Below are 72089 nucleotides of genomic sequence, written 5' to 3'. Positions count from 1 at the left end.
TTAAGACAAGACCCACGAATACTTGTTACTGTGCTCATGCCCCAGGTTGTCCATGGATACCTCCAGGAAACACATCCGTGCAGTCTGAGGTATCTGTTGCAATAGGGTCAAACCCAGTATTTACACAAAACACAAGAATGGGTGTTGGGGCTCTCAAGTAAAGGGGATTGGGCTCTACCTCTAAAACATCATAGGATCATAGAATCAGCCCAGTTGGAAAAGACCTTTAAGAACATCAAGTCCAACCGTTCCTCAGCACTGCCAAGGCCACCACTGCCCTGGGCAGCCTGTTCCAATGCCTGACCACCCTTTCAGGGAAGGAACTGTGCATAGTATTCAATCTAAAACTCTCCTGGCACAGCTCGAGGCCATGTCCTCTTGTCCCATCCCTTGTTCCTTGGGAAAAGAGACCAGCCACCTCCTTTCTCCATCCCCCTTTCAAGTAGTTGGCCTCCTTTCAAGTAGGGGCTCGTTGAACACTTCCAGGGATGGTGACTCCATTACTCCCCTTTTTGATTTAGAAATGACCGGTGTTGATCAAAACTGACCATAAAACAGATTCTGTCATTGCTAAAGAGGATCTCACAAGCATCCCCCTGAGAGCATAGGGTGGGTTTCTTCCCCCACCTCCACACAGGTTATTTGCAGCGTGAACGCAAGCCTGTGAGAGGCTGTGAGAGCAGGCGTTTCCCAGAGCATGTCACAAAACACGAGGAGCAAAGTTCAGAGCCTGCTTATGTACATGTTCATCTGATAACAGCAAAACCTGTGTCCTGTCAACAAACCCGGAGCGTCACTGCCAGAGGGGCAGACTGGGAGGTATCCGGGCCACGCAGTGCAGGTCAGGAGGAATACGTTGTGAAGGGCACACACTGAAAGCTCCCAGCCTAGGCCAGGAGTGCGTTTGAGGGGTTCAGCTCCTCTCTGAAGGACTGTAATGAGGTTGCCTCTAAGTCTTTTGGGAACTAATAAAAGTATCTTGCAGAGGAGGAGCAGTGATACACACACATCACTGTTACAAAGATAGGATAAAGCCTTGATGAAGTCAGTTCCATAATTAGGAAAACTTTCAACAACAAAGAACATTAGAGAAATCAAACACAAGAATTTCCCTGGAAACACCACAAAACTGCATCCTGAAGCACCACAGGCAGATCATGGCGGGGGGTTCATCCAACTGAAGAAAGCCTCTGTGCTTGCTTCAGATAGCTGTTCTCACCTCTCTGAAATAACCTCCACAAGCACGGCGTGACCACGTGACAGCCTCTAAACTCACAAGACACAGGACCCTGCCACAGACACTAACAACAGGTTAATGGTACAAGCTGAAGCAGTTTGCAGTGATATATGGAGATGTTATCTCCACTAGAGTCCAACAGGCTGAAGGGAAAGAATGGTAAGGCAATAAGTGCACAACACCCATCCATCACTCACTGCTGGCCTCACTACTTGCTCAGCACAGCCCTCACCGTTTGTTGCATCTGAATACCACCATAAGTACCTCTGAAATGGCAGAGCCCATCCTCTCAGTCAAATGGGAACCTGAGCCTTTACAGGCGGCAAAACCAGTCTTGGGGCTCTTCTGTGAATGGACATAAGGCCCTTTGGAATGCCACTCATTAGTGCTGGGGCTGGCAGGAGCTGTTCTATGCCCCAGCTGATGAACACCAGCACTGCTGCAAGTCTGCTGATAAATGAAAAAGGTTAGGAAAAGCCTGATGGCTTTTGAAAGAGGCAACAGAAACTCAGCACTCAAGGCAGCAAACACCATTTGCAGTAACAAAGAGACTTATGCTCAAGAGCAGCTCAGTGGTGGTATTCAACCCAGTTTTCCTCTCCAGCATCTGCTTTTAACAGCAGAGAAATCGATAGCACTAAAGGCAACTACGATCAAGCTGATGGGGAATGTGCAAACTGCTCCAAACAGCTCTTCTCATTCACGTAGTTTATCACCAACAGCGCTCAGCTCTTCCAGCTTGTCCTGGGTTCAGCAGTAGCAGTCAGTTTTTCTCCTTCTTAGTAGCTGGTGCAGCACTGTGGTTTTGACTTTCAGCCTGGGAACAGAGCTGATAACACCGATGTTTAAACTGACCAAGGACTTTGTGAGTCTCATGCTCTGCCAGGGAGGAGGAGAAGCCGGGAGGAAGCAGGGACAGGACACCTGACCCAAACAAGCTAAAGAGGTATTCCATACCACAGCACGTCATGCCCAGGATGTAGAACTGAGAGTTGCCCGGAAGGGTGAGAATGCTGCGGGGTGGGGGCAAGGTACCGGTTGGTGAGCGGTTGTATTCTCTTCCTTGTTATTTCCTTTATCATTATTATTATTGGTGGTAGCAGTAGTGATTTGTGTTATACCTTAGTTATTAAACTGTTCTTATCTCAACCCGTGGGAGTTGCATTCTTTTGATTCTCCTCCCCGTCCCTCCAGGAGTGGAGGGAAGAAAGGTGGGGGGGAAGTGGACTGCGTGGTTCTGATTTACGGCCTGGGCTTAAACCACGACACAGCTCCAGGCATGCTCCCCTCCACCTCGGCTCTCCAAGTGGGAATGACGTTTGTCAGAGGCAAGGCAGGAGACTAATTACAGTACACATTTCATCAGTGAAGGGACCCCAGGGAGAGGACAAGAGGGGGAATATAGATCATGGCTCTGCCACCTAAACAGCTTGTGTTTGTTAGTGTGGAAGTAAGTATGATGGCAAACTGATGCCTATGGAGCGATTCACCCATTAACCTCACATCCGCCACAGTTTACACCCACCACCATTACTATGCACCATTAATATTTATAAGGGTGATGTGTCTCTGACAGGAACTTGTGCCTCCAATGACAACAGATGTTATATCGCTTATGAAAGAAACTACTCAAGCATCCCCAATGGACCTTGTCCATGCTCATCATGTCTTTATCCCGTGCTCTGATTGTACTATCCGTGGAGAGACTCTGTTAACTGCTACTGACTCAGGCCCAAGAACGTAGATGGCAGCACACTTGCCTGTGGAGTCCTTAAAGCTTCTCAGAGTCATATTATGTCTTTGGGGATGATCTTCTAGTAGCTGGAGACCTTTCAAATGCACCCAGTAGCTGTAACAGAAGCATGTAAGGCTTTCCTTGGCAGACTCTCCCATCTCATGAGGATTTGCCGCTTACCTGGACCTCCAAAGCACATGCAAGCAGTTGAGGCTGCAGGATGTTGCCTTTGCCACTGTCACTACAGCTGCATTACTGATCATACATGATCAATACAGATTTAAACCCTGTCATTATATGCTGCATTATACTGCTCCATGCATGGACTTGCAGCACCAATGCAGCAAGGCACCAGTTCCATTACCTCTGCTAAAACTGAGCTGCTCCTTGGCTAAATTGCAATCTAAACCTAGTGGGGGAGCACCAGTCTCTGGCAGGACAGAGCTCCCTGCTCTAGCAAGGGTTAAACTCCTGCCCTCCACTGAGGAAAAAGCAGTGCCCATACACCTCCCCATCAGCAGACAGCGGGGTGGGTTAAACTGGAAAGAATGATACAGGTAAGTCAATGAGTTGCCAAAATCTCCTTCAGGAACCACCATGCATGGACAAGCACGGAGGTTTTAGACAAGGTATCTAAGGAACGTTTTCTTTTTCGAGGTCACAGTTGACATTTCCATTAAAATGCATGAGGTTACCACCACTTGCTTCACCTGATGAGGTGGAACTTGTTTAAAGTAGCACCAAAATGTCACATTATCCCTGTGGGCTAGAGCAGACAGCCCTCATTGACTCCCTTCTCCAGAACAGCAGCTCTTGTAATGCCCTGATACTTATGGCACGTCCATTTTTCATACCCAGCACAAATGGCTCCAGCATTTGTCAACACACTTTACCTGGAGCTTTCCAAAGGAAATACAGAAAGAGATGCTGCAGAGTCCTGACACATCTGACTCATGCCTGAGATGAATTCAGGAGCTTCTTTCCTAGGTTAACACTGCAGCAGCTCCAACCTAAGCTAGACTTGAAACACAACCAACACACACAACTGCAGTAAAGAGACCTGACAGGTTTGGGGACTGCATCTGCAGCCACAGCGGTGCAATGTTTCTGCTGTAAATCAGCAGTTCACACCAGTGTGAAACCCACTGTTTGAGCAACCCTGACTACACATGCTAGGAAAGGGTAAGGTTTCTCTGCAGCGAGCAAGCTCCCACTTCTTGGAGTTCACCTGTTACTATGTGGTCACACACATTCAGTGTGTAACTGACACTTTATAAACATACCTGTGTTTGTACGTGTCTGCTGACCTTTCGTGCCTGGTTCTGGTTCAGAACAAAGCTGGCCCCTTCGGAATCGTGACACCCATTACTTCGTTGTCGTTTGCACCCATACAATTATCTTCCTTCTTCCCATTTAGGTTAACTATGAAGAAACTGTACACAAAATGCAATCACAGGTGTGTCTACTTGCTTAAAGACACAACTGTTATGCACCTGGCTTGGCTTAAACAGCATTTCTGCTTAGTGGGTGTTAATAGTATTAATGAAAAGGAAAAGCCAGTTTCCACATTGCATTACACTGAGTGCTGGCTGCATCAGAAGCAGAAGGGCAGATTTAGTCATCCAGCCTCAGGTACATCCCATTCTGCTCCTGCCTGGTGCAAGGAAACATCATCTACAGAGCAAACTCTCTGCCAAAATCCAAGAATTGTTGTTTAAAATAAAAGGAAGAAACATAACAGAAGCACCTTTCTGAAAATAAAGTCTCCCATACATGGTAATCCAAGAAGCAGAGCAGCCTGAGCTGAGGTCTCCAGCCAAGATATCCCATGTGCTGGCTTTACTATAGAATGCTTTAGAGGACCTTAAAGCTCATCCAGTTCCAACTCCTGCCATGGGCAGGGACACCTTCCACTTGAGCAGGTTGCTCCAAGCCCCTGTGTCCAACCTGGCCTTGAACACTGCCAGGGATGGGGCAGCCACAGCTTCTCTGGGCACCCTGTGCCAGCGCCTCAGCACCCTCACAGGGAAGAATTTCTTCCTAATGTCTCATCTCAATCTCCCCTCTGTCAGGTTAAAGCCATTCCCCCTTCTCCTGTCACTACAGGCCCTTGCCCAAAGCCTCTCTTCAGGTTTCTTATAGCCCCTTTAGACAATGGAGCTGCTCTAAGCAGCTCTAACTAAGCGCAGGCTGAACTCTGGAGCTCTCTCAGCCTGTCTCTGTAGCAGAGAAAAAGCAGCATTAAGTTATAGCGGGACTAAAGAGTCACCCCGACCTGTCCCAGCACACATGCCATTACCCGCTGGACCACGCGGTACGAGTCAGACACCGACCGACACACATGGACCAATAAAGCAATAGGGATGAGGATCCCGGGCTCCCTGCACCGCTGCGGGTGCACCCAGACCCCCCTGCAAGGAAAACCTCAGCACCACAAAACCCAGGGGAGTTCCTGTGCTTTGGAACGGAGCATTAGAGCTGAAGCGAGAGGGGAGCTATGCCGGACACGTACAGCGGAGCACAGCGCGCAGACCCGAGCCGGCGATGCCGATTGAAGCGGGGGGGACTCGTCTCCCGTTTCCTCGGGCGGTAAAAATATGACCTGCATTAGCGAGGAGAATAAAGGGAGGGAAACAAAGGAGCGGGAGCCAACACCTGTCGCTCTCCTCGGGGATGAGCCCTAACGCTTTTATGTGCCTCAGCCTGCTGGGGAACCGCAGCTGCCAACTGCCATCAGCATCAAGTTACCCGCACAAAGCTGCCTGCACGCCGCTTTCAGCCGCACGGGAGGCGGGGGGCTGCGAGCCGACGTGGGGCGGCACCGATCGCTCAGCCAGGGTGCTGCACGGCCCTGCCGTAGGGCCTGAAATGAGCGCCCAAACCGCACCCCGCCACTTGTGAAGCCTCCCATCCACTGGGATGGGGACAGGGCAAGACCGGACCCACCATCAGCTCAGGGCTCAATCCGGTCTCTCTCAGCCCTAAGCTGTTGCTGACACCCGGCCATCCCCGCCTGCAGCCATAACCGCTGCCGGCAGCGAGGGGTACCGGCGGCCGCGGCTGATGGACGGACAGAAGCATGCTCACGCCTCCCCCCCGCTCTGAGCCCGTCAATGGCGGAGAGCTGGGGTGTTGCGGGAGAAGGGAAGGCGCTGCCATGCCCCAGTGCTTTGAGAAACCTGCCCCGTTAGAGGAGTAACGTCCCCTCCCCAATGCCTTCGGGGGCCGAACCGCACCCGGGCCCGACTCCATAGTGCCGGCGGGGCCGGCGGGCAGCGCGCACGGCAGCCCCTAGCCCGGAGAAGACAAAGCGGCCTGCTGCCATTGGCCCGTTCGGCCCACGCTGCGGCAGCGGCAGCGCGGCTCGGCCAATGGGCGCTCTGAGCAACAGCACGTAGGGTATAAGTAAGGCGGCGCGGTGGGGCGGGGAGCGCAGCGGGGCAGAGCATCGCGGGTCCGCCGGTCCGCGCCATGGCGCCCTCGTTCCGGCACGGCAAGGGCCGCCCGCCTCAGGACAGGGCCGATAGGAAGGTGAGCGGCGGCGCCGGGCGGGCGGTGGGGGCTGGAGGGCGGGCGGGCTGACGGCGCTGTTGTCCCCGCAGACAAGGAAGCCGCTGGTGGAGAAGAAGCGCCGGGCGCGGATCAACGAGAGCCTGCAGGAGCTGCGGTCGCTGCTGGCCGACAGCGAGGTGAGGCGGGGCGGCGGGGCGGGCCGGGCCAGTGCGGGGCGGCGGGGCCGTGCTGACGGCCGCGGCGCCCCGGCGCAGTTTCAGACGAAGCTGGAGAACGCGGAGGTGCTGGAGCTGACGGTGCGGCGGGTGCAGGCCGTGCTGGAGCGCCGCTCGCTCGGTGAGTGCCGGCGGGGTGGCGGTGGGGCCCGGCGCGGCCCGGCCCCGGCCTCACACTGCTCCCTTCTCTGTCTCCCGCTGCGCGCAGAGGGCGGGCGGCTGCACCGTGAAGCCAACGAGCGGTTCGCTGCCGGGTACATCCAGTGCATGCATGAGGTGCACACCTTCGTGTCCAGCTGCCCCGGCATCGATGCCACCACGGCGGCCGAGCTGCTGAACCACCTGCTGGAGTCCATGCCTCTCAGCGACGGCGGCTGCCCGGACTCGGTCACGGACCTTGGGGCAGATCCCACCGTGCTCAGCCCCTGGCTCGGCAGCGAGGCCCTGGCCCCGGCCCTCCCTGCCTTGGCGCCCTCGCCCTCTCCCAGCGAAGAGACCTGCTCCGACTCGGACGAGGCGGAAGCCGAGCCGGGCCAGACCTCCACTGATGGACTGGATGCTTCCCAGACGCGTGGCCTGCCTTCGCCTAGCTTACCCAAATCCATGTGGAGACCTTGGTAACGGAGGGGCACCAGGAATCGGCGCAGACCTACCTAGCGGGGAGAGCAGCCAGGCACCGTGCTGCCCTGTGGCACTCGGAGCAGCGCGGGGGACTGCCGGCGCGCATCGCTGCACTTCGGGACTGCATCAGCGGCACTCTTACACTGTCAGGCCCTGACAGGCTAATACGCGTTAACATTTCATCCGTGTGCGTGTGTGGCGTTTTGTAACTTTAGGGGTTGTTTTTATGAGGTTGGGGGAGGGGCGGGGGAAGGGGGTCGGTCTTTAGTAGCAAAGCTCTTTGGTGGATACACAGCAGTTATTTTATAACCCTGTTTCTTGGCCCTTATAAGTGGCCCTGATATCACTGCCTTTTTCTTCTTCAGAAAAAGCCCTTGTGCATCTTAAATCATGATGGTTAACTCCATGAGAAGCTTGGGTCTGCATGCACAGTTTTAAGTGTTCTAGTGATAGCAAAGACCCCTGAAAGGGGTCGGTGTGGTTAGCATCTGTCCTTGGTAGCAGCTTAGAGTCCCACCTTCAGTGAAGGAGGAGGAAAAGCTTAGAGACCGGGTGGAATTAGGCAAATATAAAAGATACTGGTGGCAGGGTGCCATTTAGAGATGAGTGTCTTTATGCACATTTTGCTTTTAGCACAATTGAGTTTATTGTGACTTTTTGTATATTAGGGTGTCAAATGCTTTTTATTTTTAATCTTTAATAAAAAATACTGAATTCACAACTGATGGCAGGTGTTCTGCGGTCTGATACACTTCTAACTGGCTTAAAAGTACAGTTTCCTATTGCCTACTAACAAATGTGTGTATTATGGAAACAATGCTGGCAATTAAGCACTTAATTCCTGTACTAAGCATTGTTAGCTCAACTGTTGGAATTGAAATGTTGCTTTTGTTTAATCCTCGAAGACACTTAAGTTACTGCAATGAGCAAGGTCACACTGAAGGTGGATTTAAGGCCATGGGGTTTTCTGGGCTAGTTTATCTGGATGCCAGTCTCAAACCTACTGTACTTGATCTTCCATCTGAAACTGTTGCTCATGCCTTTACACAGCCCTAACTTCAGAAGTGCCAGGCACATCCTGCCCTGGGGCATGGCTTCACAGAGCTTGGGGGGTTATTTTGATTGGTAGGAGTTTGGTTGGGTATTTCTGGTTGGTTTTGTTTTGTCTTTTGAATACTAAGTGGAATAGAGTGTGCAGTGGATTTGCAAAGTGTTGAAAACTATGGTTCTAGGGGGCTAGGCGGGGGGGACCCTCAACATTTTTGTATGTGGAGTTTGACGTTTCCCCTGTTCCTACATTTTGGGGGTGCTAGGTTATTTATGCTGTGATAATACCTCGCACAGAGCTGACATTGTAAAGAAAAAAAAGGATTGTAAAGTTGCTTAATACATGGAAGTTCCCAAACACAGGACAAGCACGAAAGGAAGCAACCCAACTACCAAGGGACTAGACCTGTAACTCTGTTTTGTTAACAACCCTATGGAACAATAAAAATGGAAACCAAGATATTGTTAAGACCTCTCCTTTGTAGTTTTCTTTAAAGTGTTCTAATTCAGAGATGGCCATCAGATATGTTGGTTCTTCTCATCCCCTTTTCTGCTAAATTCCCTTTGAACTGGGGGAAGAACGGCAAAACCCAGCCGAGCAGGGGGAGGCCAGAGCTTCTGTAGTGACCTTTCTGGTTTAGGGAAGAAGGTTAGGAGTTCGAAGTGTAAATGAAGGAGGAGCCTGGGACACTTGCCCTGAAAGTAACACCCTACACAATAAGATGACCTCTTCTTGGACCTCTCTAGCCCCAGTACAAGACCAGGTTTCTGTTTTTAAAGCTACTTGCCCATGTATCCCATATTGCTTGATACTTCCCTCTCCACAATTAGCCCAGATAGCAATACCTCACTGTAATCACCAAGGGAATCACACATTCCCATGTGTCACACTGCTACACTAACAGTCTTTTGCTTTTTCACAGCTAGAAAATGCCCCCTTGTATATAAGGTGCTCTCAAGAGGGAGGTAAAACCAGAGCCTGTTTCCTTAACACAACAGCAGCATCCACAGCCTTGCCTGTGGCTCACAACTGCACCCATGCACAGCAGCATTGGGCTACACACAGTTGTCTGAGCTGGCTGGCTTTGCGTGTGATGTGCAGGGTTGATCCTGGGCTGGTGCAGCCACTCCAGCCCTTCTGCTCCTGCAGGAACACCAGGCAGCTTGGCTTAATATCCATGAAATGAAAGACCCCGTGGGTTAGGGCTCTTCTGTGGCACTCCTGTGGAGGCCAAGTGCAAATCCTGACACTTCAGCGACAGAAACACAGCCAAGAGTCAACATAGACATGCCAGCTTTGGTTCAGCAGTGAATGTGGGGTGGGCTGGCAACAAAGCCTCCTCTGCTAAGCAGTACTGCAGATGTGTTGCTTAACTTCTGTATTTGCCCTTGAGAACCAGCACTGAAGTTTGCCTTCTCCCTTTCCCATTCCTGTGTGTATTGCTGATGGTGCTGTTCTTATCACACCTGGGGTAATCCCCACAGCTCCCTCCACATCTCATCCCCACTGCTGCAGAAAGAAGTGGGCAGAGGGGCTGTGAACATGTGTGGCCCTGGCTACCTTTGTCCTCGCAAAGCCTGGATGGTTAGGAAAAGCCACAGCAGAGGGATAACAGGCCCTTCCCCTGAGCCCTTCTCAGTCGTGTATTAACTGGAAAGAAACAGCCCAGTCAAAGCTGAAATATTAAGAGGGTTTTTTAAAGTGTCAAAATAAAGCACTTTAGAAATGTGTTAGCAATTGGCTAACACAATACGGCTGCTTGGTTTTGGGGGTTTTTAATCCACAAAATTAGGTTCACAGAAAGTTTACATTCCCTGATGAGGTGTTGCTGCATTTCTCCATTTGCATTTCTGTACCTTACTGCAAAGGTGTCAAATCTGACACCTCCCTGACAAAGGAAGACGTGAGCATTCTGGAGGTGGGACTGGGGAAGGAGCAATGAGGAGAAAAAGGAAGGTTTCCAGCAGCTCTGATGAAAAAGCGGAGAAGCCTTTTCAAGTCCTCCTTTATAGAAACTGCCTTTATACTTTTCCATTCCAAAGTAATACAAACAGACTATCTGATCTGACAGTGCACCACCTTGTAAAAGAGGAGAGGAACAGCATGCTAACAGGAGGACTCATTTGATATGCAGCAGCAGAATAATAGAAAGAAGGGCTGTCTTTCCCCTCTCTGTGCATGTCACTCACCCACCTGTTGCAGGAGAAAACTGCTCCTTGTTATACGAGGTCACCTGGTAGTATTTATGGTCCAAACCTTCTCCTAACCTCTTGCCAACACATACCAAGTGTTTTGTTGAAGCCCTCAGGCCAGGAGGCAACAATCAAGCTTTCAGACTGTCCAAATCAACTTAAGTCTTCATCTCCCACTAGCAAGTATCACATACTCTACATCTACTCTACTCCAATATCATCTACTCTACTCAAGTATCATGCTCTCTACAGAGCTTTCCTCTCCAAAAAAATACATTTTTCAGTCTTTATTCAAATGAAACCAATAGAAGAATAAAAAACCAAATCAGGCCATCCCTCAGCAGCAGGGTTAGGGGATGCACAGACAGGATGAGGGGTATTTCTGCTACAGAAGGTATGGATATGATCTGGCAGAACATCATCTTGCTCCACAGATGGGCACAATGGTTTGAAGAAGCACATGCAAAACTCAAGGATCCAAACCACCTACTAATACATGTGTCTTAACCAGAAGCCTATCCTCCTTCTGCTTCCTGAGACAGGTTTTCAATTTTCTGGCATAAGACGCCTGGTTCCAAGTTGCATTTATACTTCTCCTTACGGAGACTTCCTGACTCCACAGTTATCTGAATGGACAGGGTCACTAAACTGTGCTCTTTAGGCCTCTCAGGCTTCTGAATGAACTAAGCTAAAGAAGAGTGGAAAAAACAGCCTCCCTCCTTGCATGGGATTTTTAGCTTCCTATACAACATTAGCGTTTCATTGCACTGCATTGTAAGAAGGTTAAGAAAAATTACAAACCCAAAGCTAGTGCAGAAAGCATGCAAACATGAAAATACACCTTGCAGCAAGATACTTGAAGCTTAATTTAGTTTAACAACATGATGAGTGAGGGTGATTTGATTCGTTATAGTGCATCTGTTATATTATACATGTGTGATATTGCTCACTTACCAGCTGAGGAAGTCATGGGTTCAAAAAGTCTTTTAATCCAATAGAAGAGAACCGTAAATGCCAAGAGCTGTGTAGCAGGTCCAAGCTGTTTGAAATGAGAAGGAAAAAGATGGAAATTAGATACTGGAAGAAGCCAAGAATTTCCTTTCTCTTAATGTCACCAGGTCAAGAAAGACAGTGCAAATACAAGTTGCTTTGGCTACAAAAAAGCTCTACTTAGTAAAACAACAACATACAAGCAATTATATCAGCTGATCTCTTCTGGCCTTCAGTGTAAAATAACCTCAATTTGGGTTTCTTTTTTTGGCTTTTACATTGATCTCAAGCTAAAATATAAGTTGAAAGCAAGGTGAGTCATTTTCTTTGCATCTGAGACCTAGGGCATCTGCAAACGTGTCTGCAGATAGCTTCAGGAAATGCCCAGGTTCATTCACTCTCAGCTGAACTCTGTAAAGCTCCAAGACTATTTAAGCACAAACTAAAGCAGCCTAACCTAAAATCACCATCAAAGAGGCATATTTTCAAGCATCCTTAGACTGCTGTGCCCATTGAGAGGAAAGGGAAATTACTGGGCAACACCCAGAGCCAGCATATCCACTCAGATGTTTTTTTCCAAATGGGATTCAGCTTCTAGTGGCTGCCTGGGGAAGTCCTGCTGCGTTCTGAGGTTTGGACCATCCATGGCAGAGACACACACTAGGAAAACTTCACAATTTCATTCTTCTTAACCTAAACTGAGTTCACCAGAACCAACCTGTGCTAAGCCAAGTCACTATAAAACACTTTCCACTACCACCATGTAACGGCCTTAGCAATCTGTGTTCCACAGATGGAGAAGAGGAAGAAAAAAAACGCCTAGAAGAGACATCAACTGCATTATCAGCCCCATCAAACTTTTCCAACCATATACTTCACCAAGGCCCGAATCACCCAAGTTTCTAGTGAATTTGCCTCCTTTGACCTGCAAATGCTACTTGGTGCTTATGATCAGCCTTCATAAAACAAGGATGTCTTCATTACTCACAGTAGATCCCTAACATGGGTGGTACATAAAACAACATATACAGACTCCTTTCCCACTCAACAGACTCCTAGCAGACACCTGCAGAGCACCAGAAGTCCAAGACCATATTATACACATCTGGGCCTGTTCCAGGTTCTATCCATCCTTCACAGCAGTGGACCAACTTGTCAGAGAACGAATGTAAATGAATGCCCTCATCCAAAGGGAGTGCACAGCTTCTTACCCAATCTAGGATTCTGGAGCAAGTCTCTGCTGAGTAGCTGCTACTCTCAAGCCTCCCACTCGCTCACCCCTCCACTGAACCAGCAGTTTCTTCATAAGCCAGCACAGGTTCTCAGTGAAGTCTGTGACAGCAACCTACAAGTAAGAATGGTGTGCTTCTCAGGAGCTCTGAGATGCCTGTACAGAGTGACCAGAATGGCCCCTAGCTCATGGAAAGCTTTATCTGAAGTGACACATAATTTGTAAAGGTCCTCAATGTGCCTGGTCTCAAAAAGAGGGTTAAGACCAGAGGGCACAACTATTCCCACATCGTACCTTATGTGCCCCATGCAGATTACAGAATCACAGAATTGTTTGGGTAGGAAGGGACCTTAAAGCTCATCCAGTTCCAGCCCCCTGCCACAGGCAGGGACACCTTCCACTAGAGCAGGTTGCTCCAAGCCCCTGTGTCCAACCTGGCCTTGAACACTGCCAGGGATGGGGCAGCCACAGCTTCTCTGGGCACCCTGTGCCAGCGCCTCAGCACCCTCACAGGGAAGAATTTCTGCCTAATGTCTGATCTAAATCTCCTTCTCATCATTCTAAACAGGGGCAGATCCAGGTGCAGAACCTTGCACTCAGCATTGTTGAACTTGAGTAGGTTCACACGGCCCCACCTCTCCAGCCTGCCCAGGCCCCTCTGTATCCAATCCCTTCCCTCCAGCATGTTGACCACACCACACAGCCTGGTGTCATCAGCAAACTTGCTGAGGGTGCATTGATCCCATTGTCCATGTCATTGACAAACATGTTGAATGGCACCAGTCCCAATAACATCCCCTAGGAACAGCACTCATCACCTGTCTCTACTTGGACCTTGAGCCATTGACCACAACTCTTTGATTTGTCAGCCAAATACCTTATCTACTGAGCGGTACATCCATCAAACCCATGCCTCTCCAGTTCAGAGACAATGCACAGGAGCAGCTGCCCAGAGCACCACTGTCATGCAGACAACAGGGACAACCAAGCCAAACAAGTCTTTGCAGCTGCTTTTCTGCTGCGGTGCGTTACCAGCAGCACTGAGCTGCCCAGTGGTGCCCATGCTGGCTGCCATGGAGCAGAGCCAGTCAGGGTGACTCAGTTAGCAGCAGGGCAGACTGCCCTTTCAATTGCTGCAGGAAGCAGGAACAATGATTCACATCCTTTCAGCCAACGCTGAACCAGAGCATCGCTTCAAGGCTACAAAACTCCAGTGACAAAAAGGTAGTCTTCCAAATACAATGCAAAACTCCAAGATCCTGATGCTCCATGCCTACTGAAGAGTCTGTTCCCGCTCTGTTCCATTCCAGAAGCAGTGCTCCTCTATTTGCAAAATCATCATCTACTCCTTGAGCCCCTTTTAAAAACAGAGAACTAACAACAATAAAGACAACCCCAAACCACACCAACCAGACTCTTACCTCTCTGCTTTTCGCATTTCCAGGGAGGACCAAGTAGTAATACCTGCCTATCTGCCGCTTTAACACCTTGGGAATGACTTTATTTGTTGAAGTTTAAAAGATGCAACAAAACCAATATTATACTGGCTCAAGGTAGAGATTTTATTGCCTAACTGGCCAATTCAGCTAAACCTCCACCACCTGCTTAAAATTTATGTTCTGAAGTCTATGACTAGAATATTATGAGACTCAGGTACTGGGTGAAACACTAAGGTTTTGCATAAATTGCAAGTGTTGATGGATCTAGGGTGAATGACAGATACATGTGCTCTATCTTCTTGCTTTATTTGGTCACCCAAATCGGTTTTGTAAGTCCCATCTGACTCTGAACACTTCAGAGATGAGTCCTCCTTGGCCAGTCTAGCATGGCCACACGTGCACGTAAAGGTTAACAGATGTAGATGACATAGGCCAGATGGCAAATGAAATATGCAAACAAACAAACAGCGTCATGTAAAATAAGTAGATCAGGAAAGAAAAAAATGCATTCAGGCATGGTTTGGTTGTGGGCTTCTTGTTCTTCCCCTTTTCCTCCCAACTAGCATGCTTCCGTGCTGCCTGCTTTGGGGTAATGGAGCACCACAGTGCTGGCAACACCAAGTGAATTCTCAAGTTCTACCTCCCTCCCTGAATGCACTAGATGCCATGCCCATTACTTTTACATCTTGTACACTTTAGACTCTTTAGTCTGGCAAGCCTTCTGTTAGTTGTTTTTACAATACAGTATATACAGGCAGTCACTACATAAGTCATTCAACACACTGGATCGCCTGTAACAAGCAGGTCCTTGAAACAAGAAAACCAGGGATGGTTGGCCAAGCAAGAAGTAAGGCATTGAACTGTGGATCCAAGTTCGTTTTGCCACTTCCGGGAAAGCCTATCAGTTGGTGGGGAATTCTCCAGCTAAGTGTGTGGCATTCATCTTTCCTCCATTTCTTGCTTATGAGGAACCAAAGCAAAAATGGTTGCTTACCATACATTCCCTCCTAGAAATGCAGCAGAACCCTACAATGTAATTGGAATGATTCATCTTTCTGGCCCAAATTAGAAGATTTTGAGAGTTTCTATTGCTGAAACATACCACTGTGTTCAGCCTCACTCCATTTCCTGTTACATTCCCACTAATGGGCAGAAAATCAGGACTGCTGGGAAGTAGCAAGGGAGTCTACCTGCTACCACTGGTTTGTTTGCTGTAGTGCTTGTAACCATGGCATCTGAGCAGCAAGAAATACAAACCACACACTTTCAGAAGCGGAAGGGCTTCCACTTCCCCTGTCCTTCCCCTGAAACAAGAGAGTATCGTATTTTACATGCTTTGTTCTTACTGGGTTTGTGTTTAGAGAACACTGAACTTTCAGACAAAGTTATTTCATACTTTGCTCTGAATAAAGCCATAAACAGATGCAAGTGGCCCAGTTATTACTTTGGGGTTTGCTTTTCAGAAGACACCAAAATCTGGTATCTGGACACATCATTTTGGTTTGACTCCGTTTCTAAACATTACTGCTAGAGTCCAGAGACATACAGAGACTCTGTGATTTCAGGAACACAGCTTAGCAGAGAACCCGGGGAAACAAAGACCCCATGGGATTGGGCTCCGCAAACAAAAGCTCCAAGCATCACTTTTTCCTCTGTCCCCCTACATTTTTTTCCTCTTTGTTCTTTTTCCCTGGATTTAAGGCAATTCCAACCTTTCCTGTTTTGATAACTTTCTTGTCTGTTATGGCCACAGCTCACAGAGGCAGATTTAACCCTGTGCCTTCCTTTAGTGTCTGTATTTTAACAACTCCCCAACTCCATTCAACTGAACTGTTCCTAAAGGTCCAAATATTCACATGTCGCAATAGATACTCATTTTCATCTCTTTCTCAAGTTCGCCCTTTCATGAGGAACTGCTACAGCTCACCTAGAGAAAGAGAAAACACTGTTTTGCTGTCGATAAAGCTATTTTTAAGACATAGTGTTAAGCAATATCAAAAAAGAGGCAGTGCCCTTTGGAATTGCGTTGTTACCCTCTTCCTCCAGTTCTTTCAGGAAAGTCACAAACTAAGAGTGCAACAACCCAAATGTTTCCAGAGCAGCAAACTGGCACCTGCTATATACAGCCCAGGTATCTCAGCTCAGCCCCAGTCTTATCTAACAGGCTTAGAGGTATGGCAACACACGATGCTTGGAAGGCTGTGGATACCTTTCATTACAGCAATTCATTCTTAATAACGTTTGGCAATCAGCTTCTAGTCATTACTATAAAGTCCGCGAGGCTTGGAGAAGGCTGTTAGCATCCATACTCCTGGTTACAGCCCTGAAGAACAAATAATACAGATATTTCTCTCACCTCCAATCAAAACCTCCCCAAATTTTATATCTTGCAGTTTTAAAAGTCCTCTTTGGAACTTCCTGAATGAGCAAGTTAGACTGTATAAACCAGCCAGGTGATAAATACCACTTCCATTTACAGACCCTTCTTAAAACATATTAGAGGCAGTTCTGGACTTCCTGACCTAATTTACTGCAGGCTCATCAGACTCATAAAGGATTTACATTACAGTGGCCAAGGTATCTTGACCCTCCTCTGCATTACTTGAATTTGTCCCCTCAGAAGACCCTATGGGCAGCACCACTCTTCAACAACTTCCTGAGCATTTGAGCCCTTTGATCCTGTCAAATACGTTCAAAAAGACTCTTACCTGTGAAGCTGCTGTTGTCAGCCTAATGAGCAAAAGTTAACACCAGAAACTTCACAGGCCTACGAATGTTAAATTAGGTGACAAAGGCAGTTGTAAATCACTTCATCAAACTAATTCTGTCACTAAGTGCAATCGGCAAAGCCGTTTACAGTATGCAGTCCAGTTTCATTTGTACCATTCTGCTGTGAAATGGATTCAAGACTATAAAGGGTGCAATCACATTAGGATACAGACACCTTTATTTTGCTAATCTGTTAGCTAATAGAGTATCAAACTGTTTTTAAAAAAACAGATTTTCCTTAAAAATCCAAACCAGAAATCCCAGAAATTTCCATTCTTTGCATTTAAGACTTCAGCATCACTCATCATGGCAGAGTACATACAGGGAAGGAATTTTAGGTGGACTGATAGGACCAATAAAACAAACTTCTTTCTAAGTGCTTTCATAATCAGGCTTTTATAGTTGATCTCATTTAAATTCACTGCTCATGCAAAGCAAAGTAATTATGAAAAGAATATTAAATACCCTGCTTGACTACATCCAAAGCTGTAGGAGCCTTCAAAGAAGTTTGGTAACCATCTTCTTATATACACACAGCTAAAGATACAGGCAGAGCTTCCTGGTTCTTTACATGCTATAGGAATCCTTGGTTGTTGCGACGTGATTTCAGCAGTTGAAAACTTCACGTTAAATAGACTGAAAGCTGATGCTTTTCAGCAATCCATTTCCCTTTTCCAAGCAGAAAGTTTACACTTGCATTCCCTGTCATCGGGCCAATGGCTCTTCATTACAAATGTTATCATCCTTATTTGAAATTCAAGCCACAGTTCCTTACATCAAGCAACATCATAGCAAACTCAACAGCCTCAAAATACAACAAGCTGAATAGAGAAAAAAAAGAGGTGGCAAACTTGCCAAATATGACTGCAGGACACCAGTGACACCTAGGGGATACCGAGGTGGGAGAAACCCGGTGACAAAGCCTGCTCCCAACAGGAGGGAGTGCTGGGGTGCTGACAGAAGGCACGTCACACCAAGGAGGAGCACATGAATACGTGAAGCCACATTTACCTCTTATTTACAATTGCAAAAATAACCAGAACCAACTGTGAGACATTACCTGGTAATTTAATGTAGCAGCAGCACTGCAGTTCTCCCAACATTATAGATCCATTGTCAAAACTTGCACCCAAATGCTAGCCCAATGCCTTCTCTGAGCTGCAGGCACCTTGTGTATGTGCACAGCGCTGAGGTGTAGTTCTGTAAACCGCTTCATCAACCCATCTCTCCTCTGCATGTTTAGCTAAGCAAGGAACAAAGCTGCTATTAAGATGCAAGTGTTTTCAGGCTTCACATACTCACATATTTAGGGTCAATCAGAAGACTTCAGAAGGACCTGGATGATGTGTTGAACCAGCATGCTTTAAAATTGCATGTCTCTGCAACAGAGTACACAACACGACAATTCTATGCTTGGCGTGAAGGTAATTCACCTGTGTGGAGAACTGCTTTGTGGTACAGAAACATCTTCATTTTGCTGCTCACAGAAACATCTGGGTTCCTCATGACAAAACTAGGGTTTGCATTACTTGTTCTGGTTTACAGAACCAGAAACCACTCATGGCATGGAAAAACAGACCTAATAAGGGTCTCAACCTGAGTACATCCTACACACCGGAGGGGTGCTCCAACACAGCAGCACTGATATAACTACATTACTACTCAAGTGAGAAAACAGAAACCTTCAAGCCACTCACCTTCTCCACTCTTCAAAGTAGTAAACCTGTACATGTTTTCAAAACAACTAGTCAATGTAAGGATTCAGTCTTCCATCTGACCACTGAACTTACAGGTCAGACAAGCTGGCAGCAATTTTACTTCAGGACAAGGCACCACAACTAACTCAGCAGCTTGCAAGTTCTTCAGTTTGAACACTTCATATACTACCAGTCATGTTTATATTTTTGCTTCTTACATGGAGTAGAGACCTCAAGAAACAAAAAGGCAACTAAAAATATATCTGTTTTATTTACCAGTTTTCTAAAAAGCAAAGTCATAAAAATTAGTCACAAGTGGCAAAACCAAAATATATTGCACAGTGTACAGAAAAACATTGTTGACATTGACAAAGTGTCATCACAAATAAATCATCTTACAACAGTTTGGAAAAATTACAGCTTCAGAATCTTATCTATAAATGGAGGCATGTAGATTTAAAGTTACAGGAAAATATTTTAATACCACCCTGTAAATGCAAACACTTTAAGGATGCGAGATTAAGTCCTTAAGTAAGCACATCCACAAAATGCTCTAAATATACTTTTCTCTTCCTTCCACTAAGTTATGGTTAAAAGATGGTCATTGAAAAAGAAAAAAACCCCAAACAATCAAAAAAACCTCAAAAAAAAAGAAAAAAAAGAGAAATGAGAACAAATTGAAAGTAACCAAAACAAAGCCAGAAAAAAGCATGCTAAAGCAAACAGGTTCAAAGTGGTTGAGAAGTCCCTGAAAGTAATTGGTATAATTATGATGCGCTTCTTATATAAAGCTTTCATTTTTCTCAAACCCTGGTCCAATTCAAACTATTTGTGTTTACATGTAAAAACAGAATATGGTTACTATGTTGGTATAGCTGCACTGTTCCATTTAAGATTAAAACATTTAATACATTGGACTTGAACACCAACATCTGAAACTTTCTCATTCACTTTATATTTACAGATATTTAAATTTGACCTGGCTAAGCTATTACAGACAGGAATCAGATCTTGCTGCGTAGTGTTTCACACTACATTTGAGATACTTATGTTTTCAGCTGTAATTCTACTTGTTTCGTCACAAGCTCACACTATCTGCAGAACCTGATCCCAAAGCAGATTTCCTCATGACACTGTCCAATTAATAACTAATCACTTTGCACAAATTATTTCTCCCTCTAAGCGAATACCAGTCGCTTCTGCGTGGTTTGGTGGTGTCAGATCTATCACTACATCCTTTTTGTATGCGAAGAGAAATATTCTTATACAATGAAAATAACCTCAAATTTCAGCAAAAAGAAATGTTATCTGAATAAAAAAGGAAAAGTTTTCCATGAAAAACATTTTAAGACAAACATATCAAAGTTAAGTGAATTTCTCCATGTCGTTCACTCCCAGACCTACAGCTGACATTTAGCAGTAATGCAACTGAATGTCCACCAACCAATGTATAGTTGTTCTTTTGTGTTCTCTTCCCACATCCAACAAGTACAAACAGCACAAGAACATGAAGTACACATATTCAAGTCAATACAATCTCAGAGGCATTAAAATGAAATCCTTGACAGCAAAGGATTCCAGCCACACTAAGTTTCAGATTATGCAATTCAAATATTGTGAAAGTCAATGCTATTCTCAAAATCACTTATTTTTTATAAGAACTACCTCCAAATGACAAGAAACGTCTAATCCTCTCTTGCCACTTATAAGTCTGATGTTGGTTTAGCCACACACGGAAAACTGATGGCCAACCTCCTGACACAACAAATCAGAAATACAGGTTAAAGTCATACCAAGCTTTGTCTACCAGTCACTGGAGCACACACGCTCATCCTCTGTGGTCTTAGTTATTAAAATCTTTAAGCATAAAGATGTCTTGTGTATAAATTCTCAAAATGATGCTTCAAGGTAATAAACAGTTCATAGTATTGCAGCGTCCATTTAAATAAAAGGCTATGAAGTTGCCAGCACTCATCTGTACTTACACGTTCACATAACTATTTTAACCCAAGACCATCTTACAAATTTATTTCAACATTTCTGAGACAGAAAAGGTTCCTACATTCAAAACTATAGGAAACAGAGGATGGGATCAACTGGTATGAGAAGAGCAAGTGTGAATTAATTTGCTTGAATGGTATTTCTTCTACGATGCTAGACCACTTCAAGTATTAAGAACAATGCTAAAGAGCCACTAAGCAAAATTGCTAGAATAACTTTTAGCGCTGAATCATTACCAAAAAGAGATTTGAAGACCTGTATGTATGTAAGGGGATTTTCAGTACTCATCAACCCACTCTACAAAAAACAGTAGGCATCAATGAAGGTTTCCATAGTTTGTAAAGAAATACTTGAGGCATGTAAGTGCAAAATACCAGTCAGTCTTTTTTAAAGAAAAGCTATACCATCTTCAACGATGTCCTTACTGGGAAGAGATTGCCACCATTTAAAAAGAGATTCGTTGACAAATGACTCTTCTAGAGCATGAAAAACACATTTGTTTTTATGAACTGGATTCATCTTGCTGGATACAAGATTAAAACCACTATGGATCATCACCGTAGTTTTGAAGCAGCTTTGAAAACAACAGGGTCAAAGGCTATGTTTGTTCTTCACTGACTTGACTCAGGGAAACCAAGTTGTTTTCCCCACTGTCTTCAATCATTTCATTGAGGTCCATTTCATGGATTTCTTCATCATACGATGTATAAAAATTGCTCTGTATATTGTCCTCACAAAAAATACATTCCTATGAAAGAAAAAGTTACAGAAACATCCATAAATCACAAAGAAAAAAAACCCAAAACTTTTCCAAACAACTGTTCATTTACATTTGATCCCTGATTCCAAGGGAACATTTACATCCACGCTATAATTATCCGATATATTCCTCTTTCCAGCTTTCCCACACACAGTCATTTTATAACATAGAGCAATCAATACAAGTACTTGAGAGCTCTACTGGAAGCAGTTATGTCATAGATCACTTACAATGCTGGCATTTTCCATGCATTTCCAGTCACCTTTTCCACCATCTGATTGCTTAACCCTGCAGTAATATGTTCATGTCAGTTGCAGTGCGTAAGAGACTGAAGCAACTGTATGCTTACACAAGTAACATCCTGAAGTATTAATGTTGCAGTAACATTAACATCAGGATTAGGATTCCACTGCCAACTGTTACACTGACTTTTGAAATAGTCATGTGCAATGAGAGCCTCTGCATTTGATAATGTAAGTCCAAAAAAGCTACAAGTCACGGAAAGCTTAGGGAGAAGAGAATGCAACCAGGTATTGGTGTGTGACTAAGTAAAATACACAGACAACAAACAAAAGTGCAAGGATGCTTTGGGTTTTTGTTTTGTTGGGGCTTTTTCCTTTGTTGCTTTTTCAAGCCATTAATCCACTTAGGGAATCAAGGCAACAGATGATCCTGTGTGAGAGGAAAGCCTGATGGAAAAAAGGAACAGTGTACTCCCATTAATTTTGGGCTTTCTAGAAAGCAATGGGCATCAATTTCTGCACACAAAATAGAGATTTTTACATTGTGAAGTTTCGGGCTGTGTTGGCAAAGGATTTCAAATAGAGACAAGGAAATTGAGAAACAGGACGGAAATTTCTTATACTCTATTCATCTCTGCTTGTAACTTCCCATTGGAAAGGTGTCTTATGGTAAATTGAATCAAGTCAGGAACCACTGCATGGAAGTCTGGATGAATTTTTTAATCTAATTGACCAAGCTTTTACAGCAACTGGAATGGAAAAGTTTAACATAGGCAGTTGATAACTTAAGCACTATCGTACGCGCAAAAGTAACTAACTCATTTAAACTTACAGAATTAGCAACAGTTTTTGGCAGTCCACCTTGCTGGATCCATGGATGAACTTCAATCAGCTCTCTTTTTTGTTCTTCAGTAAACTTTGGCTGTAGTTTCTGCATTTGCTTTAATTTCTGCTTATCTTCTTTTAAAACTGTTTCCAAATCTCTAAAATAAAACGTACTTAGAAATTGAGCTTCAGTTTCTGGGGTTTATGTCTATATAAGGCTACATAGTCAAATACTAACATTTTTAAGACTATTTTTGTTCTGGATTGTTAAGGTTACAAATCTTATAAAGAAAGAAAAATAAGCATGGTTATTTCTGCAGCTTCCTGCATTTGCAGACATCTTAATGCATTTCTGCTGGCTCATTGTCTTCTCAAATACCATTAGGAAAATCAGTTTCCTTAGAGCTATTCAGGGAGTACCACTGGTGAAAGCACCAAGAACTCCAGTTTCCCTCTGCTGCACCAAGTTCCAAGTTCCTCTTCACTGGGCAGAGAACCCAAAACAGACCATAGATGCACATACAAGATAGTTAAGCAGAAGTAGTAAGTCATGATTAAGAAGGCTACAAAGAATGGATTAAACTTCAGGACTGAGAGGAAAAGGCTTAGAAAAATACTGCTCTATTTCAGCAGCCCAAGTTCTCTCTCACCTCAGTGCCCTCCTTGATTCAGAAACGTAAAAGCCCACACCACTCCTAACACTTACCAGCTGTACACCTCTATAAAGGATGACAACAGAAAGATAACAAGTTCTAAGAAACCCAGTAGTATTTCTGTTCCTTACAGCATCCTTCAGAATAGCTGGCTTTACACTTGGACATTACTCTCTGACAGCAAGCTTACTTCTTTTTATCACAATACCCTGGTTTATATCATGTTCTCTTTGGCAGGCTTTGCTACTCTTACAGCCTGCTGGAATTCCCATCTATAGCTGTCAACACTTGAAGTTACAAAAACTAAAAAACACCAAGGTATTTTTAAATTTAGGGAAAAATTCTAAAGTTCCATATTCTCTTGTATTTTTTTTCCCCCATCACCTCCCTGATTCTGTATTTTCAAAGTTTGTTTTCCTCCCCTTTCAAAGGACTTGTCTTTATTTCCTATTATTTTCAAAATACCATTCACTGCTCCCCAAAAATGCAATCAAGATGTAAAAACACCTGCAGACTTGTCACCCTCCCTCTTTGCCTGTATCTGCTCTTTCCTACTGAAGCAGGGAACATTTTTTAATAAACATTTCCACCTTCTATTTCCTTGTCTTGTTAGAATGGGAATTTATGGAAAAGAACAAACATGTGGAAATTAGCAACCTGGAAACAAAGGGTAGAGATAGCAGCATGTCACTGAACACGGCATCATAGGGACAGGGATTACAGAGTTTCCACGCTACAGACCATCATTAGATCTAAGCACACTTGCCAGGATCTAATGCCTACAAGAATTTATAGGCAAGTAGTTACAAAACACTAACATAGAATAGCTTCAAAACATACACACAGTTAACTTCAACTGAACTGATTGATCTAAAAATACAGGTAAGCCCAAGCAAATAATTTTTACTTTTTGAGAAAACGATAAAAAGGAAGCAAGAATTCTTCATGACCCTGATCTAAACATAAAAACCTATTTACTTCTACTGAAACAGAGATTCATATATATCTTGCCTTCTGAACACCCTGCTCACCCCAACACATATACAGTTCATGAAGGACTACAATATAGGAATTACCGTGAAGGTATCTGGTAAGTCATCATAACAGTGTCATCCGTGTTTGCCATCAAAAGCCATATAGGATCCTGAAGGACATACTTAATGAAGTGCTCACTTTCATCTATCTCTGCCTTCATCTTGGTTTTATGATGGTTTTCTGAGGAATCAATACTTCCGAAGTATTTGCTGGTATGACTAGTTTCACTACTACCTTTAGAAAGAAATTTAAGTTTACATTATAAATTGTCAAGTACATAGATCATTTGAATGCTTTTCAAAACAGAAAAGATTAAAAAAAGAACTGAAAGTGTAAGTACAACCACTACTTTATTTCATTTATTTTTTAACAGAGGGAACTTCCACCCCTAGGTAACTGCATCAATATTTTTAAGTCAAATTCTCCAGTTAAGTCTCCATTAAATTTCAGCAGAATAACTGGCTTACATTAAAAACCTGAAATCAAACATGGAGTACAGTATTTTCGTTTTTCTGTCAACCTACAGATCATCTTCATTTCTATTTTACGCAAACTTTAAAAAGATTCTATACCGTAAATCAAGTATAATAGAAAAACTTTCATATTGTGTAATAAAAAAGAAATCAAGAATAACCTATGCAATGAAGATTAAAGACAATAAAGATTTTTACATAAAGCACTTCATGTTCTAGTGGTGCTTGCAACATTCAACCTCCCCTAAAAATCACACAATCATAGAATTACAGACTGGTTTGGGTCGGAACGCACGTTAAAGCTCATCTAGTTCCAACCCCTGCTGCCACGTGAACACCTTCCACCAGATCAAGTTGCTCCAAGCCCTCATCCAAGACCAGCTCTCTCAGTCTGTCTCCATAGCAAAGATGCTCCAGCCCTCAGAGCATCTCCGTGGCCTCTTCTTTGCTCCACATCCTTCTTCTTTTGTTGCTCCCAGAGCTGGGAGCAGGACTGCAGGGGTGCCTCACCAGAGCAGGGTAGAGAGGCAGAACCCCTGTCCTCAACCTGCTGCTCACTAAGACCTGCTGGTCAAAATGCTAAGAGTATTCACTGCCAGTGTTACCTGTTCTGCTCCCTGACATGCCACAGCCATTGGATCCAGACCCCAGAGACTCAGCAGCTGCAGATACAGCACTCCCTGAAGAAGCTGAGCCAGTGCCTGAACATGCATCTTCTTGAAGTAAAATGTCAAGCAGGACACTAGACATGGAGAGTTCATCGCTATTTTGAGCATCCATTGGAGACTCAGCCTAAGGATAAGAAGGAGAGGGAGGAAAAAAGTTAAAAAAACCCCACAAACCCCACAACAAAAAGCCCGCAACCTGGCCCCCCCCCCAAAAAAAACCCTCCAAAACGAAACCCAAACCACAAGGCTATTTCATTACTAGCCATTTACATTTATTATTAATCCATTTCACTTTATATTCTACCATGTTTATGCAGTTACTCAAAGAAAGGCAACCAACACCAACAACATATGCCAAGACCAACTAGGAATAACGAAGTAAACTGATAGGTAGACAGTGGTAGTTTCGTTAGATTTTTGAGATTTTAAGTCCATTTCTCTTACAAATAATATATATATATGTTCATATATATATATATCTATAGTTTAGCAAGGAAGTAAGGAAGGTATTTGTTATTCAGTTTTTACAGCCCCTTCTGTTCTAGACAACTCACATTTTACCCAAGCCATCTAAAATATACTAGCAGTTGCTCCTATTATAATCTACCTCAAGGAGATTTGTATCAACAGTCCATTACTGTTACTCCTCTTAATGCAGGATCAAAAATGAAGGTATTCTCAAATGCAAGCTTGCTTAGCAAGATTATTTATTCATATGCTTTTAAGGGAAAGAGCATTAACTACACTGATTTCTAACATAAGTAAGCAAAACATCACTGCAATTCAGTTTGAAGTATTAGAAACGAAGGTTGACAGAACAAAGCACATAATAATGGAAAGAACTAACTTAAACCTTAACACAGTCCTAATAAAACGCCCATTGTCCAGCAAGTGATAAGGAAGATACAGGAAGTCACATTTCGCACATTTTCAAATAGGAACTAACAGTTTGAGGAAAATTCAGAAGAATTTGCCAGCAAAATCGTTACTATTAAGTTTTGTTACCGAGCTTCTTTTAATCCAGCAGAGGCATCTCAGAGCATGCTGCAAGTTACAGACTGTCACAGATGCACTGTTATACCACAGCACAAGTCAGAAGTCCTTTTAGAGATAAGATTTCAGAGATGTTATGTTGCATGCAGAATACATCAGTCCAAACATGGCGCTGCATGCATATATCCCTCAAAATTTCTCCTAAGTGGCATCATGTAATACCAGAGTGTGACAAGTTTTTGCACTGTATCAAGTTTGGAAGCTTTTTTAGACAAACGTAGATACAACAGCATCAGTTATTCACTATTCTCCCCTCATTTGTCCCTCTTAGGAGTCAATATCAATTAAATAAGTAACCTGGAAACTAACCAGGGAGAAAAGTTTAACAATGCATTTTACCAATTACTTACACTAGAACTCAGACATGTCTAAATTATAAGCCGCCCCTTCCAGTGCCTGTTTTCCTTTTATCAGCAGTGAACCCAACTTCTGCTTTGTAACTGCACCATTAGATGCAGAGACCAGCTACAAACCAGAGCACAAGAAAAGCAGGAGGAAGGAGCCAGTCTAAGAGGTTAAGGTTGCAACTCCATCCCTTTGGTGACCTTAATGGTTACAAAGAGGGTGTCTTTAGAAAGCACTAATATTAGCCTATATATTTCTGTCATAGAAACCTTTATGTACGTATTACTCCATAGGAAGTTTTGAAAGTTTATTTGTTAAACTGATACACCAAAAATTTGAATGAGACAGAAAATAAAACTAAATTAAAAAATTAAAACTCTGAAGTTACCAAATAGCTTTGCATAGTTCCAGTGCACCAAACAAAACAGAAATAAAGCAAGTAATAGTTAATTCGACCTTTACTTGGGTTGCTTGTTTGTAAGCAAATATGTGATGTTATTTTAAATAATACCAGCTTCTTTCAGACCACTTAGAGACTGTTTGCCCCCATCCAGACAAATTCACTAGCACAAAACTTTCTGCTAAAAATAATGTGATCATGTTACTTTAAATCTATGTCAGTACTTTCCAATGCGCTAATACATATTCATGCTTAATAAAAGAGAGGAACAAAACTGTTTCAGGATGTATTTCCAAGCTTTGTAGTGTAACTTTAGAACAACAACAACAACAACAACAACAACAACAACAACAACGTGGTTTTATGACTACTTCAATGATTGGATTTCATGTTTTATTCAGTCTGCTTAAGTCTGAATTTACTAACCATAACCGTGAGTCCATCTCCCGGAATTACATCGACTGATTACTGTCTATCATTACAAAATAGGTCCCACAACTGAAAGGATTGAAAAGAACATGGCAGAAATGGAAAATTTGTGAGGAAACCCATTTTAGGCATCTGTACATATTAACAATTTTGGGTATGTACAAGAACATGAAGACTTGAAAAAATAACCCACAACCCATCAGCGCACTTACTGGTAAGGATCCCTTTCCACTACAGTTATCAGTTGTCATGATTTTGCCTCTGGCTCCTTTCTCACTTAAAGCTCCATGTAAACCTGCAGGAGGTCCACTTTCAGCAGTTTTTGTGGTTTCTTCTAACTGTAGAAGATTCAGAGGAGAACTGCACCTTGACTGGAACAGAGGTGGCGAAGCCTGGTCTTGAGGACCCATAGACTGTGGAGTGCAGGAACGGGATGGCTCATTTCGTGGCTCTGTGACAGGAGCCTTTTCATTCTCTGCTGGTGGATTATAATGGAATGGCTGTGTTGGGAAAAATGACTGCTGTGGGAAAGAGCTGGGTGTAGCAAATGGTGGCTGTGTTGGAAATACTGTCTGTGAAGAGAAGGTGGAATGGGCAGGGAAGTTGGGTTGGCTGTGGTAAAGTGTCTGAGGTAAGTTATTGTTCATCTCTGGGTAGACATAGTTGGGGAGCACAAGAGCTACAACAGGCGTCATGAGGGGTGCAGAGAACTGGGATGGTTGTGTAGGGCAAGTATTTCCAGAGTCTGGCAACTGATTAAGACCAGAGAGTGAAGTCTCAGGAGCTGGTGGCACAGTCCCTGCTGCTGGAAAAACAGGAAGTGGATATGCAGGCATAACAGTGGGAAAAGACATGGCTGAATAGCTCGCTTGTGAAGTGTCTGATGGTGACCAAGCAGTAGTATTTAAACCTTGAAGAGGGAACCGATGGGGGAATTTAGTTCCAGAGGTTGTACTGTCAGAAGACTCCTGTGGTTTAATGCGCTTTGATTTCCTGTTCTTTCCACTTTTCTTCCAAGTCTGATCAATTCCAGAAGTGGTACTTCTTTGTCCACGGCCACCTGCAAAAAAAACCCCAAAAAGTCAGGAAGAATCCTATTTGCTATCTGATGGATTCTCTTCAGATTTCTTACCCCTAGAAGTTGCTCAAAACTGCAGTTCTGGACTTAGCCTACCCAAATGGAAGCATTTGTGAAGGGGTCAGGTTCACTTTTAACCTCCAGCACATGAGCCGAGCTAACTGGGCAATGAAAACCATGCTGACACACCACAGAAGAAGAAAGCAGCAGTTGATCAATTCAGGCTCTAATGTGTGTCACTCAAACAGCACAAAGCTGCAAAACAGTGGCTCCCAAAGAGGCAAACTTCTAATTACTCCAGCAATTACAATGAAAGCAATATGGGACTCCATTGTAAGCATTTTTAGAGACTTAGGGTCATGCAGGTCTGTAATTGAAGAGGTGAGGGGGAAATAAGGCAGAAGGAGAGAAAGTACACAAAGTAATTGCCTGAGGGGAAAGAAAAGCATGCTATTTTTATAACCTTAGTTTAGGCGAAGTCTGCACCAACCGACTCTTCCCTAGGTGAGGGCTGTCAGATCATCTGATTACAGACATGAGGAAATCCGTAACATACCTCTGGCACTAAAAGCTGCTCCAACTTTTATTTTGTCTAAAGCTTATTTGAATAGGCTGAAAGTTTCTCAAGTATAAAGAACACAAAGGGCCTAACGTGTTCCAGAACAGGTTTCCTTAATCAAGGACTTGCCTAACTATTTAAATAAAAAATGAGAGATAAGAACCTGCACAAAAACACTTAGCAGTGTCTGACTGCTGTTCAAAGTCAAGTCAGGACTGAAATGGAAACAAAGTCAGATCAGTATCAAGCACTTCTGAAAATGCCATGCAGAGTTCCTGGTCCTAACAAGCAAAACAACTTCACTAGTAGAGCTAGCCTGTACCATTTCCATCCCACTGGTCACATTATTGACTTAAAGGCAATCAAACAATTATTGGATTGTTTCACCAATTACACAAGAGTGGAATGTGGGAAACTGCATATACAGCAAAGGGGCTGAAAACAAAACCATGAGCCTGAAAAAAACACAGAAAGAAAAGAAAATAAAGGAATATAAGCATAGATGAAGTAAATAAACATGCTTTTAAACATGGTTTTTTTGTCCCTTGAAAGTAGATGCACAACAGTATAAGCAACAGTATAGCGAACAGATAAAAATCAAAACCTTAGTTACCAAAGTCTCAGGTATTACATCAAAAGCAATAATCCACTCTCAGTCTTCAAGCAAGACTTACCAGAAAGAATTTAAAAATAGCATGCAACTGTCACTATTCACAGTGCCCCCACTGTGCACCTAAAAATGGAAATGCCCTCTCAACAGGATTTGCTTCCTATATAAATACAGGTTTTATCATGGAAACGACACTGCCGTACCCCGTTCACCAGGTCGTCCTTTCGGTTTATCATGTAAGTAGTAGCTGCAGTGGGACTGGAATATATTAAATCTCTTGATTTCTTTAAATTTATTCAAGAAGCTCTGCTCTTCTTTTTGTGTATGCACTGCAAGAACTTCCTTTGTAAGTCCCAGCTTTTTAAATTGCTCCTTTTCTTGATTTACATGCGCAGAAGTGGATGGAGGGGCAAGAAGCTGGCCATCTACAAGTTCTGCTCCACTTGGACCATCTTCTATCATTTCTACAGCAATAAGAGAAAAACATCAACTAATGTGAAGTAATCAAAGCTGTGCATATGCATTTTTAAGCTATTGCAATTCTGATATAATTTTGCTATAAGTTAAGGATACAAATTCTCTTCCCACTTATTCCATTTCCATTGGAACATTTTAACAGTAAGAAAATACAAGGCACAAGCAGATACTAGCTGTTCACATGCCTGAACTTTCAACTTGCTAGCAACCATCATTTTGAAGAAACTGAATTAGCAAAAATCATACCTAATTCAGGTTGTGGTTTTTTATCTCCAACATGAACAATGGTGCTACTGTAGCTGCATTGACTTGTGAGAGACACAACACTTTCAGGCTTGCCAGGTAAAGCCAAAGATGTTAAGTGAGCACCCACCACTGGGGGACCACTTGATTTACCAGATGCCTTCAACACAGCAGGATCTATTAAAAGAAATAAAGATGTCATGGTTGCAATGAAATAGCTGCCAGGCTCTTCGGCTGGTTGTTATTATAAGCAACCCAACTGTGGAACCTACTTTTTACATTTGATAAAGATTTAAGTACTAAAACTCAAATCCTGCTGTATTTTGCACAGTATAAAATAAGCTTTTGCATCTACAAACCTGATGTTCAATCAGCTATTTGCTATTTTGACTGTAGTGAAAACTTGTGTGATACAAGTTAGGACACCAACATCTAACGCTAAGGAAGTGGCTACGAGGTCATGCCTAAGCTACACTTGTAATTATTTTGCAATGAAGTAACATCCAACTGGCTGCTAACAAAAACGTATCAGGAAAATCCTGTGATATAGATACCTCCCAAGGGCTGTATAGCAGCTGGTTTTTGTTCATGAACTCCAGAATTCAGTGAGGCAACACTTGATGAAGGTTCAGATTTTCTTTTTGCTGTACCAGGCACATTACAACTTTCCAAGTACCTAAAATAAAATGATTTAACAATATTGGATATGCAAGTCTAAAGTCTACAGGTCAAGAATAATTTACACATTGTCTGCTTACCTGATGACACTGTCCAAACAGCTAATCTGCTGGTAAGAATATACAGGTTGTTCTTTCCAAGCCAACTCTTCAGTAGTTGCATTTTTAGGAGCAGCTATTACTGCAGTATCCTTTCCCACTACATCCTTCACCTGACTGCCAGGACTATTTTGTTTTTCTGTGAAAAGATACATTGCCATTATGCAATTATGGCATTTAAATCCTTACAAATTCCCCTCAAAGCAGCAGTGAAAGTTCTCATTTATGTGTATTTCTTACCAGGTCACAAGTTAACAACTGTAAAGCAAGTAGAGGTTTGTGCACCAACAGAGCTAAGATGAGCTACAATCAAGGTACTTCATAACAACAGCTTTAGGACACGCCTTAACTGTGGTTATACCATTATCAGACATACACCGTATACACCATATTCAGACATAGCTGAACACCATGTCCTGAAGACAGTGAAGAGACAGAGGATGATATAATTTTAATTCATAAAAATTCTCTATTTACACATTGATTAGAACTAAACCAGAGAACCCCCCTACTGTCGTATTATACAAGGCACCAGTGCAATAGACTAATAATTAACTTGCTAATATCTTACCTGGAAAAGGCTCTCTCTTATATTCCAGTTTTGCTTTACTGTCAGTGAAAATATGTTGTCCTTTATTTTTGACCTTACGGGCATCTTGACAAACCTCCTGAAAGCAGATCATTAAAAACAGTTACTACTAAAGTCTGATATAAAATATCACGCGTAGCGATTCCTCAGTAGACAGTATGTAACCCTAGTTAATCTCTATCTTACAATCACTCTGATCACAGGAGAGGTCCCAGTGTATACAATTTTATTGTGCAACAGCAGAACTTTGGATAAAAGAAATGTATAGGGCTTGTGCACCATTATTCTGGATTTGAAAATATGAAGATACGTTGCAAAGAAGACTGCAGAAAAAAAACACTGTATCACTTGGCAAACAAAATACGGCTGCTAAGACTGAGAAAACTTATTGTGCTAAAAGTTCAACCAAGCACTGACAAGATCTTATAGAATAATGCTATAATAGTCTTCACTATCTGTGGATCTAGTGAGGGAGAGGTATCTGTTTTCCTCAAAACCAAGATCTCCTTAAACATTCTTATTCTGCACAGCTCTGAAATACAGTAAGGTATCTGTTAAAGAAATCCAGAGAATTCCTTTGCTTAAGCCATTAATGTTTAAGGACTGAAGGGTAGGAAAAGTGACCACCTTGGTAAGAGTAGTCTGCCATGGCTTATCACAGCAGCAGAAATACTGGCCTATAAGCAGTATAATGAAGTAAAGGAAAACTTTGGCTTTCCGAATTAAATACAACTCAGTGAGCTACAACAGATTTGGGAAGAACAATAGGAAAGCCAAAGTGATTAGAGATGTTCATGTTGATGCAGGAACTGAAAAGAAACTGCACCTTTTAAGTACGTTACTGTTTGATTTACCTTGCCTATGAAATAGTTAAGTATAGGCATAAATTTAACACTGCTGTTTTGCTCAGACTAATGGAATTTTAAAAGCTGCATCTCACTATCAGATAGGCATAACAATGGCCCAACACACGGTAAAGTTTAAAGTTCAAAAAGAAGGATTTTATTTCATTACATTTCTTACTTTCCATATTATATAGTGTATTTTTGCAACATGAAAAGTGGTCAACGTCAAGCTATCACTTGGTTATGCAGGTATTACTGCATTTCTTAGTTTCATTTATTAATTAGTTCATTATATTAATTAGTTATTATTACTGCATTCTTAGTTTCATTTGGAAAACAGTAATAATAGGCTTCCCTTCCCAAAAGAAACTGCTTTCAAATACCTAGCTGGTTTTTCCAGAAACACAGCATACAACGTAACAGACATTAGAATAACTTAACACACTGTACAGGTTTAAGTTCCTTATACACACCCACTTTCACAGGTATAACTGTGCTTCAGGACCCTGAGACTTCATCAATACCAGAAATGCTTATGCAGAAAGTTTTTTTCCAAGTTAAACATAAAAAGATGACCTTTTCTTCATACTTTCTTCCATCCCTAATTTGAAGGAGTTATGCTAAAAGTAAAAAACCCACCACTTTTACTGTAATGTAAGAGCCAACTATTTGCATAAGAAAAACCAAACCTACTGGTTTATCCTTATGAGTCTCTTCATTATTATTTCCTGTACTGTCACTGGAGGATGCCACACTCATTAAGTGTTCATGTGAACCGTTGCTACCTAGACTTCCATAGCCACTGGATCCACTGTTGTGTACAGGCTGTTAACAACAACAACAAAAAAAATATATATAGACACATACACACACACACACCTCAGTACACTAGCTTTATACAAAACTGACATTGTCAGCAGTAATACTATGTGAGGAGAAAATCATTTACTTGAGATTTGGGTTGGTTTTTTTTCGGGGGGGTTGGTTGTTTCATTTGGTTTTTTGTTCTTTTGTGGGGTTTTTCTTTTTGTGAGGACTCCATAGCTCCATAACTAACTTACAATACCAACTGGAACTTTAACATACTTGAAGTCTTGTGTGGTATTCATGAGTGTAGGTAATTTCCAGGATTGCGGCCAGAAATTCCAGTACAGTAGCAGACAGCTAAACAAACATCTCACAGATAAATGCCCTTTCTTCAGAGGGAAGTGAAAACACTAATGTTAAAGCACATGGTGTACCTGCAATAACAGCCGATATATTTGCTCAGTGATTTCCTGAACACTGGGATGAAGGATTCTATCCTCTGTATAGTTGGGAGCAGCAAAGACGTCTTCATTTAAAGGACCCCTGCATAAATCAAATATATCCCAGCTTGTTACACATGCATGTACTTGAATAAGAGACACCACAACTTCAATTTATCATCTATATAAACAAAATCTGATGCTTATTCCATTGCATCTATAACCTTTGAATCTGATAAAATACATACCTTTCATCCCTTTGAGCATCACTTTCCTCTTCTGAAAAAATTTTTGACAGTATTGGCAGAGTATGAAGGACTTCAAATTTCTTTTTTAAACAGTTACTATATCTCAACCCCAAATTTAAAAAGGAAGCAATTTGTACGTGTGATTCCACCCCCTTTCCCGAAAATCCCTTATGTCTTCCTTAAGGATCACTATGTAAACCCAAAGGGAGGGAAACTACTAAGATTAAACAACCTTGAAGCTTCAACAGTTTGTTGACTTACGTCCTAACTTTGTGTCTTCCAATAATAAATGAAACTTTTCGACTCCAAGGGTTGATGAAACTGGACCAGCTCGTGTCCATGGTTATGTAGTCTCCATTTCTAGTGCAAAACCTGATAGGTGAGTAGTCAAAAGGCTGTCCTCCATACTGAAGTACTGTAATGAAGGATTAAAAAGAAATTTCAGATTTAATATTTGCACAGATTCAGCAATTTACAATGAATTGCAAGGAGGAAGCTGATATTTGAAGGAAAAAGCACCAGATCGGTCTATACATTTAGAAATACTGGGCTATGAGAATAAGCAGACCTTCAAAATTAAGGGACTATGTCAAGAAAATCACCTTCAGAACACAAGAAGCTAAAGATGACTGAAGAAACAGCTTTACATTTCCCAAGTTTATCAAATCAGCATTGCCAGAACAGCTCTTATTTTCTAATCTATGAAATAAGAAAGACTATAATTTAAAGCATGATAACTTCTATCATTACATTCTGAAGAAAATTTTCTTTATGAAATACTCATTTACAGTAAATGCAGACACGTGTTTCATATCAAACAAAATCAAGTGGCTTCTCATTTTCATCTATTTGCATTAAGCATCAAGTTGTAAAGAATTCAGGCTTTTCTTGCAAAAAAAATAATGATAGCAAGAATTAGTTTTCATCTCCTAACTGCTGAGGTCTTTGTAGTCATTATTTTATAGCTTTTAGACTGAAAAAACCTGCCACAGTAAGGGTTTACATACTTTTTTTGTGAATTGCTAGCATTAAGGGTCTGTCATTTGGGTGAAGATGCACCAAGACTGGTGTTCCTATTAAGTCCTGAGGTAGGTATCCCAACAGAGGTACTGCTCTGGGGAAAGAAAAACAAAGAAAAACATAAACAATCAAGTGGAATAAATGTATATTTAAATCATTCAGATGATTCCATTTTAAGGGGTTTTATGCTCTTTTTCTTATTAAGGGAACAAATAATTTTCAGTTTAAATTGGTAAAACAGCAGTGCCAACTTAACAGCAGTAGTACTCTTAGAACAAGCGATGTTTGGTTTGTTTGTGGGGTGGGTTTTTTCGTAACTTAACATAATGTAGTAAGACCAAACCAAGGAGTCTGCTACAGCAATTGTGTCCTTCCGATGCTGCCTAGCTCTAGAGGATAAGTACCCTATTTTAAAAGAGCATTAATAAAGTTCAATCTCATAAAGCTCTCATGAAGGTAAACAGTACTCCAATCAATGGGTTGCAAGCCAAGGCTAAGGACCATAGGACTGGTATAGCTGAACTAGCAACGGGGTCTTTTTCTTGAGTCCTAAGTCAGCTTTCTCACAGGTGGGTTGAGAATCCAACTCATAAAGGAGCTGCAAGGAAGCAAACTTCCTAATTAGAGAATTAAAAGTATTCCTGCATATTACCAAAGGCCAATTATAATGATGTGAAGGGCTAATTTATGTGATTAAATAATTTTCACTGATCACTTAAACCATTCATATGAAGGAGAAAGAGTGAAAGTTCATGAAACCTCTGTTTGCACCTTACTCTGAAAGCTAGCTGCCAAAAATGTGCTTTGGAACAAAGATAATGGGTTAAGTCAATACTACTCAGTAATGTCTGGGAATTTGCTAGATTCCAACAAGTAATCTTGTAAACCCAAAACACTGTCTACCTTTCCCCCAGTCCCATTCACTGACAAAGGCCTAGGAGCAGAAAGACACTCAGGTATCTCAATACCTTGAAAGAAGAACTCAGATCCTGTGTCTGTGGTACACTGCAGCTGTGTTGTACTGCAACTCTAAAGCATCAGAGGACAAAGGCCTTCCATGTTGACCTAGATCAGTTCCCCAAAACATTAAACATACCCTTCCGGCAAAGAGGCAGAGATACTCAGGGAAAAATGAGGATATAGCAACTAATGCCTTATTATTGAAGCAGTTAGTTAAATAATGACTCTTTAAGTCTTGTGGATCACCTCACGTAGCAACTTTACAAAGCTGAAACTGGCATGAAAATCACCAAAACTTTCATTTAAATATACTGCCAAGTTCGAAACACGTAAGAAAAGCTGTGCCACTAGAGGAGTTTAAAACACCAGTCAACTCTGAATGACTTCAGTTAGGACTTCACCACCAAATTTTGTAAGAAGCAGAAGAAAACAGAAGGTTTTGTTTGACACTGTTCCTATTCTTTGCCAGCTGCTTTATGACAGCCTGGCAAGCTCTGCATTTGTTTGCAACAGAACACTTATCCTAAAAAGGGTCAAATTTTAAACTAATACTTATTAGCCTGGTTATAAAGAACTATGCAAATTCAGTCATTTCTATGGGGAAAACCCACCCTATACATTTTTAAATTTCTATGGAAATCACTGGAAGAGTCAGTGATCTCAAATAGAAGACCCATGAGTAGAGATTGAGCTGGGTTCACCTGTTCCAATGAAGAGGAGACACTAAGGGATGACCCAGGAGCTTCCCACAACTACTGGAAACCAAGAGATTCAAAGAAGGCTTTAAATTATCCTGGTGGTGCCACACAATAAAACCATGGGCAACGGCCCCAGACTGCAGCCTGGAAAGCTTATGCTGGATGTCAGGAAAAGTTTCTTAACTGAGTAGTGCAACTTAGGAACAGTTTCCCATACAGATGGTGCAATCCTTGGAGATTTCCAAGCATTACTCAGATAAGGTCACAGCTGACCTAACCTTAAACTGGGCAACAGCTTCATTTCAAGCAAAAGAATGGCACAGACACCTCCAGCAGTCCCTTCCAACCAGTATTTCTGTGATTGTATAATGTGGTAATGAAGAATAGTTAAATTTTTATCTACCAGAGGTATTCAGCATCATTGCTTCCTCATAATGAGTAATTAAAAATAATTCAGAGTTTAGGCTAATGAACTCATTTTATGACTGCAAATGCACATATGGCATACGAATTGCTGATGAGGACAGGCAGCAATTTTAGTTTACGTTTTATAGTATGTTTAAATGATACTTCAAGTGTCAAAACAACATGAATAAGAAGTCTCTCTATATGTTTATTACAAGTTAAATGGGAAGCTGCTTTAAATTCATTTACCAAGATCACTCCATTGTGAACTACACAGAACTTCTTATACACATCTAGTGTTAAACACATTTAAATAACAAATATATATAGGAAAGTTCTGTTTAACTTCAAGAAAGGATTTATTTTTGCTTAACATATTCTGTGCAGAAATCCACTTGCTGAGTTAGGACAAACAGGCATTTTTTCAACCTATGAGCACATATTGATTACAAAATTAACTTGATTTTATGCAACTCAGGCAACAGTTTCAGTGCTGTATTATGAACAAATCTCACTCAACAGCAGGTGTTCAGTCATATTTTTAAATATTAAACTCTGCTTTCTCTAAGAATCTATTGTTTTGTCTATTCCACACAGCCCTGGAGAGCTCATGAATAAACTGCATATGCATATCTTGGTAAACATTTATCTGGCTGCCAATGCTCTCAGGAGTTAAATAATTAAAAGCAACATCAACTACAGAGCAATAAATGAAGCAAAGTCCTAATATGAGACCAATATTTAATTGACCCTCACGGTGAGTGTTCAAAAACAGCATTTGAGAAAAGACGCTAACACCAGACTAACAGTAAAGAAGCTTCCATAGTAGTCATTAAGAAGGGATTTACCATATTTGCTCCACCAAAGGCCAAGAATAAGGGCAAAGCTCTCCATTGAGTCATCTTGCCACTTCTCTTAAGTGAGTACTGGAAATAAATGAGCTGGGGGTGCATGGAGGAAGGGAAGCTTTACATTGTGCCATTAGCCTATTTGAAAATATACATCCATCCTGCAAAGTCACAGTTGGCTTGGAGTATGTGTGGCAATGAGGGAGAGAGAAAAGAATGTGAAGAGGACAAAACTATACAGGAATAAGTAGTTCTTTTGTCAATTTAAGCTGTTTAGAGACTGTATAAATCATATCATGGAGAAACAGCTTGTCAGCATTGCATTGGCTTCTATACTCCAGGAACTGCTCATACTAAGCCATAATGCCTGTGCACATTAGCCAAAAATAGCTGTACCTTAAAGTCCAAACTTATCCTCACTGATCAGCCGTTGGAGATTACTAATGAAGACAAAAATAGCTACCTTTTCCAATTCTTGTTCAATAAAACACACGCCCACTGCAGTAATACTGATGTACCTAACCTCCCTGCAGATAAACTGTCTCAGAAGCCAGAGTAATCTTGTTTACCTTATTGATTGCAGCTAGCCAAACTTCCCAATAACCTCCTTTCTCCCAACCCTTCTCTCTTTCGCTGCAGTTAAAGATTTTGCCAAGAACAGCACTTATCTTCAGAACAAGATTCCACCTCAAAAGATACCACAGAAATCCATACTGTCCATTCTACTGCTACTCTGTTTGCAGGCATCCTTCCCATCTAGACCTACAAATAAAATGTTAGCATTCTTAGAATGCTTATAAACAAGCGGAGTGGGGGAAATCTCAGAAGTCAGATGTTACTATTGCAGCCAACTTAGTTTTCACTAAGGATTTAAAAAATCAAAATTACTTCTCACAGTACAACAGGAATGATCATAAAGAAAATCTCAAGTAAAACAAGGGAAGACAAAGAAAGGGGGAAAAGGAAGACAAAGAAAGGGGGAAAAGGAAGACAAAGAAAGGGGGAAAAGGAAGACAAAGAAAGGGGGAAAAGGAAGACAAAGAAAGGGGGAAAAGGAAGACAAAGAAAGGGGGAAAAGGAAGACAAAGAAAGGGGGAAAAGGAAGACAAAGAAAGGGGGAAAAGGAAGACAAAGAAAGGGGGAAAAGGAAGACAAAGAAAGGGGGAAAAGGAAGACAAAGAAAGGGGGAAAAGGAAGACAAAGAAAGGGGGAAAAGGAAGACAAAGAAAGGGGGAAAAGGAAGACAAAGAAAGGGGGAAAAGGAAGACAAAGAAAGGGGGAAAAGGAAGACAAAGAAAGGGGGAAAAGGAAGACAAAGAAAGGGGGAAAAGGAAGACAAAGAAAGGGGGAAAAGGAAGACAAAGAAAGGGGGAAAAGGAAGACAAAGAAAGGGGGAAAAGGAAGACAAAGAAAGGGGGAAAAGGAAGACAAAGAAAGGGGGAAAAGGAAGACAAAGAAAGGGGGAAAAGGAAGACAAAGAAAGGGGGAAAAGGAAGACAAAGAAAGGGGGAAAAGGAAGACAAAGAAAGGGGGAAAAGGAAGACAAAGAAAGGGGGAAAAGGAAGACAAAGAAAGGGGGAAAAGGAAGACAAAGAAAGGGGGAAAAGGAAGACAAAGAAAGGGGGAAAAGGAAGACAAAGAAAGGGGGAAAAGGAAGACAAAGAAAGGGGGAAAAGGAAGACAAAGAAAGGGGGAAAAGGAAGACAAAGAAAGGGGGAAAAGGAAGACAAAGAAAGGGGGAAAAGGAAGACAAAGAAAGGGGGAAAAGGAAGACAAAGAAAGGGGGAAAAGGAAGACAAAGAAAGGGGGAAAAGGAAGACAAAGAAAGGGGGAAAAGGAAGACAAAGAAAGGGGGAAAAGGAAGACAAAGAAAGGGGGAAAAGGAAGACAAAGAAAGGGGGAAAAGGAAGACAAAGAAAGGGGGAAAAGGAAGACAAAGAAAGGGGGAAAAGGAAGACAAAGAAAGGGGGAAAAGGAAGACAAAGAAAGGGGGAAAAGGAAGACAAAGAAAGGGAAGAGGTAGCTTGGGTTTTCAACTCAGGAACAAGTGAATTCTTGTCAAGTCTTCAAACACTACAATATTCCAAGTACACCCCTGTCCTTAAAAGCTTGTTGAGATTATTGTCTCCTCCTCAGACAAGTACATTACGAGCTCTGAAGGAGTATCTTCCGTCCTTTCCATAAACCTCATTTCTGTCACCTAAATATCCTCTGATAAGCCCCAGCCAAAAGCAATCCAGAAGACTAAAGGAAAGCTTGCTTTACAACTTAAGTTTCCTGAGCCTCTCTGTATGCCTTATGATCCCAGGCAGCATATTTGGTGCTACTCTGAAATGTGAACACTTACCCTAAGCAGCTCCCCTGATTGTCAAAGCAATGTGAAGCCTTCAGTCAGCAGAATTTGAACAGGTTTTGCATACAGACAACAGCAAGAACTATGAAGACGGCAGTCTGAACTGAGAACACAGAATCTCTCTTTTTTTAATTATTATTATTTTTATTTAAGATCTGATATTTCATTTGAAAGACGCTGGTGGCTGCATCTGGGGTAGCAGAAAGTGACAGCAGCATATTGTTTTTAATTATTAATTGGATCAAACTTGAAAAGAAAACAAAGTAAGAGCCACACAGGTAATGACTGTTAGCATGTGAACTTCCCTGACCATAGGTTTCAGTCATTAAATTTATGTCCCAGACGGAAAGACAACACAACCAGTTGTTAGCAGGCAAAGCGTTTTCCACTTAAATACCACAGAGTAATGTGTTTTCATGCTTAGTGAAAAAATGAAGGATCTACTTTTCTTGAGTTAAACACTCTCCAGTAGTCACAACTTTTTAACCCCATACAGACGTCTACATTAAATCCTAAAAATACCCGTAAAGATGCTGGATAACTTACTTATTGGTAAATGGAAAGAGAGTATTTTTTCTAAGTTACCTTTCATCTACATCCTGGAACAAACAGGTCGGGGTGTGTGTAGTTGTAAAAATTCTTTTGTCAGGAGGAATTCTGGGTGCTGAGAGAAAAATAAAAGCAGATTAACAAGTAGGGTTCTTTTTTTTTTCCAATACATAAAATACTTCAAGCTACATATTTCTATCAAATATTGAATAAAGCATACAAGTCAGTCTAAAAGCATATAGGAAAGCAGCTTGTTAGCTCACCACCTCTCAGCTAGGGCACAGAACAGAACCAGCTATCTTTCACTTTAATAACACTTGCGATCACTGAGAAAAACTCATACACTTGGCTTTCATAGGCTGAAATTCAGTTGTGGAAATTCCTGTAGCAGAACACAGAACAATTCTTACTATCAGGAAACCAAACTAGTCTTTGTGCATTTAAAGGATTACCTTCATAACCAGAATGTACTTTTTCTGCAAGCAACACACAGCAAAGCTGCTCCTCTGCTATTTCTGGATCTTGCACTTTGATAAGGTAAGGAGTCATCCGAAATGGGTGATAGCATATCTCATTTTCACGCTCCTTTCCTGCACTAAGAATTAAACAGAGTTAATTATTTCAACAGATTCATATTATGTGAAACAAAGTTTTTATTTATCTATTGTAATTCCCTTATGACACAAGGACTACATGATAGCTCCTAAAATAGCACCCAAGCTCTTAACTTCCCAACTTAGCTTTTCGGTAGAAGACAACCTAAGTCTGATGGCATCCTTTGCATACCAACTGCCATAAAGCATACACTGTCCTCTCTACTACCGGAAAGAACAAGATGAACAACTGTTTTATATGGATATTTGATGGAAAAATAAAAACCCACCTCCTGTGATAGACTTGTTTTGTTGATCCAATACTCTTAATTGGTGACATTATACCCTTCAGAGGGATGAATGTGTAGTTGGATTTTATGAATACTGCTATATCCCATCAAGTAAAGACCTTTTACTCAATATTTATCCCAATTTAAAAGGAATGAAGCCTCAGAAATTCTTACATATAACAACAGTTTTTTACTTAAGAATCCCAGGCATAGTAATGAACATGACAATCATTTACACAGTGACAAAGAAAACTCAGTTGCAAGAAGTTTATAACAGCAGAACTTCATAAAACGAAAGCTTCTGGAACCAGTGTTAGCTGGACAACGAATAAAGTCTGCAAAAACACCAGCAGCACTTTTATAGTATACCCAATCCAATGCTCTGGAGCACTGCATTCTCTCTCAATTTGTTTAAAGTTGACTCACACCTCAGTGCCAAGTATTTATTTACTTTACCAGAAGTGATTAAGTGATAGGATCCACAATTTGTTTTTGGAAATGCTACCAGAAAGGCAATAAACAGCAGGAAATCAAATTGCACAAAGAAAACCAAAACAAAACACTGAGTAAGTTGCCAGCATTTGCTAAATAAAAGCAACTAGAGGGTAGTGAGGGCAGGAGAGGAAGGAAGAAAAGCAAACCCAAAGGAACTGTATGATCTAGTAACTGCAAAAGAGACAAGTTACTCTCACCTATCTTTATCTACAGGACACTGAAGATAAATGTATGATTAGACATCAGTCTTCTAGAATGAAAGAGCCTCTGTAGCAGAACAGTTCTATTAACATCAACTGAAGACTTCCCACAGTGGTAGGAGATAACCTATCACCTTTCTTTACGGTGCAAAGGTCAATAGTCATACTGATTAACTTCTAAAATGCAACTTCCTGAAATCATGTTGCAGTTTTCCCTGCTGCTTTGAGGAGTTAATCAACTAAAGCACATGCATATGTTCTGCCTTATGTTCACATTATGTAATAGTAAGAAACTTACATAAAATACTGTTCTTACAAAAGCCAAATACTCTTGTAATGCATGGTTTCATAGTGTAACACTAAGCTTGAGAGTATTGTTGTCTTACCTGATGCGACAGAAAAAAGATTTCTCTTCCATGCAATCCTGGGTGGAAGATTCTAGAAATATTAAACATATTTCATAGCAAGTTAAAAATTATTATGAAGTTATGATATTTAAAACAAGAATGAATACAGACTGAATTCTTCAAAAAGTTTATGTTTCCTGAAGTCTCTGTGTGTATCTGCTAAACAATGTTCTTTGTAAGCAGCTAAATCAGAACACCATTCAGATTCTGAGGCTGGTGTGTGAATCACAGCTGCCTGCTTATATTTTTGGCAAAAGGCTTAACATCTAAGCAGTTCTCCAGTTTGACTTGTTCACTCTAATCAGCTTTTTTGTTGTTGTTTGTTTATGATGTTGACCAAAAACATCTGATTATCTGGGACCCTCAAATTTTACCTTCTTCCTAGAAAGGCACTAGGACAGACATCATCAAATTCATTCATCAAATCTCCTTACCACTTCCTATCCCCCCCAAATAAAGCATTTTTCACAAAGACTTCCCTCTCACCTTTTAAGCCTATAACCCTTCTTTTCCAGACTAGCCACAGATGATTTGGCAAAGCAAGCTCCAGTCTTCAAAGGCCTCAGTGTGGAATACTTTCAGTATCATATTCTATGGCAGCTGACACATGCGATAGTGTGTACAATTCCACTTATTGCAGAGTTTTGAAATTTGAAGCTATACGCAAGCATAACAGAACTACAGAAAATGTTTCAAAATATGATTTGCGTAACTGAATAGCATCTGTAATTAGGATTACATGGCCAGAATTCACCACTGACCACAAGTCAGAGGTTGGACCAGAGATCTCACAAGGTCCCTTTCAACATACTTTATGCATGTATTATCTAGTTTATTATTATTTAGTTTATATTCATTGCTAACTGCTTTTTCTGCTTAAATATGGTTCACAATCTGACTTCACTTAATGGATGCAGCATACAATGGATTGGGATTTCAAACGTTTAGAGCAGACCTTAAATTTCAAGTGGTTGGTTAAAACAGCTGGCAGCTACTTCTCAACTCAAGAGCTGTATCTATACTAGTAAACCAATCCTCTCACAGACAAACATCAAATGCTCTAATATATCTGATCCTTGACGATTAATATTTTTCTAAGGCTAAAGTAATGAAGAAATGACTACACTCAGTGAATGCACAGTGATGGTAGCTAAAGACATCTTTGTACACTGTAATCGAGATGTCCAATATTCAGATTATAACCATTTGAAAAAGAAGGAGGCAGAGTATTATACCCACTATGTTTGAAAAAAAGATACTTTAAAGAAAAACTGTGGTCATTGGATTGCTAAGTGGAAAGCAAACCCACTATCCAGCATGAATGTCTACTTTGGCTTCATTCATCATTTGGACGAAAGCGGCATGAGAACCAAGAAACAGTGACATTCAGAGGACTTTTAGCCAATGGTCCAGCCTTACTTATTTAAAGTATATTATACATCTAGTATTGCTCAGAAATGTTCCCATTAATATCTGTGTTATACCCTCATAAAGTGATGGAGGAGGATGGAAGGATTGAAAATCTGTTCAAGTATTGGCATTTGCACAACAAAGATGGTCAGAGAAATATCTGCTGTTGAGACCACTCACCAGCTCTGTTACAAATGTTCCATGATGGCAATCTGTATGGGGTAGTAGAAGTATAGAACACGCTGACATCCTGAGGTGCCAGGAACTCCACAAATTTGGCATTTTTAAAATAACCCCTCTTACAGCGGAGAATAGAAGCAGCTTGATCTGAGATGTACAAAATTTTCCCAGTAATCAAAGAAACAGCTACAGCAAACATATCCTAAAACCAAAAAATGTATCAAATTAGACAGTGTAAAAAAATTCATTAATCCAGTATGTATTTCTTAGGAAAACACTTAAGATAGAAAAGCGTTAATAAATTTAAAATTAAAATTAAGGAAATAGTGTTAAACCACATCTGTTTAGGGAGCAATAAAATTCATCTGCTTATGAAGTAGACACAGACCATCTGCTTTTTGAACTACACATTATGTCACTAGCATCGTAACAGGTTACAAATATTACTGCCTAAAGTTTACTGATGTAGATTCAATTTACATATTAAGAACTGAAGAGTCTCCAGCTATAAAACTGCACATTCCCTTTGTGCCTGTCACAGGCATATTTTTACATTGATAAAATTCAACTGGTTTGTGCAAGGCTGTTTCTGATTGTCCATCACTGCAAAATGAAACAAAGCGCTCTAAGCCACTTGATAAAATAATGAGTAGTCAGGTGGGGGGAAAAAATAAAACAGAAAAAGTCCCACACAACCACACATAATCCATTTGTCTCATTTCACATTGTTTCTCTTCTTGACGCAAGAAGAGCTTCCTGCGTCATAACCATTAGTGCTCCATCCACTAACACTACACACAAGCTCAAGAGCTGTCATTAGGATACTGGTTTCACAACTCAGATGCTTTAGATCAATTGAGCAATGATAATTTAGCTCAAGTTTGCAGTTGCACTTTAGATTTCCTATTTATTTTACCTTGTGGGCAGCCTTTACTATTCATAGTTACAACAAAACCCACCTATTTTAAGCTAGGGAACATCCCCCACCATGCCATTATTTTACCTATTTTAGAATTTCATATATAAAGGCAGAGGCTTCCCTGAAACAATGGGAAGGTGGAAAATAAATAATAACTACAAAAAAACCCCAATCAGACTATCATTTTACTGCTAAAAACTATATTGATCATCATAGCACAAACATACACAGGACGCAAACACACATAGGAGAAAACGCTTAGATCAAGGTGCTACTGGGAAAGCCTCCAAAGGCTCAGTTTCAGACAGCAAAAGCTGCCTTCTTCAGCTCACTGGCCTAGCTACCAATTCTTACCTTGTAAAAAGATGACATGCCTGAGAATTCCAATTCTAGAAAACATATTCAGTATAAATGATAGACTTGTGTCACCATACTCACCGCATTTTTCATGATGTATTCTGAGGTTATAGTCTCAACTTCTTCCACTGTGTAAGATGACACATTGAGTCCAGCAGGCTGGGATTCATTAATCATCAACAATTGGTAATACTCCTCATTGGCTACATGAGAACATGGAACAACTTATATTCAGAACTTAGAATCTCATCAATAAACATCCAGCCTGGAAGTGTTACAGCCCCAGAATCCTTTTTAGCATAAGCCCAAACAAATAGTTGGGAAATCTAGGTACTACTCCAAGTAAGTTTTATCACATAGATCTTCTTCATCAGTAACCCAAATAAATTTACCCATCTCAATTTACCCATATGTGCATGATCACGTATATCGGTCTGTGACAGTTCAAATAGTATGAACTTCTCAATCATTTTCAAATTAATTTTATAAACAGAGCAAAATATCAAGCTTTAACTCCCAAAGGAACACAGGTTAACAGAGCCAACAAATGAGAACACCAGGAAAACATTTATTTACAAGGTTTTCAAACATAATAAACTTAGCTTTACAGACAACCACATTTAAATTCCTATTTTAAATGTTTAATTTTATCCAGGTTGGTATTATCTAGGTAGTATCATAATTGTTTACCTTTAACTTGTTTAATGCTTTTAAGGGCGTATTTCAATGTCATCAGGACACTAGATTTGCCTTTAATTCTCTTTTCAGAAGGAAGGTGAGCTTTCAGCTCCTGTAATGTTTTCAGCAATTCCTTCTGTGTTTTGGCTTTAGTGGACTGCTCACTACTGTAAAATTGAAGAAAACAATAAAATGTCATTTGAATGCTTGAAGAGACACACTATCCTCACAGATGCCCAAACATGCATGTATGATACTTGTCATACACCTAAATTTGTACAGATAGCCACATAAAATTTTACAGTAATTAGTTTTGACATTCAGAACTTAACATAACTCCTAAATCAGCCGGAATCAATTAAAATTAAATGATTTACCACCACCTGAAGTGTTATTGTAAAATGTACTCTTTGTATTACATATATCCAAACACAGATAATTTAACTTTTCTTAATTTTCTTTTTCAGTTATATTAATTCATTTCAAACTCAAACTCATAGAAATGTTTATGGACTTTAAAGGAGAGAAACAGGAGGTTTGTTCAAGTCTTCACCGCCTGTTCAAGCAGGTTCTAGTAAGAAAGTTCCCTGAAAAGGGAATGGCAATGGGAGAACATCAAGTTAACAGAACAAATGGAGAAATTCTTGTAACAATGTATCCCAGTTAGACATGGCAATAGATTCAAAATACATGAAGAAACTTGACTAAATATACAACAGGGCAAAGAATCAGGAGGCTGGAGACAGCAATTACATTCACATTTCTCAGGTGCATATTTGGAAGTGCTGTCTCAATGCAAAAGGCCAAACTACAGAGATTATCAGTTCCAACATCACGAAATTATCACCTTCCTTCATATCTTGATTATCTCTCTCCATTAAGAGATGCTGGCAAAACCAAAAAGGAAGAGAAAATGAGCAAAGAGAAGGGAAAGGAAGGATGACAAAAGATGGCAGGTGGCAATGTTTGGTAACAAAGCAGTTAAAAGGAAAAAAGGAAAAAAAAAAACCCAACTTTGACTTTCTCTTTTTAATACATTTTAAAAGCTAATCAGTCACAATTATTAGGAGCATTCTAGAACTTTTCTTAAACCTTTGTGAAAATAAATTTTTTGCCATCAAAAGCAAGGCCTTTCTTACCACCTGCTTCTCACGGCTGGTAGCACTTAAGAAGTTACTCTAAGAAACCCTGTAGAAACAATAGACTCGGCAACTGCACTGCAAGTGCTCAACAAAGTGGTTTCAGCTCCCAGGTAATTTTCAGGAGGATTTCTGAACACTGTCCTGGAAGCTTGCTAAAGTTCTTCAGGTACATCAATCATTTGACTAAAAAAGCTTGGAGAGCTGGCTGGTACTAGAGAACACACATTGTTCTTGCTTACATCGCAACGTACTATGAGAAGCCTACCATTCATTTAAGCAGTGGTCATTTTGTACTGACAAATAATAGTAAAGAATAAGACAAAAGAGTACAGTACTCCCTTGGGAAACATTGTGTTTGTGCTGTATATTAAAATCACATCTACAACGTGGCTTGACAGTTGGGACTGATGCAATCAAACAGGTCCTTGTTAACAGAAGAACCCTCTATGCTGGCAGTAGAGAAGAAAAGAGAGGGAAAAGATTACGAAACAACTCAGCATGCTGCTGGTTTTGTGCTCGCTGAGTATGCTTTATGAGAGTGGTCAGACTTATTTTTACAGGAAAAGAAACCTTTGTAAATTCGCCTACAGCAGCAGCAAATAGAGAGGGCAGGCCTCCTTGGACAATAAGTTATACAACACAGAAATGTTTTATCAAAGATCAATGCTGTCAGGCACAGTAGCCAAAGAAACGTAAGGCAAGACTTGCAAAGGACAGAATAAGTTCTGCAAAACAAAATGGGAAGCTCCTATCTTTATGTTGACAGCAAACTGGAGAAGTACCTACAGATACTAGTTTAAGTAGTTGGTTGGTGCCAATATCTAATCCAAAGCCCTGTAGCCTTGGAATCAAAGACTAAACCTATAGCTTATCAGCCTATTTTAGTCTTTTCTTTAAAGATCATTCTCTAGATATCCTCAGTCTCACATTCCCAAAAGATGATTTGCTCTGTAACCCTCTAGCACTGTGCCAAACAGCAGGGGAAAACACTGCACCATCTAGATTTGTATTTATTTCTGAGTGGAAAGCTATTATCAACTTTAAAACAAAGAGACATCAGAAAACCTGTAATAAGTAGCTCCCCACCCCCCCACCCAAAACCTTGCCATGAAGAAAACGGAATCAATGGCAAAGAAAGATTAAGAAATGTCTTTGGTTCACACTGTTTCTCACACTAAGCAGCATGAACTCTAGAATACAATTTCCAATTGAAAATACAGCCTGGAACAAGATCTCCAGGTGCCTGCAGGGCAGACAAAGAAACTAAGCTCATCAAGCACCAAATGGAGCAAAGGGGTAATTTCAATTTACTACTTCTCCATGAACTGCATCAGATAGAAACACTTTCAGGTAGGCACACGTAGGTAGGGGTCTTAACATCAGTATGCTATACATAGCTAGATATCCTTGATCTACTCAGGATTAGGTTTTGTTCTCCTGACCACGAGCTGACTTAAAAAACCCAACAAGTACAGTAGGGCCTTCTGAAGTGTTCAGATTTGAGCCTTCAATGCTACCAAGTTTCTCAAGGATATCAGGGTCAGAAGCACAATTCATACAGAAGGATTCCTGTAGCTGATGTTGGTTTGTCCTTACAGACTTGAGGCTTGAATCCTGGCGAATGGAACACAGGAGAGGCTCGTGATATGGCTGCTGGACATCAGAACACATCCAACTCTCTGGATGAATTCTGGTGCTGAAACACTTCTAGATTGTCCCCAGGCAAGGGCTTCAGACTAAATTCCGATTAGCAGAAAATTCAAAGAAAAGCTTCAAAAAACCTCACTACAGTTGTAGCAAGCGAACCATAAAACTGAAATTTCAGAGTTAAGCTACCAAATCAAAAGTAAGATGTAAGCTATCAAACACAAAGTAAGCTACCAAAACACAAAGTAAGATGACTTGAAAGATGCACGACTTGCATGGAACAGCAACAAAAAGCTCTAATTCAATCAAGGGGTTATTAGGACCTGCTATTGATTATGGACAGGAAAAGAATCAAGGATAGGACATTATTTCTTGTGTACTCCTCCAGTTTCAGCCAAAACAAAAAACCAAAACACAAAGCTATTATATACATGCAAATTACTGAAAAATACATGCACACTAATTTACCTGCATCCACTGCTAGACTGATTGTGTTCAGAGTTTGCAATCATCAGACTAAATGCATTTGAGCTTGAACTAGAATAAGGAAAGAAAGATTAGCATTTTCAAACCTAACAAAACTTTCAGTTCATTGTAACTTTACATTTTCCTATTAATGCCTATTTAGAATTAAAAAAAAAAAAAACACTTTGAAACTCCTGCTTAGTGCAACAACTGGAAACTATAGCTGTTATCTATTTGCCTAAGAAGGTTGTTCTTCCTGTAGCTTTGCTCTGTACATTAAGCTAATTAAAAGATAAAAATAGCACAGTTGCATCCTTACACATAAGAACAGCCTGATACTTTTTGATAAACAATTCTAGAAATTTACAAGAAAATCTATAAATAAGGCAAATTAAACACACAAGGATGAGAAGACTCAAATTAATCTGGGCCAGAACACTAGAGACCTTATCTTTATAAATTATAACACATTACACAATTTACATCGTTCAAAAGCTGAAGTTAACTAAAACACTCAGCTTCAATCTGAACAGGATACACTTAATACTGTAGTTATTATTCAGAAGTTAGATTCAAATTGAAAAAGCCTTTAGTGACAAAAACAAAACTGACATTTATTTAATATTAGCTACTACCTTTTATGACAGTCTGAAGATTCCATAAGCATTGCTGAATCTTTCCCATTTTCATCAGATTCATGGCCATGAGAATCATGCCCACTCGAGTAGTTTTCATTTGTGTCATTTCCACTGAAGTCATTTCCACTGGATCCACTGCTCATTTCAATATCTTCCTGAAGAACTTCATGAGAGTGTTCAGGCTTTGTCTGAAGGTCTGAATCCTCAGCAATCATCTGGCTATGGTTATTTGCAAGTCCAGAATAATCACTCATTTTCTGTTGCCCTCTTAAAGAGAATGACGAAGGAACGTTTTCACTGATACCAGGTTGCTGCTCAGGGTTCTGCTCCTCAGTGCTAGAGTAGAACCCCCTGAACTTGATGGAGTCCATGGGACACTCATTAGAAACACTGCCAAGACCAAGAGCAAATCAAGCCATATTCAGAATTTTCTCTCTCTACAAATGGTGTTTGGAAGTGACCCACAAATCTGAGGAGGAAGGGAAGGAAGAAAAAACAACATTATTTTGTTTGCTGACAAACTGTAATTCCCACTGACTGATGAAATCAAAAGTGGTGATATTCATGGTTAGTATATTCAGCATTTGCACAGTGAAGAGTAACTTTAACACAACTGCAAACCTAACAATGTTTTGTTGTACAAAAGGTATTTATTCTTTCTAGTAAAAGTCCACCCAAAAAGAGAAAGTGGAATGAACATAAAAAAAAATCCTTAAATGTTGAAATATTCACTTGTTTTCTATTCTCCTACTTAACACTTGACAATTTTACTGCCTGGATTTGGCCAATAACTATTATTGTCAGTGAAGCCATTCCCCTGGTTTTCCAGTTTACTCTGATGAACAAAAAGATTCCATTCAGACATCAGAGGATTGCTTGCTTGGTTTGGAGGTTGGCTGGTTTGGGGTTTTTGGTTTCTTAATGCATAGCCTTGTTTTTTTCTTTTAGGATCAGTTCTGCTATTTTCTCCAATTGTTCACGTATGTTTTTGTACAAGAGCCTCATAGGTAGGTAGACTGGTCAGGGAAACTGAGTAAGCAAACCCGTCTATTTATCAACAACAGAAATCCTGCAAAAAAGGCTGAGAACTTTATCTACTGGTTACCACCATTTGGGGGGAGGGGGATATACATAATAAAAACCCCTCTGCATTGTTTAGAAGAGTAAGCTTAAAACTAAACAAACAAAAATCCCTGCTTTTAAAGCCAATTCTAATGCACCAGGCTCAAAACTAGTTTGGGTACTGAAATGAATTAGGAACAGACTAATATTGAAGAGCCAAAGAAGTACTAGAAAGCAATTCAACTTTATGAATAAAATAAAGATATTTAATCTGAGTCATTTCCTCATCTATGTCAGCAACCAGAGACAACAATACTGCAAAACCATGAATTGAGATTCTCTGAACAACGTAATTCAGCATCAGGAAAATAAGGGTTCTGCTTAAAGCAGCAGAACTGTGCTTGTTCCTTTCTGTTTGTTCCATTAAAATATTCAATATTACAATTGTTGACTAATAAACCTGACTGGAATAACAAAGTCAACAAACAAATCTGCAACTAAGTTATGCTAATATTGATTGCAGCATCTCCCTTTTTAAACACACACATATAATGCATTCATTTATTAGGAAGCCTGTAACAGAAAACGTGAACTTAATATTCATTTAAAACACCCTATGATTCAACTCCCCTCCCCCAAGAAAAACACTGAAACTCTTTTCTTACCCTCCTAATTGCTGTTTTTCCACACATTTTACATTTATTTTGAGTTTTTCAGAAGAAAATACTACTCATCTCCTCATTTGGCCAAAGTAATATGCAAGATAACTGTTGTCATTTGAAAGAGGAAGCGTCGTGTGAGGATATTCATTTAAGCCATCAGCAATGATATACAAATATATATAGTGGGGGTTTTCTCCTTTACAAGATAGTTCATTAGTACTTTTTTTAGCTAATAAGCAAAACCTCTTTTGTATAGAGTAAAATATACTGACTTTTCACTTCTGCATGTATTCACTTCCAGTACTCTAATCCAAACTGAACAGACATCCTGTTGCACTGTTGCATCGAACAGTAGCATGCAGGCAGTAAATCACACTTGAGTAGGTTTTTTCTGGACTAAGCCTCTTCTGTTTTAAAATTACATAACTAGAACACACAATAAAACAGTATTTACTCTTAGATGAAACTCCACTACTATTTTAGAACAGCACATACTCTGGTGACCAATGATTAACTAGATCAGAGAGTTCATCTTGGATTTAATCTCTCTGGTAGATAAAGCTCACACTTTCACTTGCCTTACTTAGCTAGACATTTTAACGAGGTTCTGTCCCTGTTTAGAGTCTCCTCTGGCCACACATGCTCCTCATGAGCCTGACTGGTCAGTGGTATCCATGCTACTACCTCCAATATCACAGCCTGTACTTAACAATGCAGTATTAACCACGACTCATTTTGTCTGAGAGTGACTGAAAATGTCAAAGGACCCAGGAGCACGAATACAGAAGGTGGCACTGGAAATACCTATGTGGACAGCACAAGACAAACCTCCTGTTACTGTAAAGGTAAGGAGCAATTTATAAACGTGTTAATCCATTCTAACCCAGGAAATGCTCTTATCACTACTTCAGGTATTGCAGAAGTATGAGCATCTATCTGGTTAATTAAATGAAGCCACTCAAGCAGCCACTTCTAATCTGTCATCTGTACTATGATGCCTCAGAGGGCAACTCAGAGGTTGTAAAGTTCTATAGAGGATTCAGTGAGTAGAGGTACTCCAGCAAACTACTCAACTTGCAATGAAAGCTTTTTACTTCCTTAGTGCAGGTTAAAGGTAACCCTGGAGATCATCTACAACAATTTGCCCAGTTCAAATACCTGCATCAAAATTACTCAACCTCACTGTGATGAAAATGAAGCTTTTGGAAAAAAGACAGCCACACCATCACCTGCAAAGGAGGTCTGACACGTAGGAATTAATGTGAGACTAGACACGACTCGTACTTTATTCTGCACCCAAGGCAGGCGGTTCCTCCTATTTTTCTGACCAAACGGTACTTCTAAAGAGCTTTAGACACAAGAGAAAAAGCACAATGCCTAACTGAAAAAACACCAGCTGCTAGTACACCGTGTTACGAGATTTCTTTAGAGGTAGAGGGTGGGAAAACAGCCCCAAAAAACAACCACCAAAAAAAAAAACAACCCCCAAACCAATCCACCAACCAAAAACTTAAGGCTGCTATACTTAAATCCCTTAAAGAAAACTATGTAAATCACTACTGATAGACCCATGAGCATGAACTTCCAGACGACAGACTTTTAGGATAGCCCTAAATTCCTTAAAGATAATTACTCCAATATTCATAGAATAGTTAGGGTTGGAAAGGACCATAAGATCATCCAGCTACAACACCCTGCCATGGGCAGGGATGCCTCACACTAAACCATGCCACTCAAGGCTCTGTCCAACCTGGCCTTGAACACTGCCAGGGATGGAGCATTCACCACCTCCTTGGGCAACCTGTTCCAGGGCCTCACCACCTTCACTATTACAGTAACATCTACATCAGGAAAACTGTGATATTTATGGGAAGAGCAATAACTGTACTACAGCTTTCCTACTCCGAATGCAAAGATTTTGTATTTCAGTCTTTAACTGTGAGAAGCCTCTTTTGAATTTCAAAGTCAAAGCATATTACATATGCTATAGTATTTTCAGGCTCAAGAGCTATCTGCAAGTAGCTTTTTGGAACAACCTTCCCTTGGAAAATTATTTCCCCCAAGTCTTTTCTTTGGGGCTTCCTAACTTCTTTGGAAGCTTAAGAGTCAATGCGATTGTGCCCTAACTAGCATGAAGAGCCCTACAGTTTGAAATCCTGAGCTGTTAAACCACTGATGAGTAATTTTTTCCACCTCCAAATATGATCCATTGTCTTGTCTCCTCTCTCTCTGATAGCTAGTCTAGCTTCTCCCAGGGATCTGTAGGAAACTTCAATAGCGCTCTTTAGGTGCACTATTTTGGTGGGAGATAACTGTTCCCAAAATACATATATAGATCGTCCAATAACTTTGAAGGAATTTCCTGTGTCTCCTTGAACAAGAGTTGAGTAATTTCAGTGACAGTAAAGATTGCAGGGGCTTTAAAATGATTTTTATTGTAAGCAATGAGTTCAAATTAAGTGAATCACCAACAGAAATAGATATTGGCCTATAGCAGATACCATGTGAATTTTCTTCCTCTTGATACCTTGCAGAAACTTGTGTCAGGAAACATTTAAGTTGCTTTACTTCTGTCTCCAGCTAGTAACATGCCAGAGCTTCTGCAGCTTTGCTCACAGTACGTGTCTATGTGATTCCTACAAAACCGCATTACAGTATTATGATTTGGAGCCTGAGGACAACAGTGCCAGAAACAAAAATTAGTATCTTGGTTAACAGAGAAGATACAAATTGGACCTTTTTAAAGGTATCTTTCAAGTAGAACTGACTCGACTCCTTGAGGTGGAATGGTGTTCTTGGGCAGCACTGGAAGATTAACGTCACTGAAGGGCTTTCTTGCACAAAATATTTTCTGGTTCAAAATCTCAAAAGCTTCAGTGCTAGAGGCACACACCAAAGTAAGTGGTTCAGGAAGAATAAATAGGAGTGAACAAGAAAAACATGATGAGAGACTCCCAAGAGCTTATGGGGAAATAAGGACAAGGACTGTTTCTAAAACAAGAGTTCCAAAGCAGCAACATTAATATGTCATAAGTCTGCAGAGATTTTCCAAGAGATTGGAACTACTGTGGAAAAAAAAGAACAGACTTGCAATTACCCTACACACCATGCTCTATGCCTGTAATTTTAGGTAAGAACTGATGCATCTGGCTAGACCCTACTCTCAGGCAGAGGAAGCCCTTGAGTAGAACATCTACATGCACTCGCAAGCACAATAAAAACACTTCAGGAACACAGAGGGTCAGTCATTCCAGCGAGATTAATTAGCGTTGAAAGTAATCTCAGTCAAAATGGCACAATAAATTGCACATATTCATCCCACTTACATACTTGAAAACCACCTTCAAATCAATAACCAAATGAGAATGGAAAGGTAAAAGCTAGCATGCTTTCCCAGCCTGAGTTCTCGCCCATTACCATAGTCTGAGGAAGATAATTGCATCTCGTACCAAATACAGTAAACAAGTGCAGTCAGTCACATGGAAACACAGGAAATGCTCTTCTGGCGTTGATCTTGAGAGAAGTAAGTTAAGCCAGTTTGTTCTTTATTTTCTGCTCCATCATTCTAGAACTTTTAAGGAATAGTGTCTATTTTGACTCTGCAAATAAAAACGTTTTAATCTTAAATGGACACCAGTTATGCTTGATTTTAAGGCAACTGGCTCACAAAAAAAACCACATTGTTTTTGTGTCTTCTACACAGAGCAAGCCTTCCCAAGTCATTCTGACAAAGACAGAACTCCAAGATCCTGATGCAGTGTATGAGAAAGGCAATATAATTCCACTGCACCCTAAGGACAAATGGAGGCGTTAATATGCCAGGTTAGATGGGCAGAAAATTCCTGCTTATTCTTTAGCTACAGTAGCTTTATTATCCGGTAGTAAGACAATGGAAACAACCTGAACTTTAGCGTTCCCAGAAAAACACACCACAATATGTATGGACAAACACTTGAAGAAATAATGGGTTTATGCTATTGAAAAACCCTCTTAAGAAGGCCTGTAGAACACTAACGAGAGAAATTTCTTTTGAAACTATGGCATTTAAACCCAAAAATCCTGTTCCAGCAGAGACCTGACTACGCTCAGAGAACAGATTTTTTTTTTCCAGATTTCTTTTCACACAAAACATATCATGTATAGCACTGGTATTTAAAGAATGAACAACAAAAAAATCCATTATCAAAATAATCAAATTCAAGAACTAAGAAGAAAACATATGGAGATTTAAGTCTAAATTTGCAACTGGAGCACCTCCCGTATGAAGACAGGCTGAGAAAGTTGGGGCTGTTCAGCCTGGAGAAGAGAAGGCTGCGTGGAGACCTCATAGCAGCCTTCCAGTATCTGAAGAGGGCCTACAGGGATGCTGGGGGAGGGACTATTCATCAGGGACTGTAGTGACAGGACAAGGGGTAACGGGTTCAAACTTAAAGAGGGGAAGTTTACATTGGATATAAGGAAGAAATTCTTTACTGTGAGGGTGGTGAGGCACTGGAATGGGTTGCCCAGGGAGGTTGTGAATGCTTCATCCCTGGCGGTGTTCAAGGCCAGGTTGGATGAGGCCTTGGGTGGCATGGTTTAGTGTGGGGTGTCCCTGCCCATGGCAGGGGGGTTGGAACTGGATGATCTTAAGGTCCTTTCCAACCCTAATTGTTGTATGATTCTACGATTCTAATATGAACTTACCAATATTCCCAAATGAAACAAGAGGGATACCACAGTTCATGTCTATACCGTAGATATATTTGGAGACTCTCAAGTGTACTAACACTAATAGGAGACATTCCTGATGGTCAGGACTCAATTTTCCTGAAGATCTTAAAAACAAGAGTTTCCACATGTCTTCTAGATGGTTGTTTTGCAAAACTGTAAGTTTTCTCATTTGTATAACAAATAACTAGCAAGGATTTAATCATGGCATGCAGTTTTAGAGAAAACTGAAAATTAACATCTACAATGGATGCATTCTCCCTGTGCAATTAGACAGTAATTAAACATTTGGTAGTAGCAAAACGTTTGGAAAAAGTGTTGAAAAACAAACGAAAATCCCAAAAGCAACTTATCTCACTGTACAGCTTCACCACCGGTAACAATGAGAGCTTCCTCTTTTATGCCAAGAGACAGAACAATTACAAGAAGTCTTCATTACAACATTTTCTAGGGAGGTGGGATGTGGAAAGATTCTCAAGCTTCATTATAAGAAAAAATAACACCCTGAATTTATAGCAGCACCTATATTGAAGAAAGAGGTGAGCACAAGCACCTTGCATTCCTAGTAAGGATGCCTGCAACCAGATTGTTTCTGTAGTTAAGAAACTGAAATCTGAATTTAAGAGTAAGTACAAGTTTAGGCTAAAAATGTTTTAGATTCAAATAAGTAAGCTTCCAGTTTTTACCAACAAAAATAGTTCTGAATGAGTATATACATGACTAAAAGCACAGTTGTACAACCAACACAGAACAATGTATTTTCTGCATAACCTCTAGGGGGTGGGAGGGGAAGCATCCTTCTACTAACATGAACTGTAACAATTACGCATGTTTCTTACCTGTTTTTTCTATGGGAAGTTGGTGAAAGTGTTTATCAAGCTCCTTCCCAGCTAGCATCAAAAGCATGAGGTGCCTAGGTCGAGAGTCTGCCACATGCACTTAATTCTTGTCTCATCCTCTTCTACTGGAAACCTTTCACCATTACAGTCCGGACACCTCTATAACTATAAAATATAAAAGAAATACCTGGGCCCCCCAACAGTGTCCTCTTCAAACAGATACCAGATTGATGCTCACAGTTATGCCATGCCTATGTAAATAAATGTTAGTTACACATTAAACTGTCATCCAGATACAAATTTGCATTTTAAACACTTTTAGTCTAAAATAAGGTCTTACAGAGTTTTAAAATAAAACAAGCTTCTACACTAGATAAAATACCTCTTTCAATTCATTATCAGTATGGTATCATACATACTACATACAAGCACAGTACATACATAGTCTGTATCGGCTGACACGGCCACTAAGAAGGAAGGGCCAGCCTCTCCAGTAGAGACAGCAAAATGCTTGATGTAGTCAACAGGAGCTCCATGTGCTTAAGAAGCTTGCTTAGGATACCAGTCTTTCGATTATCTCCAAGATGGACATATCCATAGCCTCTCTGGGCAATCTGTTGCAGCGCTCACCCACCCTCACAGTTTAAAAATGTAGTGTTTCCTTCTATTCAAAAGTTTGTACTAACAATTCATCAACACTACTATTCTTCCTAATAAAAACAGTTTCCCAGGAAAGACACTGGGAATTTCAACAGGAAAAAGAGTATTTAAAAGCTCTTCTATTGAATCTAGTGCAACAGTTGGGTGGCAAACAATTACATCACTTTAAGTGCTTCATTTGAATATGCAACAAGAATGTTTGGAAAAAAGATTTGGCACAGTGTTAAATCCCAAGCCAACCATTTTGGAAAACAGCCCATGGTAACAGGCCTGAATTTAAAATGCTGCATGTCAACCAACTGTTGAAAGTACATTTGTGTTGGCCAGACTTAGGGAAGAACTTATTCACAACATTCCATTCTGCATAACGTTGCAATTTGAGTTCTACAAGTCTCAGATTATAATACAAATCTGTGTACAGTAGGTTTTTTAATTCTTTGCCTCTATCAAAAAGTGATAAAACAGAATTTAAGTCATAAGCTCTGTATCTCTGACCATGAGAAGAATCAGAAATTGCTTTATCCGAAGCCACTTGCAGATACAGCAATTCTTAGCTTGGACACTGAAAAAGCAGGATGTCTTTCAGCACTAGTTAAACCCCAGTTTAAAGACAGCTTTTCCAATTTCCTCACACTAGCTCATCTCCCGGTAATCTGTATTTCCTTAATGGAGTTAGGTTTCTATCTTCACTAATCAAGATGTTCAGTGAAATCAGCCACAAAGTCTTGCTTGACCATTCATGAAGTGACACAGCACTTTGATGACTACAGCAGTTTCCTGACTACCATCATGACAATTTAACAAACAAACTAAAACTGTTTACCAAAGTCTAGGTTTAAAGTGGATATTCACAATAGCAGTATATGCAATTTTAATTTGGATCATTTTTGTTTCATCTAGTTAATACATTTAGGAACACACTAAGAAACAATGTCTTGTCCTTATAAACTACTCAAAATTCTCATGATAAGCGTTTTTACCATTTAACTGACAGCTAAGACAAATCTATACCAAAAACATTTTTATGTCAAACTTAATACAAGAAATGGAAACCAGGCACTTTATCAGTTTGAGTAGAATTGGAGGCAGGTAAATCTAATCTTCTCATTTTCTATTATTTATCAGAGGAAACGCATAGATATGCCCAAATCCCAAAGAACTAAAAGAGTTTACCTATTTATGACACCTCAAGGTGGTCTTTTTGACAGCAGTATTTGACCAGTATACAAAGACTACAGTACTTGGTACATTTCCTTTGATACCAAGATATATCTATTCTAAGCACAGAAGACTTCAATTATTAAAAAAGAATGAACAATCTGCTTCAGGGAACACACCTGTAGTGTGGGATCCCAACCAAGTTAATTTTCTGTATAGACCTGAAGTCACACCTGAAGAGAGAAAGTTGTCAGGTTTAAGAACCTATTCAGATCACATTTTGTAGACCTAGAAAAAGAGCTAGTTCTTTTTTATCATTTAGACTAATCCAATACTGTTGCATTAATCCTCAAAAATCTCAGTTACAATTTCACCTGTTTCACCATATTACAGTACTGCTATCCTTCCTTTTCCTGTCTTGGGTCAACACTGCCCCATCATCAGATCACATATAACAAAACAACTTGGATAAATGTTCTTTGCGTCACAGATGACATGCCTCCACCATTCTCCTCTAATCTCACAGCTGTTTCCATTTTTTGCTCCAATAACCAATTTTTCTTCATTTTCCAAATATTGCCAGAACTCCGACTGTCTAGTCTGCTGTCAAAGTACCATACATACCACCTGAGTTGCAATAAGCTTTTTTTTGGTCATCAGCTTCTCACACATTGAACACACACATGCATCAGCCAGTATCTCCAACACCTTATGTTCAACTTCTCAAACAGAGATTAGAATAGTATGGGCCCGCTAGAAAGCAGACCACAAAATACTGCTGGAAGGGATGACCTTAAAATTCCTTAACACACCTACAAGAAGACTAGAAAGACTAGAATTGGATTAATAAACTTCTGCACAGCAAATATTGCAGATATAGAATGTGATACTGGATACTACATTAAATTTCACTTTCCTAAACATTTAGGAAGCCACATAATTGACAAGTGCTTCATGATTCATGTAACAGGTCTTTAAAAACATAATGCTCTGAGTATCACTTTCTTTTTCAGTATTCCGAAATTACAGCTCAAAGGAAGCATACAAAGCAGCAACAACAAAAAAATCAGTTCAGACTCACAGAGAAACAATCACTTCCTTGGGGTCAGCATTAGACACTCACCTGAATGAATTTATTACTCAGGATTTTTCCAAATCTGAAAGGGTCAGCACCATATATTCCTATTAAAAAAAAAAAAAAAAAAAAGTGTTTTATAAGCAAGATAAAAAAATTACTTAGAAAATATTAATCAAGTCAATTTAATAATGCAATACAAGTCCAATGATGTAAAAAAAAAATATTCCACAAAGCAAACACCGGGAAGCTCATTTTCAATGTAAATGATTCTGTGAAATACAAAATGAAAAGAAATGCAAGAAATCGAGGGACCTGAACAGGCTGGAGAGGTGGGACCCTGGGAACCTCATGGAGTTCAACAAGGCCCGGTGCAAGGTCCTGCACAAATCCCAGGCACAAACACAGGCTGTGGGAGACTGGATGGAGCAGCCCTGATAAGGACTTGATGGTGCTGGGTGACAAGAAGCTCCCCATGACCCGGCTTCAGTGTGTGCTTGAGCTCAGAAACCACCGGTGTACTGGGCTGCAACCCCAGAGTGTGAGCAGCAGGTCGAGGGAGGGGATTCCCCCCCTGTGCTGTGCCCTGGTGAGACCCTCCCTGCACTCCTGCATCCAGCTCTGGGGGCTGCTGGACCAAGTCCAGAGGAGGCCAAGGAGATGCTGCGAGGGCTGGAGCAGCTCTGCTCTGGAGCCAGGCTGAGAGAGCTGGGCTGGTTCAGCCTGGAGAAGAGAAGGCTCCTAAAGGGGAGACCTTAGAGCAGCTCCAGTGCCTAAAAGGGCTATAAGAAATCTGGAGAGGGGCTTTTGACAAGGGCCTGTAGTGACAGGACAAGGGGGAATGGCTTTAAACTGACAGAGGGGAGACTGAGATGAGACATTCAGAAGAAATTCTTCCCTGTGAGGGTGCTGAGGCGCTGGCACAGGGTGCCCAGAGAAGCTGTGGCTGCCCCATCCCTGGCAGTGTTCAAGGCCAGGTTGGATACAGGGGCTTGGAGCAACCTGCTCTAGTGGAAGGTGTCCCTGCCTGTGGCAGGGGATTGGAGCTGGATGAGCTTTAAGGTCCCTTCCAGCACAAAACATTCTACGATTCTATAAAATTTTACTGATTAAAATGTTAACAATTATTGCAATATAACTTCTAAACTGGTTCCTTAAGAAATACACAGCAGAGCTATTCACCAAATTCTCTTTACTTAATAAACATAGGAACCCCCTAAAAATCCATCTCCATGATCTTCATTTATTTTTAGAACATTGTTTAGATAATACAGATATCAACACAGTGCATTTCAAAATCAACCAGTCAATCATCTGAGATCATCTTAGCTGAAGAATGAGTATTGCCTAGTATAAGATTTGGAATTACATATCTGAATTAGAATTTATTCTTTCACAGATTATAATCTTAAAACACCCACCACAGAAAGAAGCTTCCTTAGCTATGGCCCAGAGGTCCAAACAGGAAAAAAAATCAATCCCTCAGTCCTCAAGTGATGGTTTCTACATGAATCCAAGCTTATGTCACCAGTCACTTCTCTTCCTGAAGCACCCATGGCGCCACTCTTACTTAATTCCCTTCTAGTTTTAGACTAGTTGTATTGATTTTAAAGCTGCTTATTCTCCCCATGAAGTCACTAATAGCAAAAAGTTAGCCTGAGGTCAGAGGACAAAGTCAGCTTGGTTTTACTATGAACAGCATGGTACCAGCACATTGCTGAACTCACCAATTCACCTCACGAGAGAGTCAATCTCATCTGTGCTCTGCTAACCTGGGCCAGCTCCTGACTCATCATTTGCTTTCCTGCAGCTATAAGCAGCTAAGTATCAAAGTAATCTCCCCTCGTCTTCCCACCCCCAAAGTACTCAGAGCCAATCCTCCAACAGAAATCACTTTATTTTCTGCCAGAGTAGAAACAAAGCTTATTTTAACCCTTTCAGGTAATTACTCCTTCTACCATTAAGCCCACCACCTGTGCTCAGGTCTCCATAGTACATGTGGACTGACCATCCCCAAAAGCCACCAGAGATTGTCTTTCTCAATTTAATTTTTTCACCTTGAATAATAAACCATGGCCCAGAGCTAAGCTTAACTGCCAGCAGGTTTGCTATTTGTCATTAAGAAAAACAGTGAGCACATACATACATCTCTGACAGACAAAATGATTGCCACCTGTGCCAGGACATCTTGTGAAGAAGCTAAAAACAGTGCCCCTGAGTCGTCCCACAGCCAGTCTCTAGACATCCTTCCTTCCAGTCTTACAACAGGTGCCTTCTTAAAAGGTGAGCTAAACCTCTTTGTAGTGAGTGTGCACTTAAAAAGACATTTGATTTTCTTTGTAAAGACAAAATGCTATTCTTTTCCTGAATGGAACTGGAAAAATTATTAAGCAGGAGATCTGTATTCAGAACTCTAATATTTGCATGTCAACTCTCTCTAAAGTATCTACAACACTATATTTCTACTTTAATATCTGCTCACATCTCCATTAAGCAGTATGTTTGCACGTCTACTGCCTTCCTTCCTTAAAAAAAGGGCAGATTTTTACCATGAGGTATTTGATTTACACAAGTTCCAGGGTAATGCTGCTCTTTAGACACTGCTGCAGCTCACATCCAGTTAAAAATTTCAGTCAGAACAAAGTCTCATTCTGGAAGACTTTATGCCATATAAATTCTCTATTGCTAATACAGCCCCTACTGCATCAGTAATATACTCCACAGAGCGCAGCACCCTCAGAAACATCATGTACTTGTCCTACAAGTTGGCTGTATCAGGACTGAAATCAAGAGTCACAGAGGAAACCTTGGTAGAGATGCAAAGAAATCAGTGAAGTGCTTTATATACTGAAGATCTTTGTACAATTACAGAAACTAAGCAGCAGAAACATGAAGTATGTGTAGTAAGGTCAAACACAAAAGCCATACTAAGATACAAAAGCCACCAGGAATAAGGCAGGAACTCAAACCAACAAAAAAAGTACTGGACATCCTCATCACTTCATCTTGTCGCTTTAAGCTTAAATGACAAAAAATTACAGGTGTTATTTCACAGTGAAGCGCCTCTGGTTGAGGACTGGATGTCTGAAAGGCAGTACAGCTTTGGTTCTGCTTTTGAAAGCCACCTATACAAGGAAATCTCTATTCTGTCCATGAGAAAAATGATAGCATTAAGAATTACCACAGTACACTCAAAACCAGCTGGAAGCAAACCCCCAAAGTCTTCCCCTGCCAGTTTGATGTACTAATGAGCTCTCTTTCCTGCTGTCACACCTTTCCAGGATAAACATTGGTACTGCTTGCACTGGACTTCTGCAGCCTTGCTCAGATCATCTGCAGAATAACCTCATACTCTTACCCCAGTAAACATGCTCTCTCTCTGTTTTAGTCCACTCATCATGTTAACAGCATGTAGATTCTGGACCCCTTCAGTATCCCTGATAACTTTTGCTTTCTATTGGGAGAAAATGAAGGAAAAAGGAGTCATGCTCCATAATTATACCATCTCAAGGAATATTAATTTAGCTTTGCTTCTTTCTGTGTTCTAAAAGCAAAGTTACCTAAATTCAACTACCAAAAACAAAAGACAGAGATACCAGAAGGCTCCTCTAGGACTACCACACACTACTTCAGCAGCAGCTGAAAACATCTGTACAAAAGCTTTTCCTGACCTTACAACAACTTCAAAACACAAAAAATTCTCATAACTGCACTTGCATTTGTGGATAAGCAGGGAAAATATACTCTTCAGAACCTCAGCCATAAGGAACTTGCATTAAACAGTACATTGCTGCTGCTGTCCCTCAGGAACTCCGAGAGACAGGACCAAGTAAGAGAATTCTGTGCTGGATTGGTACAAGCCCAGTGTAGGCATTTAGACATAAAGACACTATCTGCACTTATGGATAACTTTAGAAATACCAACCAAAAGCACTGAAGCCTGATCTGCCCATGTTCCAGCACTGCTGGCAGGCAGAGTATCAGCATGCTGCACAAGCATGCCTGGCAATATACTAAGCCACTTACTGAAGTACCAGATCACTGTGCGTATGCTCGGGCATGTGGATACCCATGTGTTCGGGTGTTTTCCTACTACATATGGCTGCTGGCTCACTCTCAGCAGAATGCTCTAAATAGTGGCTTCAGAGCCTCTCCACAGCCTTTGCAGACATACCCAAACCATCTGACTCTTCTTCATGTTGGTCTTCTCTGTCTGGGGCCACAAGAAATCACAGCAACAGGTCACATAACATTAGCCTGTGAAGGGTGCTTTTGGCTGCTGCATTCTTTTGCCAGGCCTTCAATTCACTCAGTGAAGTATGTTTCATCTCACCTGTAGCTAATAAGAAAACAACCCCTAAACAACCCCTCTAAGCATCAGAAGGTGGAGTCCCTGTTTACTAACCAACAACTAGAAAGCAAAAGGTTTGGCTTACTACCAACAACACATGCAGTGTTAACAGCCTGGCCCCTGCTACAGCAGCGGTTAAGTGTAAGGCAGTGGTTAAAGCAGAAGAGAGGACAGACACCTTGCACACAAAACATCAATGGCATAACTTTCAAGACAACTATTATCTGCATCCAGCCTCATCCCAAAACTGCACATCAAAGCCCTTCAGTATAATAAAACTACATCACAAAGAATACTAGAGATATTCATTCATTTGCTGTTCAGTGCTTGCCAAGCCAGGTTACCATCATAAATACTGGAACACTTTAAGACTTGGACACTAGGCATACAAGTGGATGAGGGAAGTACGAATGCAGAAAGTCAACCCAGTTAATCTCCGTAATCCACCATCCTCATAGAGGAATTCTAGGCCATGGAACCAGAACTGGACACATAAATTGCTTTTCAAAAACACCTGATTATCTACTAATTATGATGTGGTAACGCTATGAGCATGGAACAGTGTCTACAGGACATTCCTGCCAAGTATTTCACAACACCTTGCTAAGAACATGATGTTCCCTTTTAACATAGGCCAACCATAGCAACCCTATACATAAAAAACTACAGTTGATCAAGACAAGTGATAATTTACTTGTTCTACTGGCTACTGGTAATCTACCTGCCTTTAAACCACACCAAATATACCTCATCGCACAGTAACTCGTAGAATGTGCTTATACTTTAAGCGGTTAAAAAAGTTTTCCTGCAGTAAAGCACATTTTTAATACTTGCAAAGATGTTGGAGAAATAAGGGTGTGGCAGGAACCCGGGAAAAGAAAACTGGTTTATCCGTCTGTATCTAAAACAAACACTTCCCGGTCATAACAAAGTCTGAGGTAAAAGAAAAATCCAGAACTCTGCTTCCAATCCCTTTCCCAACTTCACTCTATCCTCATACTACAGCTAAACTCCATCATAAAAGTAAAAAACTAAGTTACTCAAAAATGTGATTCTTCACAGGGGAAATTTATTACTATAAAAATGCATTATCCTGGGACAGGCTCAAGTAAATTTATTTGATAAACTGAGTTGTTACATATTTTAATCTCCTGACTGGGAAAAAAAACCCAAAACCCAAAGAGAAGAGAGATATTACACTAACAGTTGCCATAATATGATGTCTTTTTAATGCCTCTCTGGAAACCCAAAAGGAGTTAAGAGCAAGCTGTAAAAAGGAGGATTAGATTTTCACAGATAGCATTCATGTGTTAAAATGAACAGAGGAAGCCTACAACAAGTCCTACCAAGTGGCATATAAACAAAAAGCCCAGCAAAACCACACAGTCTTGGGCTCATAAAAGAAACCAGAAAATTCACTGAATCTGAAGGAAGTGCGAAAGAGCAAAAATCCTGCCTTCCATTCCTTCACCTTCTGGACTAGATCAAGCCAAATTACACTTCTTCACAAGGCAGGACAGACCATGCTCCTTCACTGCACAGTGTTGGACATTATGCCAATTGCCCAACTAAAGCATTCTCCCCTCTACCTTGAAATAAACACTTGAAACAGCCAAAACCCCACCAAAACGGAATCATATTACCTTTTCCTTCTACTCTAGGCCACAAGCCCTGGCTTTCCTGTTACATCCTACTAGCAAGGTAACCAACCTCCACAGTCCACAACAAGGACTCCATACCTCGGGACAGTGTCCTAATCACAAAGCTAGCGGCAATCCTCGGATGAGGCAAGGACAGAGTCCAGTTCTGCAGTGAAAGTTCCTCACTTTGCAGAAGTAATGCAATTTTCAGTAAGAAAGGGCAAAACCAAACATCACAAGAGCACACAAACACACACAACCATAAGCAAGAAGGAACTTGACATTACAGCACAACGGGGACACCCACCCTGACATGAAGCAAATTCTAGGCCCTGCTCCGATTTTGCGTTTAGGATCCACTGTGTAAAGCGCATAAACACTGTACAAGGCTGAGAAGATGAAGGGCATACAGATAGTGAGACATCCTAGAAGGTGGGAAAAACTTGAGTTTCATCAAATGCTATGCCCTCAAACAATCTAATATGCAACAGGATGCGTTTGTGGAATGGGGCCACATCACTGAGGCCTTTGCTTCAGCTTGACATCCTTAAGTTCTATCCATTTTTATTTTAACAACCCTATATTATCAAAACTAACCACTTGCATTCAAGTAGATCATCACTGCGATTCATTCAAGTTTTACCTTGACAAAAGCAAAACCCAGCTCCAAAAGATAGCTGCTGTTTTGACAAATGATAACCAACATTAACTGCCACCTGTAAGCAAACTGTGCTTAAAACAACACTTACAACTTGAAAGAAACATTTTCTCACTAAACTAAATCAATTCTTTACTCTACTTTTGACTGTACCAGACAATCATACTGCTGGGATCATTACAGAACCTCCACCTTTTCCCCTTTACCTGTAAATACATCAGTGGCAGCTACTCAATCCCAGGTGTATAATAGGATTGTAAAGCTCAGGGTCTTACATTTGGACATAAAAAACCCCAAAGAAACCTCGCAGTGTAGAAACATAAAAATGCTTCTTGAAAATCCTTCACATGCTCTGCCTCAGCCAAGCTGCTGTTTCACCAGAATACGATTTCCAAGTACCAGACAATTCATACCGACCTCTCTGGGGACTTTTTGAGCTCCTGAGTTACACAGAGAAACGCCCTATCCTATCCCAACCTATTACAAAAGTTGGCTTTAAAGTGTCAGCTTGACTCTTACCATGCCGCTCGTCTATTTGCATGAAACTGTACTTACATAAACTGTTTTGTAATCACACAAGTAATAGCATGCAATTAATGTCAACAGCAGCACAACCACACCGTCTCAAGGAACACAGCGTCCTTAGACCTACACCCAACGCGAAAACCCACAGCACCTGTTGCCCACTCTACCTGTAGCTCACGCATCCCAGTATCTCACCGAGATGCGGTTACTGACTGCCACACAGCTCCTCACACGAGCAAAGCCCCCCGGCCCGCTGCGTACTGCGCTGTCCCTACGAGAGAGACCACAGGCCGTGCTCACCGGGCCAGAACACGTGTGTTCCCAAAGGTGCTACCCGCGCCTACTCCCGCTCTCTCCGAACCCTGGCGCTGACCTTTCGCACAGATGCGGCCACGGGAGAGAAGCCCCGGGCAGCGCCGAGGGACCGGGCCCGCCGCCACCGGCCGCCCCACACACACAACGGCCGGAAGGTCGCAGCCGCCCCGCTGCACTCCAGCTCCACACCGGCCTGGCCGCCGCCGCCGCCGCGTAGGCACTGCCGCCCCGCTCCCTCCCTGACGCGGGGGTACCGCCGCCGCTCAACGCCCCGGCGCGGCCCCACACGGGCGGTGAAGAGACAGGCATTGTAGAATCACCCCTCGCAGCCCCCCCGCTGCCCCGTGAGCTGTGGGGGGGGATATCTGTGCCTCCGGACTCCCCCTCCCCGTCCGAGATGGGCTGGGCCGTGCCACCCGCCCCTCGCGGCCCGGTCCGAGGAGAGAGCGCAGAGCCGGTGCCCCACTCGGTCTGACGGGTGCGTGTGGGTGCCGAAGCCTCCCCCGCTGCCACGCTCCCCACCGAGCCCCAGCACCCCGTCCACAGGGATGGGGGGGGAAGAAACACCGCGCGGCCGGACCCCCCCGTGCCCCGCCCCGCCGGTGGCCCCGTCCCGTCTCCCCGGCAACAAGAGAGCCCTAGCGCGCGGGGGTTACGTAACCTCGGCCCAGCGGGCGGGGGAAGGAGACGGAGCCCCTCTATGCACGCACCCCCCTCCCATCGCGGCTGCCGCCCGCTCCCGCCACCACCGGAGCGCCCGCAGCCTCCCCCGTACACCGGCACGCCGGCGGGGACAATGCCCGGTGTAACCGGACTCACCGCGCACAACACGTCCACTCCGCCCGACGTAGCCCGGCACCGACTTCATACAGGCAGAAACGTGACTGAGCCCGCAGAGCCCGCCCCACCCGCGCGGCCATTGGCCGCGGCCGCGTGACGCGCGCGGGAGACGCGGGCGGGGGCGGGCCGCGCGCCTCCCCCATTGGCGGGGCCGGGAGCCGCTCACTTTACATAAGCCTCACGTGTGGCACCATGTTTCCACCGACAGCCACGATCGCCTCCGAGACCGCCCCGCCCGTCCTTTCCCCCGCCGCGGACACTCCGCTGCCACCACCACCGAAGCACTCACCGCCCCGCCGCGCCGCGCCGCCTCCCGCAGCCACCCTGCCGCGCCGCGCTCCTCCGCCGGGCCTTAGGACCGCCGAAGGCAGACGTTACATCACGCCTCAGGGAACCGGCTCCGCCCCGCCCACAAGGAGCCGCCCGTGACGTCAGCGCGCGCCCGCCGGGCAGGCGCGCGGGCGGCCGTTGGCAGCGGGGGCGCGCGCACGGCCCCGCTGAGGTGGGGAAGCGGAAGGGCGGGAAGCGAATGGACCCGCAGCAGCTCCCGCGTGTCCTCGGCTGAGGAAAGGGAGGCCGGGATCCCGCCGAGTGCGATTCGATTATTGCAGGGAGCGCTCCCCCACGCCTCCCGGCAGGAGAAGGCCGCTCTGGGGAAGGGCTCCCAAGCTCCGCCGCTGTTGGGCCTGGCGAGAGCCCGGGGTGCGGGGAGAGGGAAAGCGGCGCTGCCGGGAGAGCCTGGTGGCCCCGCTGAGAGGATGCTGAGGCGCTGGCTGCGGAGTGGAGGCAGCAGCTGGAGCCTGCGGAGAGTGCCCTGCCGGCGGGTCGGTACGCTTACATAAGAGACAGGCGCCCGTATCCCGTTTCCTGGTGTTGCCGCCCGGCTGGGTGCACGCCCTGACGTTTCGAAACTGACCCTGTGTGGTGATCAGAGGTTGCCAGGTCACAAACCAAAGGGCAGGACAGGCGAGGGCAGAGCTTCACCTTTGCCCGGCACCGTCAGTTAGCATCAGTTTGAATAACTTCAGAAATGGTTAAACATAAAAGTGTTTTCGAGTCATTCAAGGTATGTGCTGTTCCGTTATGGAAAAACTAGTGCCTGATATGTTAATTACCATATTATTAATTTCCCTTCCAAATGTATAAAACCCCAGGTTTTCGTATTTATTGAGGGGAGGAAAAGTCCCCCCTTCTGTTCCAGCAAAACATTCAAACAGTATTGACATTTCCCATCATACAGTGAAATAATAAATAAATTGTCTGTGATGGTTGGTCACACAGGTTTTTGCTCAGGTGTCTGTGCCATCTGAGTTTGCAATGAGAGGGAACCTGGGCTCGGAATTGCTGCAGTCCAGCAAATTGCCCACTGTTAAAGAGTTCAGTGTGTTGAGTGGCACTGTTCTAGTCTCCACATCTTCCAAGGCTGAGCAAAGCAATCCATAGCGGGGAAATTAATGATAAGTTATGTTAAATGTTCCTGTGCAGGGAAGGAACAGAAGACATGCCAAAACTCTGTCAGTCTCGCTGTGAATACAGCCATTTTCCATAACAGCATCTTTACACATACTACATATGTGCCATTGCTCCACAGGATGTAATGCAGTGCAGCCATCATGGCTTCCACTGTTTATCTGCAAAATGAGGTTAATGCCGCTTCCCTCCCTTAGAGCGGTGTTAGGGATAAGTCCATTAGGTACATAGATATTTAAGCTATGAGTGTTACAGAAACAGCCTGTGAGTAAAGTACTGTGGAGTATTTAACTCCTGAAAAGGGGGTGGGCAGTGGAAGCATTAGGACCGGATCCTGCAACTGGATTTGTTGCAATGCACAAGTCAGCTTACCAGGATCCCATTCTAAGTTTGCACTCCTCTGAGGCATCTATTTTAAAGGCTAATCCCAATTAGATATTCTCAGTGTAGTTTGGGCAACTTGCTGTTCCTGTTAGGACTTCACATCCAAAATTCCATCATTTCTGTTTTAAGTTCTCTGCTTTAGGGTTGGTGGGAGGTAGAATGACATTCTTGATTTTCGCTGGATATTGTTTTTCATGTTAGGTGCCAGAAAAGCCCATCTCTGGCTGTGTGCTAATGGCTATACTTCTTACCACAGATTTGAAGTAAAGCACTTCAACCAAGGCAAAATTTTGAGTGTGCCCCCCCACCACCTCAGAGTGCATGAGGAGCTGAAGGCAACCTATGGCACTGCACTAGAGCTGCATGAGTTTCCAGAACAAACAGAAAAGGAGACACATTAATCATCACTGGAGCGTGCCAGTTGTAGCAGGCAGACAGTAATCACCACCACCAGAAACAGACAGTACCTTTTCCATCCTAGTAACTACCAGAGGCATTATTTGAGTTCTGCTTATTTTGAAGGGATACTAAAAAGTTAATTTGGTAGAACTTACAGGAATAATTTTTAAGTTCTATTCCTGCCACCTTTTATTGTTTACAGCTTTCTATTTAATAGACCCAAAATCGGGGGAAAGAGTGTTACTCAAAATGCAATTTACACATCTTGAACCAGTTGAGTCCAAATTTTTCTATTGTGACAGTTTTCTGAAAGTTGTGGTTATGTATACATACAAGTTACTCCAGGCAACACCACTAGAAAATGGCAGGAGGGCAGGCACATGGCTGCTAGAGGAGTGAATGTTACTACTGATCCGATGGCTCATCTGCTAAGAAACAAAGCAGAGGAAAATGGTTCCAGAATGGTACAGGACAAAATTGTTTGTTTCGATTCAAGTTCACTCTATCAGTAACTATAACATAAGGGTTTTAATAGCAGAATGAGTAAAATATGATTGTGTGGGTGTACACAAAAAGTTTTAAAGAACAGAAACATTAAGAAGATAGTTATGGGTTTTTTCCAGCTTTGATTCTTTTTTTGCGTTCAACTCTCGGAGCATGGTGAGAACAAATCGTTCATATATAAGGCAAGTCCATTACAATACATCTGTTTCACCACATAACACACCACATCTTACCATGTAACACTGACATTCCTCCAAAGTGGCTTTTGGTTGGTGAGCCAGGGCACTGTCCTGCTTTAAATTTTACCTGGCGTCCTCATTCCATTTCACAAGGCAAATAC

General features: G+C 41.8%; 2 protein-coding genes across 7 annotated transcripts; one reads left to right on the top strand and one right to left on the bottom strand.

Annotated features, from left to right (window-relative positions):
* Positions 1-6427: 6427 nt before the first annotated feature.
* LOC308224196 (transcription cofactor HES-6-like) lies at positions 6428-7503 on the top strand. The gene is given in 5 exon segments (XM_080623925.1): positions 6428-6503; positions 6575-6661; positions 6740-6850; positions 6852-6899; positions 6902-7503. Coding segments are annotated over 5 exon segments (726 nt in total). The 5' UTR covers positions 6428-6443; the 3' UTR covers positions 7322-7503.
* An 11267-nt stretch (positions 7504-18770) lies between these two features.
* PER2 (period circadian regulator 2) lies at positions 18771-69244 on the bottom strand. 6 transcript variants are annotated; one of them, XM_080622699.1, is made up of 26 exons: positions 68972-69244; positions 60712-60770; positions 59768-59821; positions 57771-58021; positions 50495-50966; positions 49863-49931; positions 46618-46772; positions 46009-46130; positions 44652-44853; positions 43041-43092; positions 41529-41671; positions 41113-41191; positions 35251-35357; positions 34505-34658; positions 33990-34098; positions 33442-33573; positions 31886-31982; positions 31297-31453; positions 31093-31214; positions 30542-30715; positions 30022-30282; positions 27784-28631; positions 25282-25468; positions 24245-24437; positions 22523-22673; positions 18771-21436 (listed from the first exon to the last, which is right to left on the bottom strand). In XM_080622699.1, the coding sequence occupies exons 5-26, from the start codon at positions 50866-50868 to the stop codon at positions 21287-21289; spliced, it is 4038 nt and encodes a 1345-aa protein (XP_080478825.1). In that variant the 5' UTR covers positions 50869-50966; positions 57771-58021; positions 59768-59821; positions 60712-60770; positions 68972-69244; the 3' UTR covers positions 18771-21286. The 6 variants fall into 6 exon arrangements, 5 of the variants coding, with proteins under 5 accessions (XP_080478825.1, XP_080478828.1, XP_080478826.1 ...); XM_080622702.1 differs by having other exon boundaries at positions 50495-50887; XM_080622700.1 differs by lacking the exon at positions 59768-59821.
* Between the last annotated feature and the right edge of the window lie 2845 nt (positions 69245-72089).

Source organism: Psittacula echo (assembly GCF_963264785.1).
Source record: "Psittacula echo genome assembly, chromosome: 7".
NCBI lineage: Eukaryota > Metazoa > Chordata > Aves > Psittaciformes > Psittacidae > Psittacula > Psittacula echo.
Note: the sequence above shows the minus strand (reverse complement) of the source record. Positions and strands in the feature narration are given on the sequence as shown.

Bases quoted from the DNA above. Each gene is read 5' to 3' on its own strand.
- PER2 (XM_080622699.1), bottom strand. From the start codon at position 50,868: ATGGACTCCATCAAGTTCAGGGGGTTCTACTCTAGCACTGAGGAGCAG. The intron at 28,632-30,021 runs GTACGGCAGTGT...TTTTTTTTGCAG, and splicing joins AGGACGACCTGGTGAACGGG to GTGGCCGTGGACAAAGAAGT. The intron at 25,469-27,783 runs GTAAGTGCGCTG...TCTTATCCTTAG, and splicing joins GTGGAAAGGGATCCTTACCA to GCTGAGTCTCCAATGGATGC.